This window comes from Caloenas nicobarica, chromosome 19, assembly GCF_036013445.1.
Source record: "Caloenas nicobarica isolate bCalNic1 chromosome 19, bCalNic1.hap1, whole genome shotgun sequence".
NCBI lineage: Eukaryota > Metazoa > Chordata > Aves > Columbiformes > Columbidae > Caloenas > Caloenas nicobarica.
This window is the reverse complement of record NC_088263.1, coordinates 9,056,812-9,117,686: the sequence shown is the minus strand read 5'-3', so window position 1 is coordinate 9,117,686 and position 60,875 is coordinate 9,056,812. Positions and strand designations below refer to the sequence as shown.

General features: G+C 51.5%; 4 protein-coding genes, 1 long non-coding RNA gene and 2 other non-coding genes across 7 annotated transcripts; 2 read left to right on the top strand and 5 right to left on the bottom strand.

The window, feature by feature from the left end:
- The first annotated feature begins 9,572 nt into the window (after positions 1–9,572).
- Positions 9,573–16,292, top strand: DIPK1B (divergent protein kinase domain 1B). Its single transcript, XM_065648614.1, has 5 exons — positions 9,573–9,701; positions 12,152–12,286; positions 13,536–13,643; positions 13,822–13,998; positions 14,508–16,292. Exons 1-5 carry the CDS (start codon positions 9,639–9,641, stop codon positions 15,318–15,320), a joined length of 1,296 nt encoding a protein of 431 aa, XP_065504686.1. The 5' UTR covers positions 9,573–9,638; the 3' UTR covers positions 15,321–16,292.
- Positions 16,293–17,375: 1,083 nt separating this feature from the next.
- LOC135996563 (uncharacterized) lies at positions 17,376–21,932 on the bottom strand. Its single transcript, XR_010607280.1, has 5 exons — positions 21,643–21,932; positions 21,261–21,316; positions 20,740–20,784; positions 19,656–19,707; positions 17,376–17,764 (listed from the first exon to the last, which is right to left on the bottom strand). It is a non-coding gene; the product is annotated as an uncharacterized LOC135996563 (long non-coding RNA).
- On the bottom strand, positions 20,569–20,702 carry LOC135996704 (small nucleolar RNA SNORA17). The gene has a single exon (XR_010607300.1). It is a non-coding gene; the product is annotated as a small nucleolar RNA SNORA17 (small nucleolar RNA).
- LOC135996703 (small nucleolar RNA SNORA17) lies at positions 20,937–21,069 on the bottom strand. The gene has a single exon (XR_010607299.1). It is a non-coding gene; the product is annotated as a small nucleolar RNA SNORA17 (small nucleolar RNA).
- Positions 21,933–22,457: 525 nt separating the features above from the next.
- MRPS2 (mitochondrial ribosomal protein S2) lies at positions 22,458–24,087 on the bottom strand. Its single transcript, XM_065648626.1, has 3 exons — positions 23,889–24,087; positions 23,559–23,688; positions 22,458–23,345 (listed from the first exon to the last, which is right to left on the bottom strand). The coding sequence occupies exons 1-3, from the start codon at positions 24,037–24,039 to the stop codon at positions 22,802–22,804; spliced, it is 825 nt and encodes a 274-aa protein (XP_065504698.1). The 5' UTR covers positions 24,040–24,087; the 3' UTR covers positions 22,458–22,801.
- A 77-nt stretch (positions 24,088–24,164) lies between these two features.
- On the top strand, positions 24,165–27,171 carry PIERCE1 (piercer of microtubule wall 1). The gene is made up of 3 exons (XM_065648705.1): positions 24,165–24,355; positions 24,443–24,521; positions 24,757–27,171. The coding sequence occupies exons 1-3, from the start codon at positions 24,243–24,245 to the stop codon at positions 24,937–24,939; spliced, it is 375 nt and encodes a 124-aa protein (XP_065504777.1). The 5' UTR covers positions 24,165–24,242; the 3' UTR covers positions 24,940–27,171.
- Positions 27,172–28,950: 1,779 nt separating this feature from the next.
- On the bottom strand, positions 28,951–38,344 carry PPP1R26 (protein phosphatase 1 regulatory subunit 26). Its single transcript, XM_065648704.1, has 2 exons — positions 38,245–38,344; positions 28,951–35,263 (listed from the first exon to the last, which is right to left on the bottom strand). The coding sequence occupies exon 2, from the start codon at positions 35,200–35,202 to the stop codon at positions 31,147–31,149; it is 4,056 nt and encodes a 1,351-aa protein (XP_065504776.1). The 5' UTR covers positions 35,203–35,263; positions 38,245–38,344; the 3' UTR covers positions 28,951–31,146.
- Positions 38,345–60,875: the final 22,531 nt, after the last annotated feature.

Here is a 60,875-nt window from a genome sequence, read left to right as displayed (position 1 = left end):
GTACCAAATAAGATATTTGGGGTCCCACCATGGTGCCATATAAGGTATATAGGGTCCCTTCATGGTGCCAAATAAGGTATTTGGGGTCCCACCATGGTACCAAATAAGATATTTGGGGTCCCACCATGGTGCCATATAAGGTATATAGGGTCCCACCATGGTGCCAAATAAAGTATTTGGGGTCCACCATGGTGCCATATAAGGTATATAGGGTCCCACCATGGTACCATATAAAGTATTTGGGGTCCCACCAGGGTGCCATATAAGGGATTTGCATCCGTCATGGTGCCATATAAGGTATTTAGGGTCCCATCATGGTGCCATGGGGGGTCTTTGGGTCCTCAGGGTGCTATGTGTGGTTTTTGGGGCCCTCATGGTGTAGCGTGGGGTCTTTGAGTCCTTCGTGATGCTATGTGGGGGCTTTTGATCCCTCTTGGCATGGTGAGGAGGACTTTGAGTCCCCTCATAGTGCTACGTGGGGTCTTTGGGGCGTCTCTCATGGTGTCACGTGGGGTTTTTGGGTCACTTCATGGCATGGTGTGGGGTCTTTGGGTCTGTCACGAAAATTCACAACTGAGCAAGGTCAGCATGGGTCAGTTGCGAATGTTCACGACAGGTTCCCGCTCGCCACGTTCCCCTGCCCCTTGTGTCACCCATGTGCTCTGCTGGTGCTCGATGCTGGTTTTCCACTGGCACAAACGTGCTGAGCGGGATGGAGCTTTCCTGGCTGGCGCTGGAGTTAGGTCAGGATCAGACCCAGCGGCTTCATGGGTGTGAAGCTGTTGAGGGAGAGGAAAGCGCATCTGCTGGAACCCACACTGGCCTTGGCAGGTTTTGCAACACTTTTTATAGCAAAAGTCCCACGGGTGGCGGTGACTTCACTGGGATACGATGCAACCCTGGAGCCGCAGTCCTGAGCATCTTCATGGTATCTGCAGCTTTACAGCTCCTGGAAAACTCAAGGAAAAGCCCTTTCCACATAATCCTTGTTGCCTCGGCTCTCCCTAGACTCAACAACAGACACAGTGGCTGTTCCCAAAAGAGCTCTCACCAAATCGGAAGGGGGCTCACTGCATTTTCACTGCCCCTCAGCAGATTTAATGCTTGAAGCAGCAGACAAGCTCCTTCTCTCTGCTCAAGGCCGGCGCTCCCTACAGCTGCCAGGCAATGACATCTCAGAGCTGGTCTCATGATTCCTGCTAATGCCACAAAGAACCTTTATTGTATTAGCATCTCGACGCAGCATTAGGTTAATCCCTCCAGCCCGCATCGTACAGGCTGTTCGGAGAGCCTTGCTCCAGCATATGCCTGGGAAGCCACCGAGACCTTTTCAGATGAACATACGCTGGCCCGGAGCGATTCTGCATTATCTTCGTGACTTTTGCTTTTGTTGACAGGGGGAGAAAGTCACTGGTGATCGGTCACTGGGGCACCGTGAGAGCCGATCTGCTCAACTCGCAAACGCTGGCTGACGTGAGGAAACTGAAATGCGAATTCCAGCACGGCCAGGGTGCTCGCGGCAAACGGCATTAGCAGATGTGGCACGGTGGGGATGGCAAATGCGTGTTTGCTTCTTGTGTGGGCTCCTAAAGGAGCTGGGCTGCTCTCCCCACGCTCTCCAACAGAGTAATGCAAACGAAATGTTTAATATTAGTCTGTAGCTCAAGGAAGGGGAGTGATTTCTGATGCCAGATTAGAAGCCAGACATGGGCCTGCCTGCTAGCAAGCAGAGCTGTCACGCTGAGTTATTTCATAAGGCAAGCGGTTATGCTGCCAGATGACGACAGCCTGTGCATTCACATTGCCATAGCGAACCGCCTGATGGAAGGGGGCCCGCCAGCCCCAGCGCGCTGCAGAACGCAACACGGATGGTGTCATCAGCCCTGAAACGCGGCTGTTTCTGGGCAGAGGAAGAAGCAACTCCCGCCCTGCCCTTGCAAGCTTGAGCAGCCAGGATGAAGGAGTTCCAAATACTTTTTAAAAAGAAAAAAGAAAAAAAGAGGAGAGGAGAGGAGAGGAGAGAAGAGGAGAGGAGAGGAAAGAAGAGAAGGGAAGAGAAGAGAAGAGAAGAGAAGAGAAGAGAAGAGAAGAGAAGAGAAGAGAAGAGAAGAGAAGAGAAGAGAAGAGAAGAGAAACCACAGCTTACCAGATTGCACTGTGTGTTTTGCATATTTAAACTACTGACTGAATTATTTAGACCCGTTGCATGTGTCCCCTGCAGGTAGTCTAGCTGAGCGGGGTCCAGAAACACTGTCTGGAGCAAGCGCCCAGCAGGCAGTAAATGCTCCACGGTTGGAGGTGTGTGTGGCACCCAGTGCCCCCCAGCACGGACCTTGAGAAGCTGCCTTGAAAAACTGAGCAGTTTGTGCAAAGGATGTGCGTGAATCCCGTTTCCGTCTCACTTTTTTCAGCCTAAAAGGACACTAGTGCCTGTGAGGTGAAGCCCTCGTGTGGGTGGCGTGGAAGCCCATGGCCGAGCCCACGTTTGCAGGGGCAGAGCTTCAGACAGACCCTCAGCTGCTGCATCGGCTCCTGCTGCCCCACGGTCACACTCCCTTTAGTTGCTGTAACGACATATCGGCGCTCGCGTGACAACAGAGTAAACACCTGGGGAAGAACTGGGCTGTTGAGTCAGCACGGCTGGGACACTGCCGTTACCCGCAGGGCTGCGCAGCCACGGGGTTGCACGAAAACCAGAAGCACGAGGTTGCCGAACTGCCCCGGTGCTGGGGTTCTGCATGCATGGTGGGCCCTGGGGAAAGAGACAGAGCTTGGGGGAGTCTGGGAGCGAGCAATTAAGAAAGAAACATAAGTGTGTATTAGATAACTGGAGCCTTCCTTCCTGTAACCTTTACTCACCTACAAATAGTTATTGAGAAAATAGCTGTGTTACCTGATGTTCGCTCCAGCCAGCTGTGGTTTCATGGTCCCGTTTGTCAGGGTCACAAGCACTTGGCAGGTTTGGGGCCCCATAAGCCCCTGCCAGCCCCCCAGGAAACGTCCCTGTGCTCTGTGCGTGCCCTGGGACACCCAGCCCTGCTGCTCCTGACACCCCTAAACCCATTTCTCAGCTGTGCTTTTTAAAGATCTGCTTTCTCTGAGCTTGTCTTACCTCTGCCTTGACAAACTCAACCAATTATTGAAACCCACGTCAGATACAAGGCTGATTTGGCACAATACTTATGCACATGAGGAACGTCACCCAGGCAGCCCCATCGAGTGCCAGGGCACTGCTCCTCTGGCTGCCCCTGAGCCTGGAGATCTGTGTTTGCAGAGTCAATGCACCATCAGCCAACAATTACTGACCCCCCAACACGCATTTTGATTTTTTCTCCTGGCAGACTCTGCCAGAAACAGGAGACAGCAAAAATGTGAGGCTGCACGATCTTACCGTTGCATTTGCAGTTGTAAACCCAGGCTGGAAATCCCCCTGCAGCTGTTGGTCTCTGTGAGACTTCACACCATGTGCCCCAGGCAAAGCTCTGAGTAAAAGGAGAGTGTCCCAGGCGCAGGACCCAGCCTCGGAAAGGGCATCTCGTCTGGCTGCAGAGCTCCAGCTCCTCCAGGCCCAAGGCTGTAAAACTGGAATTACTTTTCTTTTTTTACTCAGTTGCAATAGGATTAGGCTTTTCCCCAAACATTGGGTGTAAATAAAGGAAGTTAAATTGTTTCTAATGGCTTTTGTGCTGGTGGAAGGGGCTAAGTGGTTGACCTGGAGGCTGATGGACTGAGCAGGGAAGGCAAAGCTGTTCACCAAGGGCTTCTCCTGATGGGCACCCTGGGCCTGAAGAGGGGTCCCACGTCAGAGACCCTCATCTCAGGGAACCACCAGCCGGCAGCAGTGTAACTTACCCCATCTGGGCTGGATTCAAGGGGTGGTGCTGAGCCCCGCGTGGGTCTTTTCAGGGCTGTGACTCTCAGGTGCTCGTGGCCAATGCGTGCCCGAGCGTGCACCGCTGGTGCAACCTGCTTCATCCCCTCCTCTCCTGCTCCCCTCGATCCCTTTGCTGTGCATGTGTAGCTGTAATTACAGCGAAGCTGAAGGTCCCATTTCCCCAGAGAGTTGCAGTAATTACCAGCCCGCGAGAGCTGGAGCAGCGGGAGGCTGGGGCTTTGGGAGTCAAGGCGAGATGTGTCCCAGGGCGCAAAGGGGAGCTGATCTCCGTTGGGATCTCCGTCCCTGCCTCCAGAAGGGCACTTCTCTTACTCTGAAGCATCACTTGCTACCTGCTCGGTGCAGGTCCGGTTAGCAGGAGCTGCGCTCTCTCCCCGTGCTCCCTCTGGTGCACAGGCAGCGAGAATCGTGCTGAGCGCGGTGTCCCCAGGCTGCACCCTGGATGCAGCAGCACTAACAGGCCTTTGGGCTAAGTCCGCAAGCGCAATTAAATATCGGCTCAGCTTCTGCATCACAGGCTGTTCCCAAGCTGAGCTCAGCCGTGTGGGACCCCACGGCACCTCCACAGCTCGAGCTGGCCCCGGGGCCACCGGTCGCCCTTCCTGCAGCAGCACAGACCTCTCGCAGCGGGCGGCCGGCTCTGCTGCTTCTCTTTGCAGCCACCTCTGAAGGCAATTCCCTCACCCTGCTCCTGAGCACGTCTCCAGCCCCCTGTTCCAGCTCTCCTTGTAAAAACAGGCCCCAGCACCTGCACAGACACTTGGTGGGGCTGAGCACAGGAGCTGCGTGAGAAGAAAAATGTGTGTTGCAGCTGCAGAGTCATGGAAATGTACTGACAGCGTTGGGGAGTGGTGCATCCCGGGGCACTTTCAGCACAAGGACAGTTTCTCTTGCAAACAACTCCAGTCTTGCCACAGGAATGAGCTCCGGGCTTGCCCACGGCAGCAGCACCGCGGGCTGAGCAGGGGCAGGGGCTGAGCTCCAGCACCGGCACCCAGCGCATCGCGGCCAGGAGGCGACTGCGTTTACCAGGAGCATGATGTGAAACCAGTACCCAGCACTTTGGGCATGTGAAATTAGTACCCAGCTCTTCCTGGGGTACTTGTGTGGGAACAGAGGGTGATTTGGGGGTGCTGGGGTACCTGGTATCGGATGCCATGAACTCCCCAGCTGGTCTCTTCTCATTGCACAGTGTGGCCGGAGCTGCCAGCGTGTTGCAATGACTCAGGATCTCCTCCAAGTGCCAGAGTCCAGCACCAGGTGAATTCTGTCCCTGGCACACCTCCCTGGCCACTGGAAATAAAACAGGAGCACCTCAGCTGGCTAAAATGCACATGGGGAATATCTCTCCATGAAACAGTTTCTCTCTCTCTGTTTCCTCCGTTATTGATTAATGCCTCTTAATGACTCCAGCTAAAAAAATCTTGTAGTTGCCGCCTGTCACGGAAGATCAATGGAGCAGCATTAGCAAGAGATATAGAGGCAAACTGTCCCGGGCGAGTTCTCTGCAAAAGCCATCTCTGGGAGCGGCACCGCCACCTGCTCAATCAATAGTTCATCATGACCTCTCTCTCTCGCTTGCTTTTCTTCCCCTTGAGCTAGCTGGGCAGCAAAGGCTGCTCCAAGCTTGCACAAGAACTAGATTATAACTATCCCGATTGATCTGATATGTAAAGAATAGAGGGACCTGATAAGCCAGCTGTCTGCACTGGAAAAACTCAAGTGGCTGCACAGATGGGGTCAGACTCTCATTAATTCCTGGATGCTCGAGACCCCGCTCACGCGACGCGTGAAACCTGTACCGCAGTGCTGGGGGGAGTCAATTACTCATGACAAATCCAATCTGACTCATCCCCGGACGTTTCCCAGTCAGCTGCCTGTGCTGCGGGGGCCTTTTCACCATTAGAGCCACCCTGCCCTGTCCCCCCCTGGCCCAGCACCCTTTTTGTGATACCTCCCTGTTTTTCCTATTTCCCTTTCTCCAGAAATCGCGGTACTCGGTGTGTGGGGAGGAGGGGGGAGCCCTTTGCTGCTCCCACCACCAGCCCATGCCGTAAGATGCCGTGGGGAGCGGGTGTGTGTCCCTGGTGAAGCTTGGCCGTGCCTGGGGGTCCTGGGCAGGGCGGGTGCGAGGGGTCTCCTTTGCTCGGGCAGAAAACCCTGTCCTGGCTCTGGCAGCGACAGGAGCGCTCTGGCTCGCCGCGGGGATCCATGCGGAGGGGCTGGGGGCTGGCAGGGGCTGTCTGTGGGCACGCCGAGGGAGGAATCCCCTGCGTTGTGTCTCTTAGTACTAAGGCGTGACGATGAATTACTAAGCCTGTGCAGGGATCTGCTTGCTCAGCCTCCTTGTCCCTGCTCCTTTGCAAGCTCCTTTTCCTCCTCAGCTGGGAAGAGCCCGTGGTTGGCGCATGACAGAAATCCTAATGAGAGCGGCTCCCTTTGCAGAGCTGCTGGGCTCCCGGCCACAGTCAGCAAAACCTCTGCCTTTAAGCCTCTGCCTTTAAGCCCGCAGAGCCCTTGGGCTGCCCCCCTTGCACCCCACAGGGCTCTTGGTGAGGGACAGGGACACCCCTGGGGTATCCCCAGCCCAAGGGGCTGGCGGCGGATGGAGGGTGAGACCCCCAAACCATCCCCAGCAAGTCAGGAGCTCTGCGGGGGATACACGTCTGGCCCAAAGCACACGAGGAACCCCCGCAGCCCCAGCTTTCCCCCCTCTCTAATTCCGGAGCCCTTAATTACAAGTAGCAAGGGTTTGGAGAGGAAGCGGAGGGGGTGGGCACAGGACAGATTGGAGGGAAGATTGTGCTGGGGGTGGCAGGGCTGTCAAGCCAGAAACACAAGAGCTGATTAGCATTTCTAATTATACTGGCTGCGCCCAGCCCCATCAAGGCCTGTCAGAGGCAGCTGATGGGTGCGCGGAGCCAGCTGTGGATGCTGCACAGAGAGCACCCGCAATCAGCCTCACATCCTTAAAGGATGCACAGAAAGGAGCGTTAGAGCCTGGGTCCGTCACCTCCTGAGCTGCAGCAGCACCTGGGAATGTCGGGCACCATCGCACGCCCTGGGGCAGGAATCCCTCCGAATCGCGGCCATGCGGTGATCCTGGCGGTGCTGCTTGGATTGGGGAGAGCGTGGGGCGGGGAGCGTGTGTCCCTATTTCGGTTCTGGGTCCTGCACCCCCTGCCGAGCAGCAGCTGTGGCCACTGTGGGTGACGGCATCTGGCCATGCTGTCCCCAGCTGTCACCCACCACTGACATCCCCCCTGAGGAAGGTGGGTGGCAAAGGATGCTCGGGAGGGGACAAAGGGACAGGTGGGTTGAAGGTCCTTGCGCACAAGTCAGGGCTGCTCAGTACTTTGCTGTTAGCACCAGCTGGCAAGAGAATTTATTCAGTATTGAATAACATTATCATGTAATTGGGCAAATATTACGGGCCAGCGAATGACCGTTACAAGGCTGTGGGTGCCCTGAGAGCTCCCGTGTCCCCAGGACGCAGCGCTCTTGGGGACGTGCCCGCAGAGCCACCACATGGCTGGGAAGTGATCAGAGGCCAGCGCGCGGGTTTAGCAGAGATTAGCTGGGCTTTCCTGGGCCGAGTGACCCGGGAGAAACTGAAGTGACTTAATCAAGGGAACGAGAGAAGACTCCCAGGGAGGAGATCAGCATCGGCTGCTTTCGGCATCTTCTGGATGCTGGCAGCTCCTTGGGGACCACTGTCCCCACCTCCCCGCCACATGGAGCAGCTATGGGTGCCTGCCTGCTGCCGGGAGCCTGGCCTGGCACTGCTGGGGGATTTTTGGGAAGGAGAGAGACCCCCTGCACAGGGCAGCCCAGGCTGTGGGAGCAGGGTGGCAACTCTGGTCGTCCACGTGCCCGGGATATAAAGGGGAGACAGGCACACAGGGAGAGATCCCGCTGCCCTTGTGCGTTGAATATAAGATATAATCACACCTGCAGAATTTTTATTACTCTTTTGATTGGATTAATTAATCATTCAGTGATAACTGCTCATTAGGCATTCCAACGATCAATACTAATCACTTAATTACTTGGCATATTACAGCTCGGAAAGGTCTGCTCATTCCTAATTAGATTCTCTGGACAATCCACCCCTGAACATCGCAGAGCCCCACAGCAGAGATCCATGGCACTTCAAGCCTCTCTCAGCTTTGGCCCAGGCATGTCGTTTCCCATCTCTGATGAGCGTGAAAATAACCATCTTCAGGTTGAGAGGGAAATAAGGAATTTATTGTTGCTTGAGCAGAGGAGCTATTTTCCTGTAGCTGCGAAGCAAAGCAGCATGTTGTAGCATCCTCCTCCTCCTCCCTCCTCATCCTCACAGCTGCCTCAGCTACCAGGCACCCAGCAGTGCGTCTTCCTGTCCCCACCGTTTTTTAAATTACCAACCCCAACAGGAAAAAAAAAATAAAATCACAAAGGCTGTCTCTTTTATTGGGCTAATTAAAACTAAAAATAAACTGTGTAAGCTCCAGAGAACCATCCTGGCTTCAGGAGGATGTAAAAACCTGCACGGAGGAGAGCTGCAGGCAGACAAGGCGATGTTAACCCGGCCCGTTACTGAAGCAACGCCGCGGGCAATGTCTGCTCGTCGAGGCGAGCGTGGAGGTCACGGCGCTGCACTGGCTTTGTGCAGCAAGGATCTCCTTGATATTAAAAGAAGGCAGCAAACAAGCCACAGGATTTGGGGTGTTTTGGTGCAAATCTGTTGTGATGCTCATTATTTATAGTAGCTGATCAGATAGGGCCAGCAAAGGCTTTTGCTAGTTAGTCCTCAGGCACCCGATGCTTGACAACGAGTAGGAACCACTGGGTATGATGCGACGAGCTTGTTTTCAAAGGTCATTCTGAGCCAAATTCAAATGGAAGGAAGCAATCTGAACCATGAAAAGGGGACAAATGGATAATCTGAAGATTTACTAATAGCGAGCGAGGAATTATCTTAACAATGGCCCCATGACTGACCCTACCAGACCATTTTGCATCATATTTTTGTCTCCCCCTTGCTCTAGCAGCCCCCCTGGATGAAAGGCTGTCCCTGGCCTGTCTGCTCGCTGCCTGACACAAAGCAGCCCCTGTTTCGCCTGGAGGTTTCCCTGCCCAGACGCAATGCAAACAGGGACACAGGCACTGCTGCTCGGGTTTAAGATTCAGGAGGGAGACAGCGGGGAAGGGAGCGAGCGGGAGCGATGCCGGGGGGACACACAGCCCCGCTGTCTCCCTCCTGAATCTGAAACCCGAGCAGCAGTGTCTGTGTCCCTGTTTGCCTTGCGGAGGAACCCCGCTGCAGCTCACCCGAAATCGCTTTAAATAAAACCCGAGCTGCTGTGAGCGCTGCGGGGGGATCAGCATCTCCATGAACCCCCCGAACCGGGCCGGGGACCCCCCGGGCGGTGGGGTGAGCCTGGGGTTGGGACTCCCGGGTGGGTTTTACCCCCGAGGCCGGTGTGGTGGGGGCTGATGCCGTACCGGGCGGCCGCCCCCCGCCTCCCCGAGCTGCGGCGGAGCTGATGCGCCGCCCCCGCCGCGCCGAGCCGGGCGGAGCCGCGCTGAGCCCCGCCGGGCCGGGCCGGGCCGGGCGCTGCGGCGGAGCGAGCGGGCGGCGAGGGCTCGGGCCGCCCCCTCCGGCCCCCCCCGGCTCTCCCCCGGCGGCGAGGCGGGGGCCGCGGCCGCCCCGGCCATGCCCCCCGGTGCTTGAGGCCCGCGGCCGCGGGGCGCCCGCAGCATGCGGAGGATCCGGCGGCTGGTGCATCTGGTGCTGTTCTGCCCCCTCTCTAAGGGCCTGCAGGTACCGGGGGGATGCGCCGGGTCGGGGGGGCTGCTCGGTGATGCCCGTCTCTGCATCCCGGCACCGGCCGTGCACAAAGGGACGCTCCGCTGCGGTTCCCCCGCTGGCCGGTGCAAGGGGCTGGGGAGCCGGGGATCGGCACCGGGAGGACCTGGATCGGCACCGGGAGGACCTGGATCGGCACCGGAGGAACCCGGACCGGCCCCGGGGGAGCCCGGACCGGCCCCGGGAGCCGCAGGCGGTTGCATAACCGCGCTCTGCGGTGCTGGGGGAGCCGCACCGGCCGCGGAGCGCCGGGGCAGCCCATCCCTCAGCCGTGAATGAAGAAGCCGATGAAGCAGCTCTGGGCAGGGATGACTTCTTCCCTCGCTTTCTTTCTTTTCTTTTCCTTTCTTTTCTTTTATTTTTTTTCTTCCCCACTTCCCATCCCTGAATTTCTAGGGGGTTGGTGGGAACCCATCTCGGTGCTCCTGGGACCCGGCGGTGGTGGGGCTGGGGATGCTGGCATGGGTGTTTTCTCTGCAGTCATGGGATGAGAAACCCTGACTGACAAAGGTCCTGGACCAGAAAGGTTATCCTGGCTGGAGAGAAAAAGGAGGGACACAGGAGGGTGGCTCTGTGTGTCCCCAGGACAGTCAAGAGCCAGATGGATGCTGTGGCTCCACTCCCAGGGAAAATGGGCTTTTGGCTGCTGAGCTGCCGTGCAGGTTGTCTTCTTGCAAGACAAAAGGGCTGAGGAACAGTTGTGTGGGGCCACGGGGGTGGGCAGGGGCTGGGGACTGGGTCTGGCAAGGAGGGCCAAGCCGGGTGCATTGGGCAGAGGGCGGGTGGGAGCCGGGGGTAGTAGCCCTTGCGCCAGGATACACCTGGGAGGGGGTGACAGTCACACCAGCTGCCCCTGGGAGCATGCCAGCCCTGGCACAGTCCCCACCGCTGCGACCCACTGTGAAACAACCCCCCTGTGTTCCCAGGGCACTGCAGGGGAGCAGCAGGGGTGGAGCGGGATTTTGTGATGCTGCATCCATTTTGCCTTTGAACAGTTGTGACCCAAAGTCCCTTCCAGGTCCCCCAGAGTCACCGTAAAACTAAACACAGCCACTCACTCAAGCGAAGGGTAACAGGCTGTGGTGCTGGCTGCTGCTGAGGTGGTGGGCAGGGAAGTCCCCGTGCCTTGAGACTGAGCCCCTGGAAGAAACCTTAGCACCAGACATGAATCCAAAATATTACCAAAGCCCAGTGGAAGCTTTTGTTTCAATGCATCCCCCACCTCCACGTTTCTCTCCATCATTTAGAGGGACAATGAAGCCAGCGCTCCCAATGCCGTGCTCAGATCTCAGTCCTGACCCCTCTTCTGCCCCAGGAATGTGATGAATTCTAGGTCTGAATAAGCAAAAAAGGACATTTTGGCCATTCCAGGGCTTTGCTGTCCCAAGACATGTCTCTGGTGGGAAGTCCATGGAAAGAGTCCCTTTGCCGAGGCAGGGGGCCTGGTGGGTCACGTACCCTCCACTGGGCAGTTTTTGGGGGGCTGCGGTACTGGAGAGGATCTCATGGTTTGTCTCTGACTTCAGACCTGAGCTGCTTTTCAGCTCCCAGGAGCAGCCATGGATCCTGTGTCTTTGCCGTGTCCTCGCTGTGGTCGGACTCTCTTTAACGGGCGTTAATGAGCGGTTCCACTGCTTGATGGGCAAAACAGGCATCTTGGCCCACTTCACACTTTGGCATTTCAAATTAACATGCAAGATGTTAATCCTTGCACAAGGAGAGAGGAGGGTTTGGAGGGGGCCACTGGCCAAGGGCTCTCTTAGCCTGGCGTGAAGCAGGAAATATCTATAGAAACCAAAGGGAATGAGGTGTTGGATGCAAGGATCAGCTCCCTGCCCTTAGGAACTGCTGGGGATCCGCGCTGTGTTACACGGGTCAGGTAAACAACCTGTATCGCAGGGAGGCCAGATGGCAGCAGCGCTGCCGCTTGCGGGGTCAGAGGGGAAGAAACGAAGCCAGCAAAACAAAATCATGCTGCGAGCCTCCGAGCCGCTTGCACCGAGTGTTATCCATGCGCTTCCAGGTTTGTTACTCACTCGCTGCCACGCGGGAGCTGGCAGCAGCTGCCTCCTGTGCAGGAGGGTCTCCCCGGGCAGGAGCAGAAGCTCTGGCAGCCCGAGCGGTGAGTCCTGGGGTTGCAGAGGGCAGCGGCTCAGCCCTGGCGCTGGCGGCAGAGCGGGCATGGGGACGCGTGGCAGCCGGCTCCTCACAGCCCAGTGCTGTCATCTCCCTGCTTTTAGGGAATGTTAAGTGACCTACTTGCAGCAGGAGTTGCATAATAGGCTGGTGAATGTATATTAAAAAAATAAGCTGAAGGTTTCACCAGTGCTCGAGTTGGTTTGTATAAAAGAAGTTGGTCTTGTCCAGTAGCCCCGGCCTTCACGAGCATTTTCTTTTCCTTCCAGAGTCGCCTCCCGGGCATCAAGGTGAAATACCTGCTGGTGGTGTGGCTGGGCATCTTCGTGGGCAGCTGGGTGGCGTACATGCATTACTCGTCCTACTCCGAGCTCTGCCGCGGCCACGTCTGCCGGATGATAATCGTGAGTGGCGGCCAATGCTGGTCCTGCTTTGGGGTACTGGGGTGAGCGGGGCTGTGGGAACCCCATTTCCAGCCCCCCGAGCCCTGTGCGGTGCTTTGCACCCTGCACAGGAGCTGGGACAAGGAGCCCTCCTGGCAGCAGCGTCCCCGGTGTCACACGGAGCGGGAGAGGTGACCTTATCCTGCCAGGGTGACGGCAAAACCATTTAATCAGATGTTGGAGGGAAGCCGGCCAGGGCAGACCAGGCAAACATGGGCAGATTAACGTCTGTGGAGATGAAGTTGCAATGTCAGAGCAGGATCTGCGGGCAGGGAGAGCATCGCGCCAGCCCCCCCCGAGCTCCGCAGAGGAAAAGGGGAGCAGCCACTCCGTGGGTACCTAATGATGTGCCTTAAAGGGAGCACCAGCCTGCACCAAGAGCTGAGCCCTCATGGGAGCTTGGCTCGGTGTGTTTATCCATGCCTGGGGTTTGCAGGAGAGTGCAGCTTGCACCCCACAGCATCCATGGGACCCCCAGGACTGCTGTGTGTGCCCCATGGCAGGGGGGACAGGTCACCTGCCCAGGCGAGGAGGGGGACGCCAGGCTCTGGCTGAGAACACCTCTTTCATCAATCTTTCAGCAGGGAAGGGAGGCAGGAATTGCCATAACAACAGCGACGATCGTTTAATTTGATTTTCTGCATGACTCTGACCACGGGGTCTCAGACGCTGATTCCTGCTCTGAGCTCGGGGTTTAAGATGCCGTGTCTGGTTGTGTCCCCTGCGAACAGGTCTAGGGGTTAATTCCCATCCATGTTGGGAGGAAAAAAAAAAAAAAAGAAGGGAAGATGCAGTGAATTCCTGCAGCTCCTGTTTCCAGTCCTGAGGCTGTTGTGCCTGGCAGAGCTGCCGCCTCTCCTGCCCAGGGATGTCTCCAGCTCATCCAGCCACCCCGACTGCACATCAGAGCCACGTTCTGTCCCTGTTCCCACCATCCCCTGGACTGGGGCCACCCCAGTTCACAGCGGGGTCTGCTGTTCTGCTGAGCAGCCTGAGCATCCTCATCCTCACCCAGCTCCGCGCTGGCCTCTCCTCCATCCCAGCAGCTCCTCAGCCCCTGGGCTTGCGGCAGCAGCACCCGGGAGCAAATCCCCTGCGGTGCCTCCAGCAGCACGGGGGGTCCCTGCCATCCCCGTCCCACCTTGCGTGAAGCACTTACTCAGGAAAACGGGGAGCTGCCCCCACTGAGCTCCTCTCTCTGCCTCCCCAGTGCGACCAGTACAAGAAAGGAATCATTTCTGGCTCCACGTGCAAAGACCTGTGTGAGGAACGCAGCCTCCACTTCCAGCACTGCCTCTCCTCCTCTCCCACCCAGCAGGTAGGTCTCCCCACATTGCTGGGGGTGGGTGAGAGCATCAAAGATGGGAAATGTCCTCCTCCACCCGCCCGCACATCTGTTCCTCACCCCATCCCCGGTACCCATCCCAAACCCAACCAGAAACCAGTTCTCTGCGCTTGCTGTTGTTTTCCACTGTGTCCCCTCTCCTTGGCTGTAGGTTTACAGCGGACTCTGGAGGGAGACAGAGGTGATCATCAAATGCGGCATCGAAGAAGCCTTCAAGGCAGACAGCCACCCAGCCTCGGTGCCCAGGAGGGACGTGGTCCTCTTTGACAAACCGACACGGGGGACGTCGATGGACGAGTTCAAAGAAATGCTCCTGAACTTCCTCAAGGTCAGTGCGGAGGGTCCCTCCGGGATCTCGCGGGCCTGGGATGCCACTTGTGATTCAGAAACATCTAAAATGTGTCTTCCCTTTAAACAAGAGCTCCTCCGGCTCACACTCCATCAGCTGGTAGCCGGGCAGGGCTCCTTACCCTTAACACAGAGCAAGTGCTGAATTAGCCAAGAAAAAAACCTCCATTCTCACCCAGGAGTTCTTATTTGCAAGACCTGGTTCTAGAGCTGCCCCAAGACTGGTAAAATTCTGCTGGAGCTGAATTTAGAGCCATACACTATGGGACAGCACCGAATTTGCTCGAGCACGGTGGCTGTTTCCTCCTCTCCCAAGCTCAGGGTTTGATTCTCCAGTTCGGTTTCACGATCCTGAGCTCAGGTTTTGATTCTCCAGTTCGGTTTCACGATCCTGAACTCAGGTTTTGATTCTCCAGTTCGGTTTCGCGATCCTGAGCCCAAGCACAGGGAGCCGCAAGGGTCTGATGCCACTTCTTTTTCTGTTCACAGTCCAACCTGGGAGATCAGCCTTCTCTGGCAGCCTTGGTGAGCCGGATCATCGCCATGGCAGATGTGAACCGGGATGGCAAAGTGTCTTTAGCAGAGGCCAAATCCATCTGGGCGCTACTTCAGCTCAACGAGTTTCTTCTCATGCTCTCCTTGCATGAGAAAGAGCACACGTCCAAGCTGCTGGGGCACTGCGGGGACCTCTACGTCACTGAGAAGATCCCCCACACCTCGCTCTATGGAGTGGATGTCCCAGATTTCCTCCAGTCGCTGCTGCCTTCAGTTGTCCATCAACTCATCCACCAGTGGTCTGCACCAGCCTGGCCCCGGCGGGCCAAGATCTCCATCGGCCTTCTGGAGTTCGTGGAGGAGATATTCCACGGGACCTACGGGAACTTCTACATCTGCGAGACCAGCTTGAAGAACGTGGGCTACAACGACAAATACGACTTCAAAATGGTCAACCTGAGGAAGGTGGCGACGGAGATGACAATCCGAGGTTTCCTCAAGGGCCGTCACTGTGAGCAGAACGTGGACTGCACCTACGGGAAGGACTGCATGGCCACGTGCGACAAGCTCCTGAAGCAGTGCAAGAGCGAGATGGTGCAGCCCAACCTGGCCAAGGTCTGCGGGCTGCTGCAGGACTACCTGCTGTACGGGGCGCCGCTGGAGCTGAAGGACGAGCTGCAGAAGCAGCTCCGAACTTGCATGACCCTCAGCGGGCTGGCCAGCCAGATGGAAGTGCACCACTCCCTCGTGCTGAACAACCTCAAGACCTTGCTCTGGAAGAAGATCTCAAACACCAAATATTCCTAACGGGGGGAAAGCACCGCCCCGGAGTTTAGAACCCGCAATCTTGGAGTGAAGTCCAAGAGTTGAAGGTCTGTTTCTCCATCATCTCCCCCATGGGAAAAAATACACCTTACACAGGGAGTTCAGCTTCTCCTTCATGGAAAACCAAGCATCATGACTTCCACCGCCCAGCAGAATCATCGGTACAGTCGGCAAGAGCGTGCTGCAGAGCTAGGGCACCGGGAGCCGGGCTGGACGGGCTGGGGGGAGAAGATGCCACGGGGAGCGCTAAGGAAGCGGAGCCCAGCTGCACACGTCTGACCGGTCCTGGGTTAACAGGGGAGCAGCGCAGAGCGATGAGAATGAATCATTCATGCTGTACTTGTCACATCTTCTTTTGATGAACATCTCTGATGTAAATAAATCGCTTTTACGTGAATCACACCAGTACATCAATAGCGCAACAGCAGCCTTTTAAGTACCAGCTTGTTTGTGATCTAAAAAGGAGGAGAAAAGGTAGATTTCCCTATTGAAATGTCTCTCCTTAAGTGTCTGAGTCATCCCGCCATCAGATCCAGCTGTAGCTTAGGAAGCGGATAAGCTGTTTTTTCCACAGCGGAGAATCCTGGCAGATCTTTGATTCCTTTTCCAAGTGCCTGACCCCAGACAGTGACGGGATGTGATGCGATGGCTGGTGTGAGGTTCTCACCCGGCTGCTCCTGCCCACGGGCTGAAATCGGCAGCTCACGCTGTTCCCTCGCACGTGTCAGCTTTGGCAGCATCTGAAGCCAAGAATAGCTTAAAGGAAAAGGGCTAAACACAAACAATTCCGACCAGTTCACGTAGGTGCTCCGTGTGTTACTTCCCACAATACTCAGTGCAGGGATAAGCCAACCTCTTGATTTAATTCTCCTAAAACTAAGCTGGGCTTGCGCTGCAGAGGTCAGGAGATTAGTACAAGAATAATCCAGTGCTTCTCCCATTATTAAAAATGAATTTCCAGACAAGCTTTCAGCAGGTTTCAAGTCATTTGTTTGGCTGCGTACACACTACCAAGGTCTCTAACTACAGTCTGTTTCCTTTAAAAGCTCAATTATAGCAACCTTTCAAAACCGGGGTAGAGAGGCCGAGTTTATGTAAACTACCCCACGCTCGCTCTGTTCCCAGCACAATCGTACTCCTGCTGCTGGACCATATGTCGACGCTCCTGCCAACAGTTGCTTAGTGAAGCGGAGCGTATATCTGAAGTACAATCACCAAGAAAAAAACCACATCTGACAGTATATATAGCCTGGGAAGGCAATCGGTGGTGTCCTGGCTGCAAGTTCATGAGCCCTTGGGAGGAGAGATATTGGTCTTTCCCTCTGTTAGTTCTATAGGATCATCGTTACCTCTTGGTGTTATTTATGGAGGAAATGTTTCAGTGTCAACAGGGCTCTAAATCGACGCAAAGCTTCCCAAAGAGGAGTTGCCTTCCCAGCGTAATTCATCTGCGGGAAGGTTGAGCATTTGTCACATTTGTTGTTTGAAGGGCAGCGAATTCCTCAGCCGCTCAAAGTCACTCTGAATTTAGTAAAAATAGTGCAAAGGTGGCCAAGGTCCCACCTCTGGGTGCTGCACCGGTGGGTGCAAGTTCACCTGTACTGAGGACTGGATTTAGTGGAATTTGGTAAGGCAGCTTCATGCAGCCACCCCAGCTCCCCATCTATTGTCCTGCATTCCCATGGCAACCAGCTCCACTGAGTAATTTTCTCCTGCTATTAGAAAAAAAGGAACCCAACAACCACACCAAATCCTCTCCTCAGATTTTCAGGAAAGCCATTTTTCAAACCCTCCCCAGTGTTTGAAATTTCCTAGGAAATTTTGTCAGAAAGTGGCATTCCCACCCCATGCGATCCTCAGCGCAGCGCAGCCCCTTTGTGCCACGCAGGGACAGAGGTGAGCAGCGAGACTTCTACCTTCTGGTGTTTAAAGGAAAAATGCAGCCCAGTTCTCATGTCCACAAATAAAAAGTCTAAAATACTAGACTGGTTAAAAATCAGTATTACTTGGGGTGCTACAAATACACAAGCATAATCATTTCAGACTTGTAGGTGGCATCTTTATTTAGTTTTTTTTAAGAAATCCTTCTTAACCATGTAGAGAAAACAGAGACTGAAACAGCAGTGCTTTAAAAAATGGCTGGGAAACCAGCATATGAGCTGACTGGGAGAAGGGCGACAACTCGTACGGCTGCTCCACAGGAGCGCAAGCAAAGCAGAGTGGACACTGGGAGCAGAACAGCTGTAATTTTTTTTAAACAGACATTTGAGTCCACAGGTTGCAGCAGACAGAACTGCCAGCAGCGCTTTGGACCCATGGATGGGAAAACATGAAGTTTTAGGAATCTGCAGATCTTCAAATGCAGACGCTGCCATTTCTTTTGCCACAGCCAGGTTTGCTAGAAATTCTGTAACTCCAGGCGTGATCTGCAAATACAAAACGGCCCAGGATGTTAGACAATGTCAAATTAAAGCTAGTAATAAATGTCAATACTAAGCAGCTAATTAATCCATACCACCCAGCCTCGCACTGTTCACCATGCTGAGGATCTGAGCTGAGGCACCGCAGCGCGTCGGGACAGAGAATTACTTTTAATTTCAGAGGCTACATTTTCAGCTAATTGAAGAATCGCATCAGGTTTGTCTTGGGACCATCCGAAGATTTTTCACATCCCAGAGCAGAAAAAAAAAGCTTCATAAAATGAAACCAAATTTTAGAGGAGTCATCAGCTGGGCTCAGTGATGATGATTCAGAGAATCTTTGGAAATAGGGATAATTTAACAGCACAATAGCTGGACCCTGCTCTTGGTTTCTCTTTCACTCTCAGGCTCCCTAAATATCCAAGGCGAGTTTGCCAACCTCAGTGCAGAGAAACTATTAATAGTGCAAAGAGAGAATAGTGTTCACGGCCATGACATAAACCAGTTCTAAACGGTGAAGGGCTAGGTTAATGTGCAGGAAGATTTTTAATTTCTCTCCAAGTCACTTTAATACAAAATATTCATATTTTCCACAGCTGAAAGCCAGATAATTTTTTCAGTAAAGCAGTATTCATAGCCTGGGATTGCTGCTCAGCCTTGGGTAGATGGTTAGCAGCAAATGCTATTAGGAAAATTTTAATAGCTATCCTGTGCCTCACACATAAAGTTCTAAAGAGACACTCATTAGGCACTCACCACCTCTACAGGACCCTTGATGCGAGTCAAATCTGATGAAATAACTCAAATATGTATTTTAGGGTTAAAAGCAGTCAGGAAATTTAAATGGAAGAGTCACATCTTAAGACCTTCTTTGCATAACCACATCCCCAACCACCTCATTAACATTCTTTTCCAAAGCCACCGCTGCTGGGCAGTGACTTTTCCCAATTAAATGGCTCGTTTTGCAGCCAGCAGCTCCTCCCGTGGCTAGTGGCACCTCTGGCCCTCGTAATGCCCATTTAATGAGGACATTTTCCCCCATTTAGCACTGCCAGATTTTGTCAAGCTATTAGCCGCTGCAAAGCCTCTCAGAGTCTCACCCACTGCCCATGTGTAGCCAGAGCTTTTCTCACCACTTATCATGCGAGCACAAAACCACAGCAGAAACCAACTAAAAAAAAAAAAAACCCAACACATTGTGCTCAATTTTTGCTTTTTGGCTGCTGCATTACCAGGTAGAACATGCACAAGGAAGCCAGAGCTCGTCTTGGGAAAGAGGGCAAAGCTGCACCTACCTAAAGGTATTTAGAAGGACTTTAAAAAGACTTCAGGTTTTAGCATTAATTTTTGGATTGTATTACCAAAAATCAATCTTTTTATTTCTTTCTTCGTCATGCCTAAGACACAATCGTGTTACCTTGCACATCTGTGACATGGACATTTTTTTTCAGCAGCATTTTGTGTCAGACTGCAGCACTACAAGAGTCTGCTTTGATAATCTCAGGCACATGAGAGTGTAAACTCTTGATAAAAGTGTCTTGTTCTGACAGCTGCCCCTAAAAGGATGCACTTGAGGAGCGGAGAAGGGCAGTTTGAGCGAAATAAAGTTAACCAGGTTTTTTTATGGTTCCTTACAAAATTACTGCATTAGCAAAACAGACAAACCTGAAAGTGCTCCACCTAAAGTACAGGTCTGTCAGCAAAGATGAAAAAATACTGAATTTGAGGTTATTTCTGCAAGTATGCACTAGTAGCTTCTTTTTAAAACATTTTGTTTGTTTGTCCATGTCCCACAAGAAACCAGGACAAGATGTACCAACCCAAGGACTTCTGTCCAGACACTGTTTTGGTAACATTGAGGTTTAGTATTTTTCCAAGAAATGACATTAATACCCACCTTCAACATTTGAAGCGAGTTCCAGAACTCAGTCCTGTTCTCGAAAGTAACTCTGAGAAAGAGAAAGAAATTCAGTTTGGCATTTTTTGGGGAAGGAGGGTTGGACTTTTGTTTGTTTTTTTTCCCCCTCCCAGAAGCACACATGGTTATAAAGCCACATTTCAAAGGTTTCCGATTGCACTTTCTGGTCAAACTTACTCAGCACGCTTGGAAGTCAAGATGATGTTGGCTGAGTGTTTTATTCATGTTAGGAACAGGGTTCAATTTTCTCCATATGTGAAATCCCCACCCAACTGTTTCTAGATCATGCCAGTACTTTGGAAACAACAAACTTAAGTGCCTGTTTCCCCCATCTAATCCACTCCCAAACGCAATTCTTTAGATCTATAAAATGCTAAACCCTGCAAAACTCAAGAGGTGCCCTTTCACAGACAGAAATAAAGGATGTCTTGCAGGCCATGAAGGATTGTTGAAGGCAAAAATCGAATTCAAGAACAGAGCTGTCACTTCCATTTGTCCTTGCAGAATAAAAGGAAGGACCTTCCCCTGATGCAGTTAAAATTGGCATAATTTTAACTGCTTTTCAAAGGAATTTTGCTTCATCTTCTGCTGATTCTCTACAGAAAGCAGTAAACATGGAAACAATGTCAAGCTACTAATGTCTGAGCACTTAAAAGTTTCAGGCACAGGAAGCCCCTTCATCTCTGACCCCTAATGATATTAACATGTCAGGAGAGCAAATCTCCAAGGACTAAGGACTATTAGAATAAAGAATACTGGAGGTTTGCCGTTCCTCCATAACAACAAAAGATGTGACCAACAAGAAACTCAAATTAGCTTTTAACGTAATTCTATCCATCCTTTACGATTAAAGATTAACATTAAAGGAAAGAAACAGGAAAAGCAAGAAAAAATTGTCAGGTTGCTCATCATTCCTGCGTGCTCACAGGTTTTGGAGCGCTAGGAAAGACGAAGCCTCTTCCTCTCTGCCACCCAATGACACAGACGTGGCACTGCAGCCACATCTGCAACACGAGCTGGGGCATGAGCTGTTCCGCAGGGAAGCAGCATCAGTGCTGCTCACCTCAGGGCTTGGAGACCTCCTGGCTCTGCCGCATCACACGGCTTTCTGGAAAAATAAAAATATAGAGCATTTATTTTACATAGACTCACTTCAAATCCTGGTTGTTAGCATATATACCCTACTACATAGAAATCTCACATTTAAGGCAATTTAAAAAAACAGGAAAGGCTTAGTTTATGAAGAGTCTCCTATTTATAAATGTCAGGCTATCAATCACTCTGAGTGCTCACGGGTGTCAGAACAAACGAGCGTAGAACATAGCCTGTCTCTCTCTGCCACCTAATGACACAAAGATGCCACAGCAGCCACCTTTGCAACGCCTGTGGCAGGCTGAAAAAACCTGCAAAGACCGAAAAAGGTGATATTTACAGGTATTTATGCAAACAAGATTACATCACCTCGTCAGAAAGTAGTATTACAAAGGTATTGGGTGCATGTGTAGATACTAAATGTAACACACCACTTAGTTAATAAGATGCCCGAAACTCACTTGGGCAGCCTTTGTGTTAATCACCACTTACCCTTGATTTTTCCAGACACACAATCTTTCTCACGTCACCTTTTGTCTTGTGCCAGGCTGAAGAAAGACAAATAAAGGAAGAAGGCAGTTAAGAACAAACGAGTGTTTAGCTGAGAGCATAGCCACCTTCCTTGTGAACTGCACCACTTCACAGAAAACCAGATTAAAACCTAAGAAAAAACCCCCAACAGATAATAAAACATAATAAATAGTATAAATATATAAAATATATAATTATTATATAAATAATAAATTTAAATTTGCTTAATAGATTTAGTTTAGTTACACCAATCTTTAAAACTTTTTTTTTTAAATCTGAGAAGGTGGCAGCCCTTAATTTTCACCCCTCCTTCACCAGAACCGCATCTTTTTGCCTTTTTTACCTTAATCCTAGTACCTTCTTATACATCGGTTCATAATATACCAGCCGTGCGCTGAGCACGGAGCACAGGGCAGGGCCCAGGGGACCCGCGGGTCTCCCCCGGGCTGTGTCCGGCCATGCGGCCCGAGCGGGGCACATTTTGTCCCCTCTGAGGCCCAGAAACCTGCGGAGGGTGAGCACGCAAGGCTGGGGATGAAGCCTGGTTTTCCTGGGGCTCACCCAGCCCAGTAAGACCAGGAGAGCAGCACCTCCAGGCCGGACGCGGGGCACGCAGCGACCGCCTCCCGCCGCTCGCCCCGCAGAAAGGACAGGCGCGCGCCCGCCTTCCGCTTATATAGGGCGGGCGGACGGAAGCGCCGCGGGGACAATCCGCGCAGCGCGTTCGCGCCCGCGGGCGCCCCCTGCTGGGCGGGAGGACGCCGAGCAGGGAGCGGGCGGGGCCAGGACCGGGGACACGGGGTCAGGACAGGGGACAGGGATCCTTCGCCCAAACCTCTTCCCCAGGCTGGGCCTGGCCCCCAGCGCTGAGAGGCTGCCCTAAGCCTTCCCACGGAGACACAAAGCGCATTAGGAGCTGAGTTTCCCCTTTCGCAGCTGCACCCTGCAGGCACCTGCTCCCTGCGGTGGTGGCAGAAGTTGGACCCTGGAGCAAAGCAGGGACCCCTAAACCCATTGGCCAGACTCGCACCCCCTGCCCTGGACTGCGATGGCCCGCAGGTCCCCAGGCTGGGAACACCCTTCACTCCCCCATCCTGTGACCATAAACGTTCACCAGAGACTCCCCGTACCTTCCCCTTTCGCAAGGAAAGTAAGAAAAAGGATCACAGGGCTCTTTATTTGTCGTGTCAGGAAAAGGCACGAGATACAAGCGCTTTCAAGTGAGATCACAAGCTCAGGAACAGGAAGGCCACAGGACAGTGGCTCCTCCTTGCAACAGGGACAAACACAAGGACAGGAGCTGGGTCTGCCCTGGTTCCATCTCCCTTTGCATCACTCCCGACAATTTTATTTGAGCCAGAAACCCAGAGCAGCTGTGACCGTCACAGGATCTCGGCAGAACAGCAGAGCTGGGGGGTCTCTTCCACAACCAGCCCAGCTCTGCCCAAACTGAGTGCTCTGGGTGCTGGGCCAGTCCTGCAGCACGGCCTGTCCCCAGGGCTCTAGGTGCCCTCCGCTTTGCTCCGCAGCTCGTCAAAAACCTCGCTCTGCCTCCTCTTGTCCTTGGCACGGATGATGGTCATCCTGAAGAGCTTGCAGTAGAGCTCCATGGCGCTGGGGCTGTCGTCGTTCCCAGGGATGGGGTAGGTGATCAAGCAGGGGTTGCAGTTCGTGTCCACCACCCCCACCGTGGGGATGTTCATCTTGGCAGCATCCCGGATGGCCACATGGGGCTCGAAGACGTTGTTGAGGCTGCTGAGGAAGACGATGAGGTCGGGCAGGCGGACGCCGGAGCCGAACTGGATGTGTGCGTTGGTGAGCAGGCCGCCCTGCCAGTAGCGGGTGTGGGCGTACTCCCCGCACTCCCGCGCCGTGGTCTCGACCAGGTGGCAGAACTGGCGCTTGCGGCTGATGAAGAGGATGATGCCCTTGCGGTAGGCGACGTGGGCGGTGAAGTTGAGGGCCAGCTGGAGGTGCTGCATCGTCTGATCCAGGTCGATGATGTCCTGATCCAGGCGGCAGCCAAAGATGTAGGGCTCCATGAACCTGCGGGGACAGGGGGAGGGCGACACAAGGGGATGCGGGGACGGGGTGCTAAAGGCACTTGTGCAGGGCAGTAACTGTGCCCAGAGGGAAATGTGGGTCTGTGTAGGCAACTCCAGCCCCAGACCAATTTAGCGCAGCCCCCAAGAGCTTACACGGTCTGGGGAAACACTCCTGATGTCGACAAGCAGTGGGTCACGAAATGGTGTCACTCACCTATGCCGACAGCCCTTTTTGTGCCCCAGGTGCACGCGAGCATCGAAGAGATCTTTCAGGGAGAAGAGCTCCTTCACGTTGAAGAAGTCGGGGTGGCTGAGAGGCTCGGTCAGCAGCTTGTCATCCACAGCTGAGAGGAGGGGAAAAAATAAATCAATCCATAAATCACCGCTCCCCCTTGTTGTGTCTGCAGGGGATGGGCTGGGACTGGAGAAAGGGTCACTTGACATGGTGACAGCAGCAAGGACATCGCTCGTCGCCGGGCCCGGGTGCCGGGGTGCAGGTCCCCGGTTCGGGGGTCCCCCCGTTCCCCGGGGCAGGAGCACTCACCGCGGGGCCGGGCCGCTGCCGCCGGGGCCGGGCCGGTGCTGTAGAGCCGCGGGGCTGCTGCGCGGAGAGAAACACGGGGATCACACGGGCCGGGCCGGGCTGTGCGGGGCACGACCCGCTCACCTGCCCGCAGGAGCCGCCGCACCAACATGCTCCGCGCCCGGCGGCCGCAGGGCGGGAGGAGGAGGAGGAGGAGGAGGAGGAAGGTCAAGGCAGCGCCTTCCGCTTCCTGCGGCTCCGGGTCCGGCCCCTCCGCCCTCCCCCGGGGCGGGGCCGCTGCGCGGAGCGAGCGCCGCCCGCCCGTCGCGTCCCGTCACCGGGCAACGCGCGGCCCGGCGGCCCGTTCCCGCGCCCATGTCCGGCCCGGCGGACGCGGGAGGCCCCGGCCCCCGCACCAGCGACTGGTACCGCACCAGCCCCGGCCTGCCCGGCCGCTTCCAGCAGCCCGGCTGCTTCCGCGGCTACGGGTGAGCGCGGCCCCCGGTCCCGGCCGAGCGCGGCCCCGCCGAGCGCCCCCCGGCAGCCCCGCTCCCTCCGGTGCTCTCTCCCCGCAGGAAGCCGGAGCCTCACCCCCGGTACCGGACCACCAGCCAGGCCTACGGCAGCAGAGCCCCCACGGTGCACGAGGTGCCGGTAGGTTGGGGGGGCGCGGGGTGATGGAGGCGCCCCCGGGGGCTTCGGAAACCGCGTCTCAAAGTTGCGGCTTCTGCACCATCCACAGAACCACGGAATGGTTGGGGTTGGAAGGGACTTCTGGAGATCATCTAGTCCAACCCAGTCCCCAGGCGATGAGCTCCCCAAAGCAGATGAAGTGCCCCCATCATTGCATCCAAACTAACACCTTCCTCCCCTTTTCTCGCTCTCACAGACCTCCTTCCACGGCACCTCGCACACGTTTTCCAAGACTCTGTCCCAGTTTGGCATGTACAAAGATAACGGGCTCAACACCGCCCTGGAGAAGAGCCACGTCACCGGCCCGGACAACTTCATCACGGCCCACGACCGCGACTTCCACCCCAGCTACAACCCCAGCGGCCCGTCGCACTGTTAGATCCGCACCAGACAGAGCCGCTTCAGTTTACTGCTGGCTGCCTGGGTTAAAAAAATAACAAAACACAAAAAAACCCCACCACCAAGCAATCAGTATCAGTGACGTTACCCTAAATCTGGTGCTGAGCCTCATCTAAAAGCAGGACGGGAGGCACGACGCTGTTGCCATGTGGCTGCTCAATGAGGTTACAGGCTATTTCGTCTCAAATTAGGTTTTTATCCCAGTCACACCCTGTGGCTCCAGGTCACCTCTCCTGCCCACAGACCGCATGTGCTACGGTTATCAGTGAGTAACACTGTACAGACGCCCAGGAAAATAATTCATGTGGCATGCTGTGCAGCAGCAGAACACACGTGCTTCACACTGTTCACCACACAGGTCAGGATTTAATGAGGATTTTTCTCCTAAACACAGGAAAACAATCTTTCAGCTTCCTAACATGAGACTTGCTATTACAGCGACATAAACAGCTACAAAATTAGTGGGTTACAGGTAGCAGAACATTTCTGAAAAGAACCGCCCCCCCCCCAGCCCCAAACAAGTGGATTTATGGTTTAACACGACTCATTAAGGCCACCAATTTAGCTTTGGGGCAAAGCAGTTTAAATCTGTGTTATCAAACCCGAGTTCAGTAATTTGTTGGGAAGAACACATACGGTCACTTTGGTACTGGATGAAAACAACTAATTTACGGAATGAATGTTGTGAGGAGTAATATCTTAATTTATAAAGATTTAATGTGATTAAATGTCAGTTAAATAGCTCATAATTTATAGGCAGCATATAGCAATAAATACTAGAACAATATACATTATGTATTTGTCACTAATGATCCTTTAAACTCTTGGCTCATTTACCACATATCATTACAAGTTAAGGTTTTAAATGGTTTCTGTACTACTAAATGAATAACCAAACTGCATGTTTTCCAGAGGTATTCATCAAGCCTTTGGATTTCTTATAGAAAGCACGTTTGTGTTTCTTACCTCTCAAAACTACAATGTTTCAAGAAATTACTCAAATAAAGACAACTGATAAGAACGTTTTCTTAAGTTTTATTGTAACAACTGTAGTTACACAGCCAGTGAATCTGCATCACTTAGACAGTAACTGCGCTAAAGGGAAAACCTCAGCACATTTTGCTTAAAAACTGGTCTGCCTGTTTATGGATGACGAATGGTCCCACCTTACACTTAAAACATACAGATAATATATATTAAAAATGAGCGTACTACTATCTGTCTGCTAAAAAATAAAATTTTTTTTTAAAAAAGAGTAAAAATATGTCCAAGTACCACTGCAAATTATACCCTTCACATGTTCGAAATATTCCCTATTTGTGTCTTTTCTATATAGTCTTATAAAAACTGCACAGGATGAATGACAAGATATTTACACATCATTGCAAGGTAGCGGTGTTCTCTTTAGTTAATAACATCACTAAGCAAAAATCTCAAGCCCAAAAGTGAGCAGGCCTCTACTTGTGCTTTTTTAAAACACGTTCCTGGGCCCACCAGCAAGATTTCAATCACACCTACCAATCAATTCCGGTTTTCACCGCAAAGCATTTGGTCATCTCAAACAGAAGAACAGCTGGCTACATCCACCTTTGCTGAAAACACACCAATGCACTGGAACAAGTAAATATACTAAGCAGAAATGGGCCTGAAAAGTTAACTTTTAAAACATTTAACACATGAAAATAAACAAGTAACTCTCTATCATTCACTGCTATTCTTCTATTAGGCTCTAGGCAATACCTCGAGCTTCTCATAACTTCCCTTTCTTCTCCTGAAATGAAAAATAACAACGCGCAGAATTAATACAAACAGTTGTGACAATTTAACATATATGTTTTATCCACAGAATTTTCTGTAGGTGGAATAATTTAGGGGTAAGACTGCCTCCTAAAAATACAAATTTAGTGGCTTTTGTCAGGTTTTCCACCTGTTTTCATGCTACATCTAAAACCACCCACCTCTTTTCTTCCTTTCACTAATTTCTTCCCTTTTTGTTTTATTTTTGAACTGAAACCAGTTCCTTTGAACAGCTTCGCGCACCGTGTACATCACCCTCATATAGGTTGGATCCTGAGATGCTGTACAAATTCAAAACATCGTCCTAAAGACGGCACATTTTACTGCAGAGAATCTACCCCAGTCTCTTTCTAGTCTGTATTTTGAAAGTATTTTCACATTTGCAGATAACCTTCCGTGAGGCTGTACTATCAAACCAAGGCAAACTGCAGTTCTTAAAGGTTTGAAACATTAAAAAGCATATACATTAATAAAAGGAATGGTGGCAGAGATGGTGTGTTCCTTCCTTGTATAAAAACATGTCAAAACACGTGTTCCTAAAATAGCAGCAAAAAACTGCTTATAAAAAATTAAGGTAGTTCTTGTGGTCCCCTGAGGATCCTTGAAGATTGTCCTTCCTGAAGCACAGAAGAATAAAATAAAAAATAAAACGCTGTACCTATTTCCAAAGTCCCAAGCGAGCCCAGACTTATCTGAGGGCTGGTATTGCAGTCAGGATGCTCTAAGGTACCAACAGCCATTAGAAAATATACCAAGGAGTTTAATAACTTAACATCCAAATTAGCAGCTGTCTTGGTTTTGGCTCAGATTTTTGTGCTCTGACTAGAAAAAAAAAAAGAATAATTGTGCATTTAAAAAAATATAAACCAGCACTCATTTTTTAAAAAAAGAGGTAACTTATTCAGATGCTTGAGCAGACCCGAGGTCATGGCATCATGCATGTATCTACTGCAATACATAAAGGATCAGATTAATCGCTCAGGAGAGCTGAAATTATGGAAAAAGAGCTTGTTCTGGGTCCAGAAAAACTATCACTGGAGTGCTGCAAAGGGCCAGGAGGGCTGGATGGCCCGTGCCCACTCTGGGCTTGGCCACCTGTTACCATCAGGATCAACAGTAAGAAAACAAAAGCTTTTCCATTCTGGTACCGTGTCCACCAAGATTCAACCTTCTGAGATCTGCACTCCACTCCCCAACCTTGTACTGCATACATGGGACTCTCACTCATGAATTTATTCTCTTTCATTGCGAAGTCTTGAAAACTCATTTGCTGAGACCACAGATGACTGGGAGGACTCGGAGGTAGAAGGAAATACCCGTAGTATATCGGTAGAGGAACACCAAGAGTGGTAGGATGGTTTGAGTATCGAAAGAGCCGTGTCCCTTCCCTCCCAACCTCCTGGTCTTCTAGGAGAACCTCGTGCTTGGTGTCACGTCCCCTGTGAAAGCACATTCATCCTGTCCCTGCACCATCGAGGGCTCCCAGACCCAGCGCCACTCCCTTGGATGGTGGGGCAGGAAGGATCGTGAGCTCATCCTGGATGATCCTGCGCTACAGCGGTTGCCGTTTAGAGATACACGGAATTCTTTCCACCTGGATCACAACTCTCACCTGCTGGACTCTGCCTTGAAAACAACGAACCCCCTTTGCTGCTAACAGAGAGGGACAATACAAGGAGACACTGCGCGTCTTGATCACAAACACCAGGAAAGAAAACCGCTGTTAAGGCTTTGCTATAATGACAAGCACCGTTCCCACCCCCCAGAATATGCACAACTTTTTTTTTGCCTATGTACTTTGTAGATTCTGCTTCTTCATTTTTTGTTATTAGGAACAACGTTCCCTTAAACAGCCACATCTTTAATGATGATCTGGATCCTGTTGCACGGCCACAAGGAAATCTGACGACAGGCTCAGACCGGGTGGCCGGAGACAAGAGGAGACAAGCAGCAGGTGACCCGAGATCCTGTCCCCAGGTTGGGGTAACGCAAACGCTGTGATCGTCTTCAAGGGAAACATCCTTCACTCACAATATTCCTGGCACAAGCTAATTACATCTTCCAGCTACAGCGAAAAATAGATAACACAGAAATACTACAGACGATGACACAAACCATAGAAGGACTCCGGTTTCACAGTCCATGGTCAGAACCCCATTTATTAAACATTATAAACTTACCAATGTACACCGTTTCCTATATACAAATCAAGTTTATCAATTTTAAAAAGTGCTGTTTGAAAGTAGGTTTTATTTAAAGCACAAGGTAATGGGACTTGCATCTCAACTGAAAGTGAATCAGTTCACGAGTAGCATTGAGAACACAGACACATCGACAGGGGCACAAGACACCTTTTAAGTCTTAATGTTGATTTACTGAGAACTTTGAGGAGAAACATTCAGCTTATTTTATACAAACAGTACAGTGCTTCCATCACCTCTATTCAAATTAAGTATACAGTTTAATCCTTTTAAAGCAAGGTACTCCGAAAACTTCTATTTTAAAATACCAGCCTATTTACCTATTCCAAACAAAAGGCCCAAATCCTGCAACTGAATCAAGGCAGACAAAAATATATGCCTGTGGAGACTGACTGCAGGCACACGAGCTAAGTAAAAACCACTTTCCCGAGGTATCCTACCACAAAAATGAGATGATCTAGCACACTGATCTCTTCAACAAACCAACCAACCCACCCAAGGGCTATAAAAACTTGGCCGGACAGTGAGAAATGTCAAGTGACCACTATAAACATGTTTAAAATGTAACTGCACAATAGTATAAACACACAGAGGATGTTGGGGTTTTTTTCTCTACGTGCCACAGTTACTCGTTCTACTCTACGCTATGCCCTAGTTTGCCAATATTCTGCGAATGCCATCACACCAGGGATCTCTCATGCGATAGCGGATCCGTTCTTGAGTGTTTTTGCTGCGTTTTGCAGCATTAAGGCCGGTTTGCAGGCAGACTGCTGAGTGACTGAGAAAAAGTGAGACCCAGGGGGAGTTTGGCTGAGAGAAGTTCTGGAGAAGACCAGATAAAGAGAATATTGGATCAATTCACAGGGACAAGATGTAAGAACAAACTACTCAAGGACTTCACTACACACAAATGAAAAGGAAAGAACCACCCGACCTGCTTAAATTCACACTTTTTGGATTTTTCAGTGAAACCAGCAGTGGGGGCACTTTTTTGGTGATATAAACATGCTACTTCAATCCCATTTAAAGTTAGTACAAATAAAACTATGGTAGTGAAAAATTGCTTTATTCTGGCTGCTGGAAACGGAGGCAGAGAAAGTACCACCAGTATGAAAGAACAGTGCTGAAAAGATCCTTGGCGTTTACAGGAGGGACTTCCTACAGCAAATCTAGCTTTGTTCTATTGCACAAAAATTGTAAATGAAAATAAAAGTTCACAGAAATGTAACATTTTAGAAACCACTTTTGAAAAAGGAAAGTAAGGGCACTCAATTCAAGAAAGTTTGTTCAGGAAACCAAAAGCCATCTCTGGGTAACCGCAGGGCATCAAAATTAGACTTGAGAATAACGAGGAATTGTTTCAGCCTTGCAGGTCCAAGAGTACATCAAACTAGAGAAATCCACAGAAATCGTGTTGTCTGAACACACACACGCTCCTTCACTTTTCTTGAACTGCAATTGTGCTTGGAATCATCTGCTAGCGGGAGGTGTCCAGTATTAAAAAGGTCCTTGCAGCAGCTGCCAAGATCGCTTTACACGGGACGTGCCGACAGACTGATCCAACTTCATTTACCTGAATGTGCATTTGTATCTTCAAGGAGGGATCTCCGCACCTCCAGCTGCGCTGACTACGCCGAGTTCTGCTTAACTGAACTCGCCCAACGTCCCCGAGGTGGGAGAACTGAGACCCCAGCATAAAATCACTATATAGGATTGTCCTAAGGCAGCTCGAATGTGAACAGGTGTCAGATAATCCGCTTCGAAACCACGGCATTGCTACCAAATGCTGTGTTTTCCTCGGATCTCTTCACAGATTGCCAAATACATTCTGTGCGCAAACAGGTTTCCTTTTGACGTATGATTAGAGGCCTTATAACTTAAAGCGTGATTAGCCAGTATCTTATCTACAGTAACTACAGCATCCTGTAGTAATGCAAGCCCTAAAAATCATTATAAAAAATATTTCCTTAGAGCACTTTAAATAATTTACAAAATTCTACAAAAACTACGTATGTTTATCCATGATATCCCTGTTAAATAGAAGCATTTTTCACATTAGCATGTTTATGATATACAGATATCAGCATCTCCCACTGTCTCTCCTTTCATATCTCAAGTTTTATCAAGGTAATTACAACGACAGCTATTTTCTAAAAAGACTGTTACTGTAAAAAAAAAAAAAAGCGTACTTACATATTTGAAAGTTTTCTTTTCAAGAGGGAATCTGGGCAGTGCCCTGCAGGTATGGCAGAAAATTTTGCAAAGGTTTTGTCTAAAACTTCCTGCCCTTGGTCCACTTCACCAGCAGTTACCCTATTCTGCAGGACAGGGATTTTTCCTTCCAGACTGGTGCTGGATCCCTGAATTTCCTCCTGCCTGTCACTGTCCTGGCAGATAACTTTTTCCTTCTCAATGCACATCTGCATACTGGTATTTGTACATGTTCCTCCACTAGTTCTATCCATGGCTACTGCTGTCACATTTAGTGTTTGCAGTGGGCAACCTAAACTTGGATCTGGCCTCCTGTCCTGCTGGGTATCCTCTCCCTTGCTGCACAAACGTACACTCTGCCGAGATGTGTCTCTGCTCATTTTATCTGCTTTTACCACCGCCATACCGTGCTCGGGGCGTGGGGGATCTAAATTTGAATTGGCCCAGCTGCTTTTGTGGCTATCTCCTTCCTCGATCCACATCTGTATGCTCTCAGCTTTGGCTGTTCCTCCCCAAACCTTATCTGCTTTTACTGCTGCCACGCTCCGTTCCTGTGAGGGGAGGCTCGCATGCGAATGCGACTGATCTCCCGAGGCATCAGCCTTCCTGCAACCCCCTGCTCCCTCTTTGATATACAAAGGAGCAGCTTCCAGACTTTCACAGGTTTCTGCTACATGGGGACTCGACACTTCCACGGGGAGCTTCTGAGCAGAACTGCATTCTTTTGTCGCTGTTGTACTCTCCCCACTAAATTCACCTTTCGGCAAGGAGGCTCCTCTTCCCTGGTTAAGTCTGTCAGTATCCTGGGAAGCCACCTCTGTTCCTAATGCGCCGCTCTGGGCGAGCAAACGCTCTGCTTTCTGCCTTTTGTTCAAAAGCAGGGATTTTTTCCTGTCCCGAGCATATTTTAGACCTGCAATAAATTTACTTGAAATTTTTAGGTGAAAGGTGTTCTTTCTTTTAGCTCTAGACTTTGCATTAATTGCTTTTTGCACTTTGCAGCCTTCATTCTTGCTGGTTTTAGGTGGAAGTATTTTCTGCGCAGGCTCTGTAGGAGGGACATCCTTTTTACCCGTTGTGTTTCCAGCCAACTCACCGCCAGCATCACCTTTAACCTCCACCGCTCCTTGCTTAGCTTTCGACTGACCAGTAGTATGAAGATGAACATTCTCTGCAGAGGAAGCAGATTTCCCACTGCCATGTAACATTGCACTTTTCCCTTCCGGTCTCTGAGAGTTCTTCAACTCATCAGTTTGCTGAGATATCTCAGTCTTTTTACTCTGGCCCAGCATGAGGTCAAGCTCATTTTCAACCGGCTGTTGCTTTGCTTTTCCTTTATTAGCAGTTGGTTTGGTCACGCTCAACAGGTCCAGAGTTACATCATCTTTTTGCATCTCTGAATTGCTTGCAGAGTCTTTAGCCTTTTCTGCCAAAAACTTCCTAATTTCTTGTTCGATGCTGTCATCGCTGTCCACTGAGCTGCTGTCGTCAGCATCTGATGCAGCTGTGAAAGTACATTTTCTATTTTTAGCTGCCCGCAGGTTATTCTGGTTTGAAATTGGTTTCGGTTTATATCCTTTTTTAAGCTGCAAGTTAAACTCTAAGTTCTTCATGGTTTCTGGTTTTTCATTGGTAAGTTTGACATTTATGTTGTCTGGAGGATTTCTGATTGCATTCTCTTTCACAGCTTTTCTAGGTTTTGAGAGGCAGCTTTTCAGTAGCACGGGATTTTTACATTTCCACTCGTTTTGTTGGAGGCTACTAAATTCATCTAGCAGCTGAGTTTCGGTCTCGCTAAATCTGACTCTCTTCTTGCACTGAGATTTCTGGTCCTTGGATTTCTTTTTTAATTTTCTTTTAGACTGTAAAAGGTCCTTGATAGCACTATCAAGGTCCTCATCACTATCGAGAGAACTGCTCTGATCATCCGAACCATCCCGCTCCTGAGTTTGGATGGTATTTTTCATAAGCTTTCTTGTGCTACTCTGAACCTGCATGAAAGGGTTTACAGAGTCCAAGGCCACGCATCTGCCAACAGATCCCGATAATTCGGAAGCCATCGGCTGCTGCTGCCGAGTCTCTTTGCTGCCCAGCCTTTGAGCATCGCAGAGCTCTGCGGGGCTGCTCAGGGCACATCCCTCTTGGAGCACAGGACATTTGGAACAGTTACCTGGCTGGAAAAGTCCCGTCTCCAGCTGTTCAGGTGTTTTTGATGTGCCTTGTTTTGCTATTCTTCCTTCCCTTTTAAGTCTCCTTTTCTGACTCAGTGATAGCTTCAGTGTTTTGGGAAGAGAAGGCTCAAGGGTACCGGTGAGGCTGTTTTGCTCAGAAGGCAAAGGCATTTGGATCGAGTGTGCCAGGCTGGGAGGCTTTGTTCCGAGGCTTTCCGACTGTGCTTTCAGAGCCAAAAAAGCCCTGATTTCTTGCTCTATACTGTCATCGCTGTCCACAAGGCTGCTGTCACTTTCACAGCGGGAGGACGAGAGAAGCTGGGGAGAAAAGAAGGAGTCTGCAGTCAGTGATTTGCTGTCACTTCCCATTTGGGATGGCATTATTGTTTTGGAAATATCAAGGATAGCTTCCGCGCACATGAGTTCTGCAGATGTGTCTGCTCTGCAAGAGGCCTGCAACGTGAGCTCACAAGCAGCAATCTTGTTTTCCGGAGGCGCAAAGTGTCTGGCTTTTTTCAGTGGTTTAAACAGCTTGTTAAATTCATTGCTGGTGCTTTCTAATTCTGTTGACTTTGAATTAATTTCTTTTCTCTTGCTGCCGATACGGCTTTTATGGATTTCTGGTGAGGCACTTTTTGTTGAGCTAATCGTCAGGCTCGCAGAAATGTCCGCCATACCCTTTGTATCGAATTGTTCCCTCTGCAAAGGCACAGAGTCTGTTGCATGACCTGCTTCTTTCCTGATTTTCTCCAGCTGATAAAGCTGAATGGCTTCTTCTATACCATCATCGCTGCTTGAGTCAGATGTGTGCACGCTCTCATTGATAACCTCTCCCCTCGTCTCCCAGTAATTAGCTCCACTTTCTTCATTTCGCTCCACTAACCAGGGCTGGCTGGCAGTGGCCATTTCTAGATACGCTTGGTTCGCTTGCCTGAAATCACTGGGCTGTTCCTGGATTTTCGACTGCAAACACTTGGGCTGCGCGCTGGTTTTCTGTAGCTGGGGATGGTGTCTCAAGAGGAGCGCATTACAACTTTGCTTTATAGCACCACAGTTTGGTTTGTTTGCTGTTTCTTTGTTGCATTTTAGGACAGCTCTCACATGGGAGTCTTTTTTATCCTCCCCGATTACACATTTACTCGATTCTTGCTGCTTCTTCTCATTCAAGAACTGCACTATTTCAGCCTGTATGCTCTGTTCAAAAGAGTCATCGCTGCTGATGCTCTGAGGGGAAGCAGGCTGCAGCCTTTTACCAATTCCCAGGTGGTCAGACAGGTACTCTTCAGAGAGCACGTCGGCTTTAAAGTTCACGGGGAGCAGGTTACTAGCCATTTTGTTCTGGGAGAATTCTCTCTTAAACCCTTTGTCTCCGCTTATATTCTCAGAACACTCTGCATTCCTTTGCAAGGACTGGTCACTTTTGCTTTTTGCTTTCAAGTACTCTTGAATGGCTTCCTCGATACCTCGGTCAACAGAATCATCGCTGTCAGAATCGAGCAAGAGAGTCCCAAACCCCACGTTCTCTTCCACTTCGGTGTCATCCAAATCTGCAGGGCATCCACACTTGGTATATTGAAGATGCTTCTGTAGCAGCGTGGTGTTAGATGTGACTCTGTTACTAGCGCACTTTTCTCCCTTTTGTTTCTTCTGCATAATACAATCATACTCATTGTTCATACCCAGGGGAGACTCTTGACTTTGCAGGTTGTTTATGATCATTTGAACTTTTGCACTTACAGAAGTTCTAGTGACATCCCCTTCAGCATCAGAGAAGCAAACAGGGTATCTACAATTCCTTGCGGCTCCAAAGGACTCCCATTTTGTCTGAAGAGCTACCAAACGAGAAGCATTCATAAGGAACATTCTAGCAGACAACGGCAAAGTCCACAATGGAACTGTTTTTCAGACTGGCCTCTCTTCCATCCTAGAACAAGAAAAAAAAAAGAGTAAATTATTTCCTATTATGCATCTACCTTCTAGAAGTTCCATGTAATAATACTGTAACATAAATTGTAATTTATTAACGCTCAGGCTTACTGTGCCAGATAATCACAGGAGTTACTCCTCAGCTTCCCTTTAAGGGGTAAATCAGTCACTAGTGCCATTAAGGATGAGACTCAGCACTCGCCATTTGTGGTTTCCAGTATTTTCTGGCACAACCATAACCCAGTTCAGGTAATTACCTTCGTTTCCAAAACTCTCCCTGCCCTTTCCACTGAAGGTCGCACTCTCTTTTGCATACGTTCCTAAATAACCACGTACAGTCAAGACACACAAAGAATATTTCAATGCACAGGCATGTGCCATCCCCTCCTGCACTAAAATAGTCTTAGTATTTTTGAAATGAACTGGTGGCAAACGAGGAAAAACGATTTTAAAGGAATCTCGTAATAAAGTGGAATTGGTGGGAGTGGAGAACCCTGCAAAATATTCTGCTCCCTATGTTTCCTTTGGCATAATTGACCTTTTTAAAGAACTCCTGCCATGCATAGCTCAGCTTTTCAGTTTTGCAAGGAAAACAATGTTGGCTATGTCCGCATGGTCTATAATGGGCGGATGTGAAGCGAGCTTGCCCACGATCCGAGATGGTGGAACACAAAGCAACTCTTATTCAAAGGGCAGAGAAACTGTGTTAGCGCGATGCCTGAGCTCACCCGCTACCCCCAGACAGCTTTTACAAGTTCTGCCTTGGCATTAAACACACACAACTGAGGGACTTGGGGCAGCCTAAAGAGAAGGAAAAGGAGATTATTTCTGCCCAAAACGCACCATACAGCAATAACCCCGAGACATCAGTCATTTCAGCCTCACTGCAGGGTACAAGCTCCCGGTAAACACAAATCTTTTGGAGTTTGCAATAGCAGGATGAAGACTACGAACTATTCTTTGTATTATAGTAGAAAACCCAAACGAGTGAAGCCCTGTTTTGTGGAGTAGTGAAAAGCGCTGTCCTGAAAATGACAGAGAACATCCCAAAGAGTTCACAACTTCACACGGTCCCACGAGGGCTGAGGGTTTCACCCGTAGCATCATTTGGTGGGATCCAAACAGCGTCTGGCTGACACAAAGCACACAGCAACCGCAACAAAAGGCTACAGCGGTTGAGCAGTTCTTCAAGCCCAATTCCAAATCTCCTGCGCAAACCCAGCGAACCCTGTTTGCAGCCCGGCACTGGACCCTACCGACTTACAGAGACGTGCTGCTGCCTCCAAATCCTCTCCGATCTTGCCCTTGTCAATGATTGCCTAGTTCTGGTTTGAAATTAATCACTGGCAATAAATATTTTAAAGAATTAATGATTCTGAACTCTTTAAAACTTAGTATATTTATTTGTTACTGAGGATAACACAGACAACCCAGGAAGACAACTCCTTGCTGCTTTTAAAAAGAGGACAGTGCTCCAATGAAGACTGTTACATTTAACATGACGAAAGCTTTCATCAAAATTATTCTGGGACGTGTGCTAAGGAAGCAGTTTTAATGGCATCTTGTTAGTAAACCAGAATATTCTTAGAATCTTACTGACCAAGGCAGAGTCACCCTGAACACGCCTGACATGATGTCCACAGGGCGGTTTGCTCTGAACATATCACCAATAATGCTTTTGCTTTTTGCTCTTTCTCTGCTGCAAAACATCTCAGCAGAAATACATTTTATAACAACCCAAGCTCTGGCCATCCATTTCTCATTTTCTTTTCCTCAGTGGTAATTCCTTTCCAAACATCGTTCCTGCAGAATTAAAGTTTTAAGTGTGGCGATCGATAACATCCCTTCTGGGATGGAACCTGGAGCAACCCAGCACATGCTGTTTTCATTTACACCTTTTAGTCAACGGAAGGTAGTTTAGACCGACTTGTGCTCTACACGCACCAAAAAACCACGGTTCTCCTGACCGTTCGTGCATTTGGCCACGAACTAGCCCCGAGGCGTCCCACAACAGCCAGCCACGCCGCGGGTCAGAACCCCGACTTTCAGAAACATGTGAACGAACAGACAATTTCTAAAAGATCCTCCAACACATTCGCCAGGGTGACAATAAATTTAAAGCTTTTTGTTTTTTTCCTTGCAATAAGCAGCTAAGGATCAAAAAGCCAGAAATTAGAATACCTAATTATCCTGAAGAAATGCAATTAACACGCTTAAGCTCCCAGCTTCATTTTTAAGAAATTGAATAAATAAACCAACTTATTTCCTATTAACCTATTTCCACAGTTTCCAGGAAAGGGGCAGGTGCCTCTGTCACCCTACGCTGGGAGTGCAGTTGCACCCAGGGGTGCGGGTTCTGAGGGGGCACTCACCTGGGGACACCCACAGAAGGTGTGCGAGGGGACACCCACCTCAGTGGGCACCCCTGGAGGGTGTGTGAGGGGACACCCACCTGGGGACACCCACCTCAGTGGGCACCCCTGGGGTGTGTGAGGGGACACCCACCTGGGGACACCCACCTCAGTGGGCACCCATGGAGGGTGTGTGAGGGGACACCCACCTGGGGACACCCACCTCAGTGGGCGCCCCTGGAGGGTGTGTGAGGGGACACCCAAGGGCACCTGGTGAGGTGCGATATGAGGGGGCAACCACCTGGGGACACCCACAGAAGGTGTGTGAGGGGACACCCTCCTGCGGGGGGGCGCCCTCCGGAGCTCTGTGAGGGGAAACCAGGGGACACCCACCCGGGGGGCGCCCACCGAGGGTGAGTGAGGGGACACCCACCCGTGGGGGCCGCCTGGAAGCGGCGGACGCGGAGCCACCGCCGCGGGGCGCCCCGCCCGCCCGGCCCTGCCCGCGCCGCCATGGCTCCCCCTTCCCGCCTTCCGCCGCCCTCGGCCGGCCGCGCCGGGCCCGGACCTGGGCCTCGGCCTCCGCCTCGCCGGGGCCTCGCCGCCCCGCCCGCCCCCCTGCGCTCACCTGCCGCCGCCGCGGGGGGAGGCCGAGACGGGAGGGCGATGGTGGCGCCGGTGGCCGGCCCCGCAGCGCGCCGCTCCGCTCCGCCGGGCTCCGCTCCGCCGCTGCCCGCCGCGCTGGTGCAGGGGCGGGCGGCGCTTCCTTCCCTGCCCCCGGGGAGCGGGAGGCATGCGCCGCAGGGCTCCGCCGGAGAGGCGGGGGCGACTGCCCGGCCCTCCGCGGCCGCCGGCGCTGCCCGCGGGAGCGGCGGGGCGGGGAGAGGCCGGGCCGGGCCGGGCGGCCCCGCCGCCGGGGCACAAAGGCGGGCGCGGCCGCTCCGCTGGACCCGGGAGCCGGCGCGGAGGGTAGGGAGGGACGGAGGCTGGAGGCCGGGTAGCGATTGATGGAGGAAGGGGAGCCCCGCCGGCCCTGCGGAGCCGGGGCGAGATTTGGGTCGGAAACGTCGATCTTGCGGATGCTCTGTCCCAGCGGGGACTTTGGAAACACACGTACCGGGTGTTTGCAGCGTTCGCTTTTGAGGCAAGAGTCGAGTACAACGCACAGGAGGAGAATAATTCGTCACGCTGCCTTTGGGGTGCGATGCGGGTGGGAAAAAACTCGAAACGTGGGCAAAACGCACCGCTGGCTGTCCCAAACCCAAAGTTTGGGGAACCGAAATCAGAAGTGGGGTTAAGAGAGCTGAGGCCCGTTTTTTCGGAAGCTGAAGTGGTTGTTGCTTTGGCTCCTGGAGTTACCAGAGTGTTGGAGGTTTCATGTAGAGAAACAGCAAAGTTTTAGTGCTGTGTTTCGCCGGTGAGCAGGCTTTCGCCCCAGAGATGCTTGTTTTGGGGAGCACACGCGTTTTTCACTCCCTGAGGAACTGGGCTGTTTCCTGGACTCCAACCTCACATTGTAATATTTTTTTCCCCAGGGGTCCTTGACCTACCAACCCCGGTCTGACCCTGGGGATGTGGGACAGGACCACGTTTCAAACTGTCACACAGAGTTATAGACTCAATTTATCTCCGGCTCTTACAGTAGATAAAACAGAGCAAATAACACATTTGGCTGTGTGTTCTTGTCCCTGGGATATGTAATATGCTTTTGTATTCTGAAATGGCTTGCTTGAACACGACTGCTGAAGACAGCACAGCCGGCATCCGTGTGCAGAAGGAAAACAGCGAACTTGCTTTTCCGTAGCTGCAGAATTGCAGCCTGGAGGCGAGGAAACTTTTCACCTTTCACCTTATACCTTCGACTGCCACTCACTCCAGAGGGAAGAAAGGACTTTTCTATTCATGCATCCTCTCAGGCCAAGCCAATTTACATGAGTGCACTTTAAAAATAGGGTCAAAGCTGTGGCCAGAAGCCCAATAAATGTTGTTGTGCACGTGTGGTTGGTTGGAAGGGAGAGGCTGGGGGCTGCTGGAAGTTTGTGGCTCTGCAGAGCAAGTTGCCTCCATGTGCAGCTTTTGACTTGAAAGAAGAGCAGAGCCTCTCCCCAAGGTCCCATTAGGGATGATTTGTCTTCCTGATCCATGATCTTTGCGGAAATGAGAGTAGCGGTCCCCATGTCCCCGCTGGACGGATGACAAAGTCACGAGCACTAATTGGACCCTTTGTTAGGATGGCCAGAATGGCAGGGAAACATTTCATGTTTTCAAAATGAAACATCTTCCCCGACCTCAGGATCTGCTCATCCCATTTGCAGCTTATTGCAGGGGGTAGGAACAGGCACTCATTAGAGGTGACTCTGGATACATTAGAGGCAAAAGCTGCTGTGGATTATCAGAGGCTGAAACCTGAGCTCAGGTGATGGCCTTTTTTTTTTTTCCAGCAAGAAAAAGGACAAGATTAAAAACAAAATAGTAAGAATAAAAGGACTTGCCTCGCAGATCTTCCTGTTGTCAGTCACCTGTGGCTTCATGGCCAATTAAAGTTCTCACACGGAGCCGTGTTAGAACACCAGGCGTTTCTGCCGTGCTGTGGTTTCGTTGGCAATGTGAGTCATACCTGACACCGGCCGAGGGCACAGCCGTGTCTAGGACACGAGGGAAGCCAATAGCTTCAGGTTCTGCAGAGCTTTCCCTCAGCTAGTAGCTGTTTTGCATTGCCCAAGCACATCTTTAGGCTGGACACGAGGAAGAAATCTTTTACACTGAGGGTGGTGAGAGCCTGGCCCAGGTTGGCCAGAGAGGTGGTAGAGGAACCATCCCTGGAGACATCCCAGGCCGGGCTGGACGGGGCTCTGAGCAACCTGAGCTGGTGCAGATGTCCCTGCTCATGGCAGGGGTGGGACTAGATCAGCTTTGAAAGTCTTTTCTGACCCTGGTCCCACGTCCTCCTGCCCCGTTCTGCTCCTTCAGTCTGATCGCAGGTGGTGTAATAGATGGAGCACAACTGTATCATGTCATAACATGGTAAATTGAAGAGTTTAGTTGTTATTGAATAAATGCCAAGGAGACTCATGAGGCCTCAAAGTTATAATAGAAAGATCTGATTCAGAACAAAAGGAACAGAGATGCTTGTGAAAGCTGCCAGCAAACAGCGCTGGGTATTGAACATTTCTATTTACTCTGAATGGAGCAGAGATGGCGTGAGCGTCCTCACAGCTGGGCTGGATGCTGCCCGGGGTAGCAGCATCTGAGGCAGGAGGTCCCAGGACACAAGGAGGTCCCAGGACACAAGGAGGTCCCAGGGCAGTTCTCGGTGGAGCTGGGTCCCGGGAAGCTCCACTGTGTCTTGCCTATTACACTTTTGTGTGATTACAATAGTGTAATACCTTACACTATTGCTGTAAATCACCTTTGGATGCCAGATTTTTGTAAGAAAAGAGACCCACCAGCTCCATGAAACACATCCAGTGGGAAGTATAGCACAGAATACATTTAATGCTTTTTGAGTCAAATCTGGTGACCTTCCTGCTCATTACTGACCATTCCACAAAATGTAGCTGAAGGTCTCTGTGGGGAACAACTGATGGGTTTTGAGCATGTCCCTTTTCAGTAGTAACTCCCAGTGTATCTGGCATAAGAACACAACCTGAGAAATACAATTTAGTACCAAGAGGTTTGACCTTCCCTTGCTATTATATGGCAGAGACTTGTAAAATGTCAAAGGAAATGATGGCACAGTTCTCATTTTCTGTACCTAGAACCTTTTAATAGTTTTCATACAGCTCACTTCTATCTAGGTTAAATTATGAAGTTTTCATGTTTACAATAATAGAAATGTGTTGTATGGGTTCTTAAGTCTTTTCTTGATGCAAGTTTTCCCTTTCAGTCCAGCTCCATGGCTTTGCTCAGGGGTGATGCTGTCTGTACTGATGCTGTCTGTACTCCCATGAGGACATTTCCAGCCAGATCCTGTTCTTGTCACAATTCTGCTTGTGCCCATTAGGTGTCAGACTTTTATCGGCACAAGCTTCTCCAGCTTCTGGGATTTCGCGGAGAGTATGAGAAGCCAGGAGCCAGCTGCATGGTCATATGTGTCCTCCCCAGTAAGGGCAAACTGGGTGGTGTGGTGCTCACTGCGAGAAAAATCAGATTACAGCGTCTCTTATCCATGACGGCTAGAAGCGCTGCCACTTACTTGTTTCAGGGAAGGAGTCTTGTAGATGGAGATGGTCCTATTGACATTTTACCTCATCCATCATCCTCTTGGAGATGAGCGATTGATGTTGAGTGTTGAGGGTTGGTGCTAAGTCATGTCACCAGCGTGAGTTCAAGGTGCTGGGGCAGCTCAGATGTTTCCCGCATCTCAGGGCTTGGGAGCACTGATGAACACACAGGGGTTCATTCAGAGACAGAAAGGCAGTCTTTTTTTCCTTTTTAATGAACTGTGTACAGGGTTTCCCACAGCAATACTTTGATTTCAGCCACGAGCCGGGATATAAACACAGGCATTAGTGCCATGAGCCAAGGTGGAAGGTGATGAAAAGGGGGCTGTGAGTTTCAAAATGGCCTATTTAAAGGGCAAGATCAAAGATGCACAGTGGGATAGATACCTTCCTGCTACATGAAGAAAAGCCATAATGAAACAGAGACGCTGTGCTCACTGTGTATTTCAAAATGAAACTGTTCTGCTTTGACTTTGTGCTGCAATTGCTGAGAGGTTTAAGGGGACTAGGGGAGGAAAAGAAAACACATTGCGCTCCAGCTCCCCTCGTTACTGCTCCTGTGACTCCTGCTGAGAAGTCCCAGCACAGCCATGGACTTGTCTGTCCACAATTACCATGTTTTGCATTTGCAGAGCACCTTTCCTGACTGGCTGCATGCTCAGGAGCATTGCTGCATCACCCGTGAGGCAGGGGACCGCCGGACAACGTCTGTGGAGCAGCTCCCGATTCCCGACAGAGCCTTCGCCAGCGCCGTCTAGCCCCCGTTAGCTCTAAGCCAGTGTTTTTAAAAGGCATCTTCACATTTAGGAAAGCTTTTCAGATCACCTTCAAGGAGTGCTGTATTTTTAGCATCTGTAGACTCTCTTGGCTGCAAACAAGTGGAACCTCTCTGCGGTGAATTTGCAACAGGGCAGTCGGGGCTGTTCGAAATCTCCGACTGAAGCACGGCACAAAGGGAGCGACTTGTCCCCAAGGTCCCGGTGGAGCAGGTTGAGTCCACACTGTCACCACGCCGCCACCACGCTGTCACTGTGGGATGCTGCCTGCCCGGTGACACCGGGGTGGGGACAGCAGGGGCGAGGGCTGCAGTGCACCGTGGGGCTTGGTGACCACCACCTTTGCAGTTGCAAAATGCACTTTGCCTGAGCAGGCTTTGATTAAAGATTTGCAAACAACTGCTGTTTGGTTCAGTGGTTCACGTGCTTCATTAAATGGCTTTTGGACCAAACCAAAGATCACCACTGTTTTGAGTTTTCGTCAAACTGAAAAAAACACGCTGGGCCGGAGAGGCCATGCAATCCTTTGACTTGGGTTCTTCTCCAGCAAACCATTACAGAGCAAACCACCCTCAGCAGAGCAGCCGGATGGAGCAAAAGCTTCCCTGCTGCTCCACAGAGTCACAGGTCCTCCCAGGAGCAGTTTCAGCATTTGGCAAACATGCTAATAGTTACTTTACCTGGGGCTTTTAGGGCCATGGCATGTGTCCAGTGATGGCAATTTTGGACTAAGTGCAGTGTCAGATTCACCCTCCCATTCTGCAGAGCTGTCAGGGATGGAGAAGTATTGACTGAGCATCGCAAATGCCTTCAGTGCAACAGATCCATAACAGCTTTAAAACAGAGGAGATCAAATCCTGTCCTTCTGGTGAGCGTTAAGAAAAACATGATATTTAAAGAGGCACTTTATCCTGGATGAGGCTTGCGCTGCTGGCACTAATTGACAGCTCTTTAGAAGTGTTTCCTCATCCTGGTGTTGAATCCTCTTGCACGGGTCTGAGCCCCTTGAAAAACAAGCCAAACCCTCTCCGATCCATCCAGCACCCCAGGAGTCTGGAGCTGCTGAGCTGAGATGGCAGCATGGAGCTATGAACCCTAAATGTGACTTACGGAGAAGGTCCGAGGATGCACCGATACCTGGTGCTGCCCCAACTGACCTGGGAAAATCAGAGAGGAAAAAAAGCCCATTCCCATTACCTGACATACTTTGCATTTTGCTCACTCCTCGCTACACCCTACACTGTGCAGGGTGAGGGCTGGAACTGCCCCTCGACCAGGCTTCCCTGCCCTCCACCCAGCTTGGCCAAGGCTCAGAAAACCCACGAGTGTGGATGGGAGGGAGCGGGGGCAGCAGCCCGGGCTCCCGGCACCGCCTCGGGTGAGCTGTGCGCGCAGCCGTGCGTGGGACGGACAAGCCGGAGCAGCTTGCAGAAGGATGTGCCGCAGACTGGGAGGAAGGAACCGGCTGTGAGGAGCTCGTGGGAGGAGGAGGAGAAAACTGGGTGTCAGCAAACGAGGCAGATTGAGAGCTGAGATGTGTTAGTGGTTGTATTTGGGATGTGATCAACATTTCCTTGTGACTTGCACAATCTGCAGGGGCCTGAGTGGTACGAAAAAAAAATCAGTGGGAAGGGAGGTCCTACCTCCCCTTATGCTGCAGGAGGCTGCAGAAGAGGGTGAAGCCCTCACACTCTGTGCAAGGGCAATGCGAGTGGAGCAGCACGGGCTCATCTGGCTGCCACAGGGCAGTAGGTGGGCGAGCTGGTGGGTGCAGAAGGCAGCCCCCGGTCCTAGGAGCTGGTTGTGCACGGCTGCTTGGTGCTGCTGGCACAGCCACCCCATGATGTGCAGCCTCCTTTTCTTCCGTTGGGCAGTGCCTCGGCCTCGGCACCCTGCAGAAAGGGGAGCGGGGAGTGTAGAAAGGATCAGCGCTGCTGCCAGGCAGGAGGATGGGTCTGATCATCACCCCCTCGCATCTCCACTGCGGTAACTCATATGAGTGCCGCTGGCACATCTGCTCAGAGTCGGAGAAGTAATACAGGTCCAGCTGAGCAGCAAAATTGCTTTCAGGGCTGTTGATTCCCAGCTCGGGGGTGTGTGGTCAGCTTGACTGCAGGCTGAAGATTTTTAATTTATTTTTTCCCCTTCTCCTTTGCCCCGTTCCTTGCAGCCAGCAGAGATCAGTCACACATCAAGCAGGCAGTACCAGCGTCTTCGAATCCTATTCCCCCTGTTCCCATTCTCTAGGAAAGATGGGCCATTTGGGCTTATTCATGAGACCCCAAAATCACTCACACTACGCCTCACTGAAGGATTCGCCTCTCACTCATGGCTGGACTGCTCTGCTTATCATTTTCTTACAGCCCCTCTGCCTGGACTTGGCCTCTGCGCAGTGACCCGTACCCGTTTTTCCTCTAGATGGTGCAAGTGCCATTGGACACAAAAAAAGCACCGAGATGCAGGCAGACCCCAGCCCCTGCCGCAGATCGGGGGTGCAGCCAGCCCTGGGGTCTCCCTGTGATCCCCTCCAGGTCTGTCCCTCTGGGTGCTGAGGGGCACAGCCCCTCGCGTGTCACCCACCCGAGAGTCTGTGCCAGGTACCTGTGGAGCATCATCACTCTGCTCTGTGGAACTGAGGGGATGAGAAATCCGTCTCCTGCTGTTCCTGGCATCTCTGTCCTTGGCAGAGTACGTCCCGGCAGCGCCCGGGGGAGATGCTGGCAGAGCGCAGCGGAAGGCGGAGGAGAAGGGACAGATCTGGGGGTGACCCTGTGCCTGGCAGCCGTCGGGCTCTTTCCGTTCACGCTGGGTGTGAAGCGGGCTGGATGGAGGAACTGCGATGCCATCATAGTCTTTTGTTAGAAATCCCGCTCGCCTGCCATCCATCCCCTGACTCATCTCCAGGCAAGGGGGGATGCGGCTGCCAAACCCATGGGGCTGGCCAGGAGAACGACCCCTGCAATGGGCAGCTCGAGGCTGGGCACACCGAACCTCACCATCCCTCCCGGACATCCAGCCTCTCCAGCCATCTGATGGCAGCAAGAAGGACACACACAGATGCCCCGCTCCTCCAAGGCCACCACTATAAGAGCAGCATCTCCTCACAGGCAATTATGGCTCAGGGGGTGCTTCGGGACGGACGCTGGGTTTGCCACCCCCTGAGCAGGTGAGGACAACTGCCAACAAGCTGAGCAGATTGGATTTGGGACCCTGCAGACACAAGGGGAATCCTAGGCAGTTCTCCCTGCGATACTCCCCATTTGTTTGGGCTAAAAACAAATAAATACAAGCTTAACGATTTGGACGAAACAATAGGAGACATTCCAGCATAAAGAAAGGTTTCCTCCTATTAAGCTTTGCTGGCAAGCTTTACAGCCTATATTTTAAATAAATGCTGTGGGTGCATTTCAAAACACACCATATGTTCTCCTGCGGATCTTTCTGGTAGCTGCCATAGCGTGGCTCTCGGCTGGATCTCCTCCTCCCGCGCCATCAGCTCGCCCGGTGTGTTTTGCCGGAGCGGATCGCCAGCCCCAACTCCTCCTCACACCGGTGAAGAAGCCCCGTGGGGACTCCCCGTATCCTTTGGCATTGGCACCGGCATGTTTCTTGAAGTCTGTGCCATGAGCACGGGTTGCAAAATCAACTCTTATTAGAGATCGGGGTGATTTTTGCTGGAGAGCTGATTAATTTGCCGGGGACGTGCCTCGCATCCCTGTCACGATTCCCACCAGCTGCAGCATCACGCTGTTTTTTTTGCGAAACACCCCAAAACCCATCAAGGCCTTTTCTGCCTCCAGTGAAGTCAGGGAACGTGCTCCCAGTGAGAAGGATGAGCAGAGGGAAGGAAGGGCCCAGAGCTGCAGGATTCGGGATTTCTCCGTTCCCTGCAGCGCTGTAGATGGCACTCGGGCCCCGCCGCCCGCCCAGCTGCCGGAGCTGGAACGTGCTGGCGAGGAGTCAGGGGATGAGCTCTGACTAAGTTTACAGCACATTTTCCTTTTTTGACAGATTACCGCTTCATTCGTAAGAGGAGAACTTCTCATTAAGTATATTTTTGACATTTTGTTGAGAGGAAGGAAAAAAAAGTGAAATCCTCGTGATGCCGAGCACGCTAGAGCGCAAGCACGGCTGAGTCTTCGCAGGTTTGGGGGCTGAAGTTTGGTTTTTTTGTTGGTTTGGTTTGGTTTTGTTCTGTTTGGTTGGTTGGTTGGGTTTTTTTGCTTTGGCATCAAAGTCCCTTTTCATAATTATTCCGCTCCAAGCACAGCTGCTGCGGGTAGGAGGCAAGTTTAAAACAGAACCCAGCTGAGAAGCCAGGAAAACTTCATGGCGGGGAAGCGGCAGCTCTCGGTTCCAACAACGCTCAGATTTCAATGCTAATCCAGTAAGGTTTGATTAAAGTGTATTTTTGAGGCAAAATCAAATCTAACTGCTATTACCGTTGCTCTTGGTGCTGTGTGAGTGCCTGGGCCAGGCTTTGGCTGCGCTCGGGGTTGGCAATCGCAAGGCACAAAGCTGATCCTGGCTCTTCCAGGGCCCCTCCATGGTGGGGACCCGGGGATGTCCCCCCCGGGGACCCGTCTTGGGCAAAGCTCTGCTCTTGCCAGGCTACCTTTGCAAGCCATCCTAGTTGTTACAACAGAACAGAGATTAATTTTAGTGTTAATTATGCAAATCGGCCTTGATGGGAAACTCCGGAGTGAGATTGTTATTATTGCTTTTTTTTTTTCCCAGGGTGGGGAATAACCCTTTTTGGAAAATCCTTCTTCTTGCACAACCACGAACTTTTTTTTCCCCTTGGGTTTCTTTCAAGTGAAAAAAATGCTGAGCCAGGTTGTTACCATGAGCTCCTAGGACATTTTCATTGATCCAAAACATACTTCTAGAGAGAGCAAGTATCAAAAAGCACTCGATGATATTATAGATCTATTTTAATTAGGAAAAATGTTGCAGGCAGCTTAGAGTAAGTGAGAGCTTCACAAGAAAAAAAAACATTTCACTTCTTTTCCCTCAGAAAACACTTGTTCTTATTATCCAAGCTGCTGAAAGTGTGTGCTCCTCAAGGGCAAGGCTGCGCTGGCCTTTCCCAGCTCGCACTGAGCGCAACAACATCATCAACAAAATTGTGTTAAACTGCCCTGAGATTTTTCTCTCCTGCACTAATTGCCTTTCTGGCCTGGATTCCTCCCACCCCCAGTGCAAACACAGGTATAAATCACCTTGCTGCTGTTGCTTTGTACAGCCCAAGTGAAAGGGTGCTGCCCCAGTGATGCCCAGCGCTCCTGCAAGAAGCCATTCTCTTGTTTAGGTGCTTTCTTTGAGGAACGCTTATTTAATCAGCTGGAAATTTGGAAACCTGGCTGCCTTGTCCAACCCAGCCACCCTCTCCCTGGCGCTGCCGGGTTTGCAGCTCCCTTTTGCAGAGGCTTCTCGCTCTGTGCCCGTCTCAGCAAAGTTGATCAAATCTTTTTCCCCTATTGAATGACATGCTCTTGCCTGAGAAAACCAGATTACAGCATCTCTTATCCATGACGGCTTGAAGTGCTGCCGCTTATTTGTTTCAGGGAAGGAGTCTTGTAGACAGAGATGATCCTAGTGATGTTTTACCCTGGAAGATGATGTTAGGGCTGAATGCTAAAGACACATGCGAGAAGGTGCTTTAAACCACGGACCTGGTCACCTTCTCACCTGTGGAGCCATCACTGCAGACATGAGGGGCATCCGCAGTGGGGGACAAAAAGAAGCCGCTTGTCCCCCTGCTGGGAGAAATGCAAAGACTGCTCAAGGGCAGAACTGTTACAGCCCGAGACAGGCTGAGGGAGCCCAGGGAAGGGTTTGGGGGTTTCTCCAGCGAGGGAGGGACGCGGCTCAGCACACGGCAGCTCCCAGCAGATGGTACACCCGTCTCATCGCGCTTGTCGGGATGGTGGGAGAAGTTCTTATGCAAGACTGCTGTGACATTCACAGCACAGATCTGCCAAATGGTGTCTGGAGGAGAAGGAAGGCACACATTGCAAGGCTGCACAAATTGGTGCAGAGATGTCTCTGATGCTGTATTTCATTTCATAGCCTTCAGCTAAAGGTGGAAATGGTCCATCCAGCTCGAGACCAGTACTGAGCCCTCAGAGCAGTTGAGCATGGGTTCCCGTTGGTGCCTTTTGCCATCAGGATGTTCATAATTCCTAAAAACTGGTCCTTCTGTGACGGTGCCCAGACATCTCAGACAAATGCAACCGGGGGTTTCTCCCAGTGTCCGCCCAGCTCTCAGCTGCACGGACCCTCCCAGGCTCTGTCCCCGATGCTGCTGAAGGTCCCGCAGAGCCGACTGGATCCCCTGTCCTGTGGACCTGTCCCAAGCCAGCATCCCTGGCCCCCTGCCTGGCTCAGAGGAGGACTCTGCTCTTGCTTTCTCTATTGTGTGGACACAGGCTCTCCTAGAGTTATCATTTCTGGTTTTGGGGCAGAAAGCAAAACGAAATTCAGAAAATCCCAATCCCAGGAAGACCATGGTCCAGGGCAGATTTTGGTGGGATTTATTTCCCTGCTTTTTCCATTGCCTTGCTTTCAGGGTCGAATCCCCTCCACCATTGCCCACCTTGGGCAGAAGCACCGCAACGATCCTTCTCTTTCATTTTTGCTACTTGTTAATTATTTCATTAGCTTCCTCTGAATCTTGATGAGGGGCTTTATTTTTCCATGGCAACTGCATCCGCGAGACCTCCCCACCCACATCCCTGTGCTGTGCAGGGTGCTGGGGGGGCCACGCTGCACCCAACTGGGCTCCCAGCAGGACCAAAGCATCTCGTCCTGCAAATGCAGGAGGTCTGGGCATCAGAAACACCTCCCTTGGGGGGATTTTTCCCAGCAAAGCAGCAGAAGCAGGAGGATCCATCCCTGAGATGCCCTGAGCTGCTGCCTCAGTGGGCTCCGCAGTGTCTGGGACAGTGTCCCCCGCAAGGAGTGGTGTCCCCAGCGGGATGTGTGTCTTTGCTCTGGCGTCTCGGCAGCCGGGAAGCATCAACCTGGGAGTGGAAGCTTTCCCCGCACACATAAACAGCCAACAAAAATTAACGCCCACGAGGACGGCATTCATACCTACAAATTATCTCTGCTGTGGAGCTGCAATTAAACATTCCCGCAAGAGCAGTGTAATGAGAAACCTGCGCAGCTCCCGCCCTGCGGTGCCTCCTGTCCCCATCCTTGTCCCCGTGCCAGCTCCCCTGTACCCCAAGCTCCCCAGTTCTCCTCACCTGGGGCAGGACGGGTGCTGCTGACCCCTGGAAGGGCTTGCACAGGGGCTGTGAATGCTTCAGGTTATTGTGGGGGGACGTTTTTAATTCCCCAGAGGTTTTTCCGAGGATGGTCGGGAAGGAATCTGTCTTGCAGGTTGCAATTCCCTACATCTACAGCCACGGAAGGGCCTGATCCTGCCCTGACAACTAAAGAGCCACAAGCTTGAGGAAGGAGACAGAGGAAAAACAATCCTTCTCGTGGGACTGGGGCTGATTTCAAACCCATTTCGCCCATCCCAGCAGATAAGCTTGGTGGGATGCTGGCGCAGAGGCGAACACTCCCCGGGGCATTGTGGAGAAGGGCGATTTTGGTCCAAACTCTCATGTTTGCTCATCGCAGGCTTTTAGGAAGAAATAATTAGCTCTCTGTTTTTCACCAGGAGCTTGTCCCCCTCCATGCCCTCTTGTGCCAGGATGATGTGTCATCACCAGAAGCTGCAGGATCATTTCCATAAGATAAAAAAAATAAAATAGCTCCTATTCATCACTGGCCTTTGTGCTAATAGCCTGTGCTCTTTAAAGAGGGAGCGTGGCCGGGGCTGTTCCTGCTTCCATCTTTCGGGATAAAGGATCTCTTTGCACTCCTGTAATAACCTCTTTCATCTGACGCCCTCAAAGTGCTTTTGGACATAAATTAATTAAGCCTCACAACACCCTATTGAGTCCGAACTCATTCAAGGGTTTTCATCATGTGTTCAAACAATTCATCGCATCCTCGCGTTCCCAGTTCTTGGCAGCCCAAGGGTCGTGTCCAGCTGGGGTGTGAGTGGGGCCCTTTCAATTATTTCTGTCACGTGTCCCCTGCTCCTGCCAGGGCTCGAGCTGCCCTCGGGGTTAATGCTCCGTCCTTAGAGCCATATCAAAGAGCATCTCCAAGCTGAACTGGCCAAACTCAGGGCACAGCGGCTCCCTGAGGCCATGTAGCCTCATCCGACCCTCTTGGCAAGCACCAAAATAGCCCCACAAAATACAAATAGCCCCACATACGCAACTTTTCCCCATTTCATCTTTTTGGGATTTATGATCCACACAGTTCCCTGGAACCCCTGCTCCTGCCCCAGGCAAAAAACCCCTCGCGTGGGGTTTGGCGTTTCATTGCAAAAAGCAAAATGCAGATGGAAGCAGCGACTGATGCTTCAGGTTTGCCCCTCGTTGCCTGTCGCCTCTGCCGATGCTCTGGCAGTGTTGGGGCCGGGGGGGGATTTGCCGTGTGCCTCGGCTCCGCAGGGTCCTGCGAGAGGAGAAGGGGGAGCGGGAGCCGCCTGTGCGGAGGCTGCGGTGCTGGGGATGCAGAGTGGCTCATCAGTGGCTTCAGAATCCTAATTATATCTCTTTAATGAGCACCCACACCATTAGCAGGGGTTCCTCTGGGGCTAAGCAGTGATCCAGGCTCTTCTAATTGCTTCTGACTCTTCATTTTCATGTCTGTGCTAATGCTTCGTAGTTCCCCTTCCTCACTTGATGCAAAGGACTCATTACTGGGAAATGCAGCCTCCTCTTCCCCGCTCCTTGCACAAGCTCTTTTTTCCTTCTTTTTTTTTCTCCTCCAGATCTTTCAGAAAGAGACGGAGCAGGTAGAAGCTGCGCACCCGCTGGGCCCAAAGGCACCACTGAAAAGAGTCTGGTCCATCATCTCGACACCTACCCTGAAGATATTTATCAGCAAAAAAAAAGTCCCCTCTCAGCCTTCTCTACTCCAGGCTGAACAGACCCAGCTCCCTCAGTCTTTTTTCTTAAGATGCTCCAGACCCCTCGGAATCTTTGTAGGAATCCTCGTGCACAAGGACACTTTGCTTGGCATCTCCCTGCGCCACTCGGAGCCGGGAACCCCAGCGGTTTGGTATCCCTGTGTTCACCAAGCGCCTCCTTTGCTGCTCAGCACCCAACGATGCTTGAGCATCTGGGCACCCACCACTGGGGAGCAGCAAGGGCTCCCCAAATTGTGCTTTTCCCCACCCCTCCCTCTGCTATGCAGGGGCAGGTGTGGCAGCTGGAAAGCTTACAAGTGTCTCAGAGAGGTTGTAGTTCCCTTTTTGGATTTTTCTGGCCAGTCCCGCTAGTGCAGGGAGGGGGCACTGACAGATACATGAAAGCGTGGAGGTGCTTCAGAAGGATGGAGAGGAGGAGGACGCTTGCTGGGAGAGAAATCCCAGGCTGTTAGCGCTACCCTAGCTGTCTTTGAAAGCGGACTGGGAAAACGTTTGATCGTGAACCAAATCCTCGAGAGTTTTGTGATCATGGCGAGACCTCTCCTGCCTGGGGCACTCATGAAGCCGCCCTCTCGGGAAACCCTTCTCCAGGAGAAAAACCTTCTCTGCTGGCTTCAAACTTCCCTCTGACCACCGCAGCGAGGCCCTGGGGATGGCTTGGAGGGGGAAAAATTCCATGGGGGCGTTTCTGCTGGTGGCACCGGGATGGGAGGGCAGAAGCATCAGGCTGTCACCGGCTCCAGCTTGTGTCAGGTGCTCGTGCTGGTCCCCGCAGGGCAGTGAGAGGGGATGCCCATGTCCCCGCAGAGTGGTGACAATGCTGGTGGCTCCAGTCAGTTCAAGAGAAAGGGACAAACCCAGCCCCAGGGGCAGGTGCTGCTCTGGGTGGTTGGGGGAAACTGAGGCACGGAGATGCTCTGAGCCTCAAAAAGCACTTAGCGCAACTTAGGCACTCAAGCATGTGCTTAAGTTAAGCTGATGCTTGGGACATCCACACACAAGCTCGTCTCCCCCTGCCTTCCAACGCTTTCCACAGTTTTTGTCCCTTGACTGAAGCAAAAGGCTTTTCAGGACTTGGGCCTTGAAGTGACAAATAATTGAAGGTGGTAATTAAAGCCGAAACCAAGCACTGAGTGAAAAAAAAGGAAAAATAAAGGGAAAGCGCCAGTTGCAATTTTGTGATTTAATTAGGTTCTCTTTCTCTCTTAGTGGGGAGCGGGAGGCAGACCCCGGGTAGGGATGGGACCGTCTGATGCTGCTGCAGACAGGGGAGGTGGCCAAGGGCTCTGCAGCCAGCGTTCCCTGGATAACTGCACACCTCTGCCATGGATTCAAAGGCAGAGATTAGCAAAAGGCCCTTTTAATCTATTTTTTTTTTCCCTTGAGAACAGCAAAGCTTTTCGATGTAGAAACTTTCCATTATTAAAAAAGGAAAAATAATAACAGTTGGTATGGAAAGTATATGAAAATAGATTTTTGCCGACTTCCCCACTCTGAGATACCGTCAGCTGGCAATATTTTAAATTTCTCTAATATGAGAGATCCTGTTGGTGGCTTTGGCAGCATTGAGAGGTGGAAACCGCCAACTTGAGGTCAGATTTTGCAGGGACCGGCGTGTCCCCAGAGCCGCCTGGGCAGTGGGTGAAGCTGGGGGGTCAGCGCCAGCCTTGCAGTGGGACCCTGGGGTGGCACTTTGGCTTTTGTGGGACACAACCCAGCCCAGGGGCGAGCGGGACCCTGGGCAGAGCAGCTGACGCCTGCGGTTTGGCACCAAAGTATTCTTACTTGTATAAATTATATAAATCACCCCCTGGATGAGGGAGTGTGCACATAAATATGTAGATTCAGGCTCCAGCCCTCATGACTTATTCACCAGCAGCATCATATTGTTTCTAACTTCGGAGCAGTTCCTGGAAACTGTTCATTCTTCAAATTAAAAAAAGATATATCGGCGCTGCTGGAGAGGCTGGCGTGTTCTCCCGAAAGTGCTGGGTTTGCTGGGGAAAGGAAGGGAAGGGAAGGGAAGGGAAGGGAAGGGAAGGGAAGGGAAGGGAAGGGAAGGGAAGGGAAGGGAAGGGAAGGTGCTCTCCTGCCATCCCCTCTGTGCAGTCCAGCTTGCAAATAAAAGGCTGGAAATCTTCACTTTTCCACCCCTGGTGTTGGGTCCCGGATGACTCAGGAGCGTTTTTCCCATCCCCTGCCCACCCGATGCAGATGCTTGCTGCACCTCCCACCTCGCCACTAAACTCAGCTCCCGTTTTACTGCATTTTCCTCAGATCGGAACACAAAGATGTGGTGGTAGCAGCATCCAGCCCACAAACGAGGTGGTTTTGCCCGAGACGGATGGGTGAGCATCCTCTCCTCAGATGGGGCCATTGCCTGGTCAATGAGCAGCCCCTGAGAAGGCTTAGCGACAGCAATTGTTGCACAACCCAAAATATCCTGCTTAATAGACTCCATCAAGTAAGTATTGTCCTAAATGGTTCAGAGCGAGGTAGTAACAATGCGGACATGCCATTTGTGGAGAAATTATGCCTTGCCGAGATTTATTGGAGAGCTCAAATTGCTGTTAATAAAACCCACTTTTGCTGGTGCAAGGGAAATTGGTTTTCACGGAGGCTGGAGGGATCCAGGTAGAATATTCCGGGTATCACCTCCAGCACAGCAGGAGAGTGAGCTCTCTGCTTCCCTCGCATGATGCAGGGAAGGCCAGTGGGGCCAGATCCTTCATGGGGTTGGGAGGAGACCCCGAATCCCAGGGCTTCCCCTCCCGGCCAGCTGCTGGCTCCCGGCCAGCCCTTCGTTCCTGCATGCTCTTTTGCCAGCCCTTAAAGCTTATGTTATATGTTTTCAATGCATTTTAAATTTCTCTCCCTTCCTAAAAGTTCCTCCAGAAAATCCCCTGTCCACAGCCCCCTCCAATCCTGCCTGGTTTCCTCCCGAATTCCTTTCCCCGGCCTGATCCCCATAGCGCCAGCTGGGAGAGACCAGCTCCTTGTTTTGAAGCACAAATAAAGAAGCCATCCTGTAATTTCTCTGCTGCAATTGTGTTATTTTCCTTGCCTAACCTGCGTGCCTTGTGTATTCAGAGGCGCGGGTGCTATAGAAAATGCCGCAATTTGATTTGGGAATCATACTGCTCAGAGAAGCCGCAGAGGAGGAGAGTGGAGATCTCTGGCATCAATAAATCATGACAAGTTGGGAATTTCACAGCTCTGCATAGAACACTGCATGGCGTGGGATGGATGCGGGCATCCCTTGCCCCCAGCCCATGCGCAGTGGGACCCTCGCACGGAGATGCGTGAAATGGGGAATTAATGTTGATTTAGTTTGTTTGCTTAAGAGACAAACATTTGCTGATGTATTCTTGGCAGATCTAGGACATTAATTACCGGGTACCAGAGCACTGGAGTGCCTCTAATCCACTCCACACCTCGGCAAGTCCCTGCTCTCATATCTGCTAATCCAATATTTGGAAGGCAGCCCGCATCGAGAGCATCGCAGGGGAGGCTGCGGTTGAGTTTTGGGACAGCCTGCGGGGAAGCCCTGTCCCAGGAGATGCTGCCAGCCCCGGAACTTCTGCTGCCTTAGGATCTTCAGTGGCCTCAGAAAGCCCAGGACATGGGGCCTTCATGGACTTTTCTGCTCCTCTGCAAAGCGGGGAGGTTTCCCTGGGGAGGGATGGGGTGGGCTCAGTCCTGGGGGCAGAGGCTGGGAACCCCCAGGACCTGCTGCCACCTCCCCTCCCTGAGCAGCCTGCGCCGACAACAGTGACCGGGAGATGGCTGGAAGATTTTAAAGCAAAGGAAAAACCACATTCCTCCTCCCCTCCTCATGGAGATTAAAACGGAGATTGAGCCGCTCCGGAGAGCTGAGTCGCCCTCATTGCCACCGCCAGAATAGCAATGACTGCGAGAGATAATTAGTTGAGCTCCTCCAACCCTATAATGAATCGAACCCCTCCAACCTCAATAATTAACTGAGCCCCTCCAACTCCAATAATTAGCCAAACCCCTCCAATCCTGATAATTAACTGCCCCTCCAACCCCAATAATCAGTTGAGCCCCTCCAGCCCCAATAATTAGCCAAACCCCTCCAATCCTGATAATTAACTGCCCCTCCAACCCCAATAATCAGTTGAGCCCCTCCAGCCCTGATAATTAGCTGAGCTCCTCCGCCCCTGCTCAGGGCTGGGCTGCCCCAGCAGCTGCTGGTCTGGGGGAGATGTTGGGGGGCACAGAGGGATGCTGGATGGTTCCCCCACCTCTGCTCCCCTGGGGTCCCCCCTGCACCAGCTGGGACCAAACTCTTTCACGACAGCCCCCAAGCCCCCAGCAGCACAGGAGCAACAGCCTCGTTCCCTACATGGGCTCCTCTCAGGCAAAGGAGACTTAGCACAATTCTAAGAGGATCGTGGGGAATTTTTCTGTGTGATTATTCACGTCTAACAAGAACTGGCAGCTTTTTTATTTTCTGCTCTCCCAGGCTTTTCCAGAGGCACCTTCCCCCCACCTCGCCCTGCAAGGTCTTTCAGCAGGTTTCTCAAGTTTTATTGCTTTGATCCCATAATGTGCCGTTATGCAACGAGACAAGTTCTTTCCCGTCACTTCCCCGGCTCCAGCCAGGCCTTTTGCTGTAATAGGCACAGCATTGGCTTGAAATATTAACGAGTTTTACCTTAATTACCTTTCAGGCTTCTCAGGGCCCTCTTCATTTCCCTTCTCACTGTCTTTTTAATATCAGCCACGAGCAGAGCCAGCTGCTGGGCGAAGTGGGGATTTATCCCCCTCCGCTCCCCCCAGCGCATGGGATGCTGCTGCGGCAAAGGACGGTCCTTGGAGGGGCAGGCGCTGGTGAGGCAATGGGGGTATTTTTTACCTTACAGTTAAAATATTTCCCCTTTAAAATTTGGTTGCTAAAAAAAAAAGAGAGTGCTTTATATTTTTCCTGCATTTCAGATAAATTAACCTCTTACCAAATATGGGTAATAAGTTAACCTCTTACCATGGGATGCCCCAACCTGCGCTACCCAGAAACAGTCTCTCCATCCTCCCCGGCACAGGAGACCTTTCCCTGCAGCCCTGCGCCTGTCGCTGTGGCCTCAGCGGTTGTGTGGCAGGAGGACAGGGCCAGAGCACTGTCCCCAGCAGGGCCAGGACTCCTCCCATGGAGAAATTTGAATGAATCAGGCGATCGGCTTCAGCAGTGCCTCAGATGCACCGTCGCTTTGCTGCTGCCCCAACGCACTTATCTAATAAACGGTGGTGTGTTTGCAGGAGCTGCAGTGTCACCGGCAGCAGTGGCAGCGTGCATACAGGTGACAGCATGGGGACGGCTGGGAGGTGCCATGGGACCCTCACCCAGGGTGCGGGGACCAGGAATCTGCCACCTCTTGTCCTGTTGCAGCCATCCAGGTCTGTCCCCTCCTCCTGGGCAAAGGATGTGGTGCTGTGCGTTGATTCTGTCACACACCGCAGCTCTGCAAACCCAGCTCCTTTTTGGGGACGGCATAATTGCTTATTTAATAACGTGCTTTTTGGCCCCTTTGGTTTAGTAACAGACATACGACCTGCCATGAAATTCAGCACGGAGTATCTGAAGGTGCAGCAAGGGAGACACTAATAGCTCCCAACAAGGAGGCTGATTCATGACTCTTTGCTGCAAAACCCCCATTCGGTTCCCCAAAGACCAACTTTACTTCTGTTGTCATGTTTCATCCGAACTGCAGAGGCAGGTTGGATGCGGGGACTGGTGGGATGCAGAGCCCGTCAGGATGCTCGGCCACGGCTTTTATCAGGGTTTTTCTACCCATCTGCTGGGAGCAGGGCTGGCAGGAGGGACAGTCTGGGAAATGACAGTATTTCCAGGTGCCAGTGTGGGTGCAGTGCCAGGGAAGGCACCAGCCCACGAGCACTGATGTCCATGGCACCAGGTGCCGGTGGTTCTGTGTCCCCTGGCTGGTGACCTCAGTGCCGATGACAGCACAAGCCTTGGCTGAATGCTGAAGAAGACCCGAGCCAACACTAGCTGTTTGATTTCCTCCCCCACGCTTTAAAAATTCATCCAGGACATCCCAACCTCTTGCGACAGCCAAGATGTGTCACCAGCCCGGCTCCCCGGCGCTTCCCAGGCATCCAGCCCAGGAACACGCCGCGTCGCTCCTGCCAAGGCAGAGCCGGCTCCGCACCGAGCTGTGCCCACAACGGCGGAGCCGGGAGCCGGCAGCGAGCGTGTCGGCTGGTACCTGCTGCTGGAGCTTCGTCGCGGCTGCACAGCTGAGGCTGCGGCTGCCCAGCCCTTGCACAGACTCGAACGTGCCCTGGAGAGAAAGACTTTCATACCCCGAGTCCTGGCCTACATTTTCCTCACCCTCAGTCAAAACTCAATATTATTCCCCAAAGCAGCGCCTGCCCCAGATGTGGGTGCATCACGTTGGGCAAAGCAAAACTTTTCCTCCCCAGGCAGCCGGGAGACGGGATGCGATTGTGTTATTAACACCACAGACAGCTGTGAACCGAAACCAGCCACTTTTAAAATGGTTCTTTTTTTTTTTTTTTTTTTTTTTTCCCCATACAACTTGATCATCTCTTCTGCTCAAATCTGCGGCCGCTCTAATGAGCTGTCTCACACGGCTGAGCAGTCGGGAAAAAAATAGGGGAAGCAGAAAGCCAGTGTGTAGTAGTGCAGAGAGCATCGGCACTGGCAGGTCCCAGCCCCAAAGCCCAAACCCCCCGCCTGGCACAGCGGGACCCTCTCTGCGCCCCAGGCCTTTTCTTTTGAGCCTTTCTTGCTTTCACAGATAATTTTCTAAGTAGCAAAGTGGTACGTGAAATTCCTTATATCCCATCAGTGCGATAGACTGCCACATCAGTACAAAATAAATGATAAATCCTGCTACGAGGGAGTCAGTTTTGAATGAACTACCTGCTTTTTCTGCTGCTGGATTTTATTGGCCCTTAACTTTTGGAGTGGTGGGAGGTTGGAAATGTGGCCTCAGCTTATTATTTAAGCCACTGGGCTCCGGGGCTGCCCAGGATGCGATGTACCCATCAGACTCTCTGCAATGCTTTGTACATAAAAGATGGGGAAGGGGACAGGGATGGGGATACAGAGCCCCACTGCTCCAGGGATCGCTGCCCCTTGGTCCTGAGCAGGATTTGGGCAGAGAGGGCTCCTGGCACCGTGTTTCGGCATCCCAGCCCCCTTGCAGGCTGCTATTTCTGCTGGAACCTCTCTCCTTCCACCTCCTCCCCAGCAGCCCGCGGCGCTGCAGACGTGGAGAGCAGCTGCCACCCTCTCAGCCTGCCTCGCCTCAAAAAAATGTGCAGATCGATACGTTCAGCAATAGATTTTCCTTCGCTCTGCTCCTTACATGACTTCCTCGGCAAGAGCTTCTGTTTGGGGTGATGTAAACCAGCTCCCAAACAAGCAGCACCGAGAGCAACAAACGGCGGCGCTCGAAGGGACCGAGGCTGGAGAAGGAGAGCACGGAACAGAAAATAACCCAATTCTCCCCCAAATCTCTGCATGTAGCACTCTGCGTGAGGCGAAGCCATGCAATCAGATAACTGGGACACCGGCATGAATTAAACAGGCTGCCAGGGAGGGGACGCAGCTTGAGCATCACCTGCAAGGCTGCTGCAGTGGCACCCAGCTCTGCTCTTCCAAGGAAAAGGGTGGCAACTGGCCCTGTTGGATTTTTCCTGGATCTCTCCTGGTTTGCAGCATCTTTTCCACCAGCAAGTTTTGCTGCGAATGAATAGGCAGCGTCTGAGAGCACACTGCCTGCGAGGCTCATTAATTACTCAAGTTATAGGCCTATTACAGCCGAGAAATTGCATTATTAAAAAGAAATCTCTGCAGACGCTTCAAATGCGTCAACCTATTCAATAGCTGACACTGGGTCATAATTAAAAGTAAAAAGTATGGGCCAGAAGGGGACAAAAAATGGCAGATTTCCTGAATATGGCTAATGGAAACATTATTAACATTAGGAAATTGCATACGAGAAATCACTGGCTCCTGGCCCAGTTTAAATATGCATAAGGCTCCTGACGCGTGCTATAGTGATAAATAGCATTAACGAAAAAAAAATTAAATTAAATTAATGGAGCTGCCTTTAATGGCTGCGTCTGCGTGTGGCTCCTTTGTTCCCTTCATTACATCAGGCAGCTGGTGAGCGGTCAGGGTCACTCCTGCACCCCCGGGATGCCCATGCCCCCCAGATGCTTGTGTACCTGGGATGCTCATGTACCTGGGATGCTCGTGCCCCTAGGATGCTCGTGCCCCTAGGATGCTCATACACAGCAGCATGAGCACCTGGCAGGTTTCTTGCTCCTCGACATTTTTTGCAGCCAAACTGAGTTGAACCAGGTGTGAAGATCCTCCCTGTGAACACCAGCCCCTGCCCAGGTCCCTTTCATGCCCCAAACCAGCCTTTGGGTGAGGCTTTCACTCCCTTTTTCTCGGCTCAAAACTCATGGTCTTGTCGCCGCTTTGCTTCTCTTTCCAGGTTTTTTTTTTTTTTCCTTTTTTACGTTTGTTCTTCACAAATGTCGCGGTGAATCAATCTGGCATCAGGCCTATTCACTGCTTAATATTTCTCAATAATTTATTATCAGCGGTTTAATCCTCGTGGGAGCTTCCTCCACACTAAAGCCTCTTGTTCAGTCAGGTCATGTCCTGGACTGGAAGCACTTCCAGCCCTTTGATTTGTTTGTGGTTTATGTTTTTGTTGGGAGAGCAGTAAAAGATATGAATTTTTCCCCCTCTTGGAATTGATTTATCTCGGTTGTTCCCTTTATTCTCTCCAATTGAACCATAACTTTCTGCTTGCTCTCGGCTCTCTCGCTAGCGGCCCTGTTCCATATGGATGCTGTGGGATGGAGTGGGATGGAAATACGGAGCAGAAATCAGCCGCCTGCACCCGGCGCATCCTCACACCTTCTCTCCGACATGTTCCAGGGGAGAACAGCAGTTTCTTGAACCTCCTGGTCTGGTTTCCTTACGTCGAGATGGTTGACATCCCTCACTCCTTTCAACCGAAACCCAAATTTGCATTCAAAAAGCTTAAAAAGTGCTGAGGAGCAAAAAAGCTGGCCTGAGCAACGAAGGATTTGGGGTGGGTTTGCAATTGCCTTCAAAAAGAGACTTTTGTTTTTCTTTCTGGAGCAATGCAGACCTTCAAATTAAAAACTCCCCAACTTTCAGCCAGATGTAAGAAGGGTTTGAGCATCATCTCAGCCCCTCTGCTCC

Bases quoted from the DNA above. Each gene is read 5' to 3' on its own strand.
- DIPK1B (XM_065648614.1), top strand. From the start codon at position 9,639: ATGCGGAGGATCCGGCGGCTGGTGCATCTGGTGCTGTTCTGCCCCCTC. The intron at 9,702-12,151 runs GTACCGGGGGGA...TTTTCCTTCCAG, and splicing joins CCCTCTCTAAGGGCCTGCAG to AGTCGCCTCCCGGGCATCAA. The intron at 13,644-13,821 runs GTAGGTCTCCCC...CCTTGGCTGTAG, and splicing joins CCTCCTCTCCCACCCAGCAG to GTTTACAGCGGACTCTGGAG.
- PPP1R26 (XM_065648704.1), bottom strand. From the start codon at position 35,202: ATGTTCCTTATGAATGCTTCTCGTTTGGTAGCTCTTCAGACAAAATGG.
- MRPS2 (XM_065648626.1), bottom strand. From the start codon at position 24,039: ATGTTGGTGCGGCGGCTCCTGCGGGCAGGTGAGCGGGTCGTGCCCCGC. The intron at 23,689-23,888 runs GTGAGTGCTCCT...CCCTCCTCTCAG, and splicing joins GGCAGCGGCCCGGCCCCGCG to CTGTGGATGACAAGCTGCTG. The intron at 23,346-23,558 runs GTGAGTGACACC...CTGTCCCCGCAG, and splicing joins AAAAAGGGCTGTCGGCATAG to GTTCATGGAGCCCTACATCT.
- PIERCE1 (XM_065648705.1), top strand. From the start codon at position 24,243: ATGTCCGGCCCGGCGGACGCGGGAGGCCCCGGCCCCCGCACCAGCGAC. The intron at 24,356-24,442 runs GTGAGCGCGGCC...CTCTCCCCGCAG, and splicing joins GGCTGCTTCCGCGGCTACGG to GAAGCCGGAGCCTCACCCCC. The intron at 24,522-24,756 runs GTAGGTTGGGGG...TCGCTCTCACAG, and splicing joins CCACGGTGCACGAGGTGCCG to ACCTCCTTCCACGGCACCTC.